Source organism: Gastrolobium bilobum, unplaced genomic scaffold (assembly GCF_033153095.1).
Source record: "Gastrolobium bilobum isolate Gb01-03AN ecotype WA unplaced genomic scaffold, APGP_CSIRO_Gbil_v1 utg34786, whole genome shotgun sequence".
NCBI classification, from domain to species: domain Eukaryota; kingdom Viridiplantae; phylum Streptophyta; class Magnoliopsida; order Fabales; family Fabaceae; genus Gastrolobium; species Gastrolobium bilobum.
In genome coordinates, this window is record NW_026897306.1 from 1 (window position 1) to 53579 (window position 53579).

General features: G+C 35.1%; 7 protein-coding genes across 9 annotated transcripts; 6 read left to right on the forward strand and 1 right to left on the reverse strand.

Annotated features, from left to right (window-relative positions):
• Positions 1-11074: 11074 nt before the first annotated feature.
• LOC133305815 (THO complex subunit 7A-like) lies at positions 11075-14507 on the forward strand. Its single transcript, XM_061506057.1, has 3 exons — positions 11075-11224; positions 11654-12263; positions 14045-14507. The coding sequence occupies exons 2-3, from the start codon at positions 11670-11672 to the stop codon at positions 14177-14179; spliced, it is 729 nt and encodes a 242-aa protein (XP_061362041.1). The 5' UTR covers positions 11075-11224; positions 11654-11669; the 3' UTR covers positions 14180-14507.
• Positions 14508-16867: 2360 nt separating this feature from the next.
• On the forward strand, positions 16868-19321 carry LOC133305819 (pentatricopeptide repeat-containing protein At1g28690, mitochondrial). The gene has a single exon (XM_061506063.1). The coding sequence runs from the start codon at positions 16934-16936 to the stop codon at positions 18509-18511; it is 1578 nt and encodes a 525-aa protein (XP_061362047.1). The 5' UTR covers positions 16868-16933; the 3' UTR covers positions 18512-19321.
• Positions 19322-19864: 543 nt separating this feature from the next.
• LOC133305796 (signaling peptide TAXIMIN 1-like) lies at positions 19865-20235 on the forward strand. Its single transcript, XM_061506033.1, has 2 exons — positions 19865-19980; positions 20112-20235. The coding sequence occupies exons 1-2, from the start codon at positions 19865-19867 to the stop codon at positions 20233-20235; spliced, it is 240 nt and encodes a 79-aa protein (XP_061362017.1).
• A 3020-nt stretch (positions 20236-23255) lies between these two features.
• LOC133305813 (pyruvate decarboxylase 1) lies at positions 23256-28326 on the forward strand. Its single transcript, XM_061506055.1, has 7 exons — positions 23256-23878; positions 23976-24139; positions 24422-24983; positions 25527-25615; positions 25711-25828; positions 26997-27185; positions 27875-28326. The coding sequence occupies exons 1-7, from the start codon at positions 23402-23404 to the stop codon at positions 28043-28045; spliced, it is 1770 nt and encodes a 589-aa protein (XP_061362039.1). The 5' UTR covers positions 23256-23401; the 3' UTR covers positions 28046-28326.
• Positions 28327-28343: 17 nt separating this feature from the next.
• LOC133305816 (GDSL esterase/lipase At1g28610-like) lies at positions 28344-32023 on the forward strand. The gene is made up of 6 exons (XM_061506058.1): positions 28344-28355; positions 29305-29584; positions 29753-29983; positions 31061-31209; positions 31353-31626; positions 31769-32023. Exons 1-6 carry the CDS (start codon positions 28344-28346, stop codon positions 32014-32016), a joined length of 1194 nt encoding a protein of 397 aa, XP_061362042.1. The 3' UTR covers positions 32017-32023.
• Positions 32024-36730: 4707 nt separating this feature from the next.
• Positions 36731-39488, forward strand: LOC133305811 (GDSL esterase/lipase At1g28600-like). 3 transcript variants are annotated; one of them, XM_061506048.1, is made up of 5 exons: positions 36731-37042; positions 37180-37417; positions 37892-38042; positions 38613-38886; positions 39144-39488. In XM_061506048.1, the coding sequence occupies exons 1-5, from the start codon at positions 36802-36804 to the stop codon at positions 39407-39409; spliced, it is 1170 nt and encodes a 389-aa protein (XP_061362032.1). In that variant the 5' UTR covers positions 36731-36801; the 3' UTR covers positions 39410-39488. The 3 variants fall into 3 exon arrangements, with proteins under 3 accessions (XP_061362032.1, XP_061362033.1, XP_061362034.1); XM_061506049.1 differs by having other exon boundaries at positions 37180-37413; positions 37894-38042; XM_061506050.1 differs by lacking the exon at positions 37892-38042 and having other exon boundaries at positions 37180-37418.
• A 10112-nt stretch (positions 39489-49600) lies between these two features.
• On the reverse strand, positions 49601-51220 carry LOC133305800 (adenylate-forming reductase 03009-like). Its single transcript, XM_061506036.1, is given in 4 exon segments — positions 49601-49809; positions 49869-49923; positions 49925-50375; positions 50460-51220. Coding segments are annotated over 4 exon segments (1476 nt in total).
• Positions 51221-53579: the final 2359 nt, after the last annotated feature.

Here is a 53579-nt window from a genome sequence, read left to right on the forward strand (position 1 = left end):
GCCTCCACGCGCCTCCACAAGATTCTGAGAGTGGCCGCCACTCTCCGGCAAAGAATGGGAGAGCCAGAGAGCGTCCGGCCACCTTTTTGGTGGTTCTGGCGGCGGTGCACTCGTCTCTACGTGGCGGTCCTTCCCCTGGAGTTTCAGCCTGATTTGACTTCGGGTGACGGCGCGGCAGACCTGACGGTTAGGGTTCCTCTTTCGCGTCCTAGGGTTTCTCGCCAAAGGATTGGGTCTTTGGGATTTTGGGCCCATGAAACCCTAAAGGGGCTTGAGACAGATACTATGGGCTAGGCGAAAGTTGAATTCCAAAGTTGTATTATTTAATTTTATTTTATTTTATTTTCTTTAAAATAGGAAGGCCATGGATTAAAGTAATTATGATTTATTATTTAATGCTTTTATTGATTGGTATAAATTATATGATAGATAACATGCTTTATTGCGATAACATGCCATATAGAATAGGTGGTGCCATATTGTTGCATAACTTGTATGATTGCATGAGCATAATAGCTATTATGTCTTCAGCGACTAGTATGATAGTTATTATAGGATTATTTTGATTTTAAATCATCCTAAGAAATTAATTAATAATTATTATGATTTTTATTAAAAATCTAGATTAATAATTGAATTAATTAATTTTGGATTATTAACATCAAGACAAATAATCGTTATGGAAATTATTTTGATTTCAAATTATCCTCATAAATGATAATTATTATGATTGTTGCAATCTAGATTAATAATTAAGTCAGCTATTTGGATGATTTAAATCTAGAAAAATAATTAGAGAAAATTTCTTGAGAGAATTCTTTTATTTTGCGAGTAATTTGTGGGTTTTTCTGAAATGGTCATGGAATAACACACGCTGCATACAACATTCATGTATCATGATTGTTTGGAGCACACGCTGACGTAAAGTGACCGGATTTCAGGACCTTAATACTTTCAAAATTATGTTAAGCTTAGTGCACGTTTATCGGCGCTCTTACTTATATAGTTTTTGAAATCAAACAAAGGATACTCTCAATTAAATAATTCTTGGAAATTAGAAAATGTTGCTTATGTTGAATGGAAGGAGATTTAAATTAAGAGATTAATTTAACCTTCAAGCGCATTATAGGACCATTAATAAAATAATCATGTGAAGTCCCATCGAATAAGCATGATTGGATTTTATTAGATTGGACTTAAATATCTATGGGAGGAGATTTAAATTAAGAAATTAATTTAACCTCCAGGCGCATTGTGGGCCTATCAATAAAATAATCATGTGAGGCCCCAACGGATAAGCATGATTGGATTTTATTGGGCCTTAATAATTTCAAAATTTTAAAGTATTGTACGTCCCATCGTCGATAATACTAAGTTATTAAAGATAATTTTGAAATTAAACAATGAATTCGACTGGGCTTATGAAAATTCTCAAACAAAAATGTTGAATGGGTGAAGGTTTTAAAAATTAATTAATTTTAAAACCTGCGGGCTCATTTGTGGGTTTATTAGTGAAATGGTTATCGCTGAAGCCCCATCGGATAAGGATAATCAGATTTCACTAGATTAAATCTTAATAATTTCAAAATTTTAGTAAAGTATTGTACGGCCCATCGTCGGCAATGCTTAGACACTAAGGATAATTTTGAAATTAAACAATGGTTAATTACATTCAACTTTGGTAAAATTGTTAACCCTCCCATCGAGGCTCTGGCAATGGCACTGAAGGCCCAAATAACAATTTTGGTTTTTACAAGTGACTTGCCCATCGTAAGCCTTGTAAAGATAAACTGAAGGATTGTTAACAATAAACAAGAGTAGTTATGAGAATCTACTTGCATTTCGTTTGTTTATTGCATTCGTCTGTAATTGTGTGCTTTATATGTTTTTCAGAAATATCTTAGAAATGATTTTGAGTCGAAAACCTTTAGATGGTACCAACTATGAATAAGTGAAAAGCAAATCTTTGATATTGTTCTAAAACATGGAAGCTAAAATTTGTCCTGACAATGTGAGGGCCATAGCAACCTGCAGAGAAAGCGTTTAAGGAAACTAAGATGCATTTCTCAGATTGAGAAAGGGCAGATATGGTAGTTCGTTGCTACATGATTAAGAGTGGAGTAAAAATGCTTCAGACTCTTAATGACATGTTTGCTGCGTCTAGCAGCTCTGCTAGACAGAATGCAGTCGGTGCAGGTTTTGCTAAGAGTCTTGTTAAATCCAAAGGGAAACCCAAGGGTGGTAACAAGAACAAAATGACTTGGTTATCAGTTGTCAAACCAGTTGCTATGAAGAAGCCGCAAGGCAAGTTCTTCAAGTACAGACTAAAGGGACACTGAAAGAAAAATTGCCCAGAGGTGATGAAAAGAACCAGACATGGGCATATCAAGGCCTGATCAGTGAATGAATTATTGATTCAGGAATCACTGATTATGTTTGTTACTCTTTGTAGTAGTTCAAACATGGCATACCTGTCAGCAATGGACATAGATATTTTAAGCTTGAAAATGGGAACTTGTGTCTGCATTTGCAGTAAGACAAGTTATTTATAAGACTATGGTTTTGGGTGACTGTTTATTTGTTCTAGATTTCAAGAGGAATTCAATTTTTGTTAGTTGTTTTGGTTAAAACATGATTTGACAATGCAATTGATTCCTCAGTTACATTTCGAAGTTCATCTTCGTCTTGTTTTGTTCCAGTACATTGTTTAAATAGTCTTTATTACCTATGTCCTATACCTTTTTTTTTAAAATTTGTTATGTTGAATGAAAGGGATGATGAACAAGAACTTTCACCAAAGAAATAAAAGTTTCAAATGAAACATAACTTTGGCCTTTGTGATTGAGTCACATTATCTCAAGTAGAAAATATGTTTTAGTTAAAAGAGGGACTGAAAGTTCAATAATCTTTTAACTAACAGCTACATGTTAGTCCTATTTGGAAGGTAAAGTGGCCAAGCAATCCTACAAGGGCCAAGAAGGTTTGCGCAACTATTCAACTGGAACTGGTACATACTAAAGTATGTGGACCACTTAGCGTTCAGACCAGAAGAGGTGATGAGTACTTTATTATATGAATGTTTACTCTAGATTTGGACAGATGAACCAAGTGCGCCATAAGTCTAAAGCTTTTGGAAATTTCCAAGAGGTTTAGTCTGAGGCAGAAAAGCATGTAGGTGTTCAAATCAAAAACACTTTGGTCTGACTAAAGTGTTGGCTACCTGTCTGGTAAGTTCAGGTCTTACCTGATTTAAGAGGGGATAGTTTTCGTAACTGTCAATTCTAAGAACGCGTTAGTTGAATGAAGTTGCAGTATGCGAAAATCAAACATTTCCAGACTTGGTGAAGATCATGTTCAGTTATTTATCTTTGTCAATGTTGTTCAAGGGAGATGCCTAAGAGAAGGAAATGTACCTTCTTAACTTGATTCCGTCAAAGTTTGTTGTAAAGACACCTAAAGAATTATGGAAAGGGTGCAAGCCCAGATCAAACCATATTCGGATTTAGGGTGCTACGGCACACGTCCTACAACAGCAGTCAAATGAGATGGAATCTTGTATGGAAGAGTGCATATCTTTTGGCTACCCTAAGAGAACTAGGGATGATTTCTTATTTAGTCTTAAGGACAAGATAATCTAAGTGAGCACTCACATGATTTTCTTAAAGGAGGACTAGATAAGAAATTATAAGCTCTTAAGTTAGGTTATTCTTGATGAGATTTATCTCAGATCAATAATTTCCAGAATCTCTAGAAGCGTCATCCACTGTTCCCTTGATTGTTCAAGAGGGGATAGATATATCTCTAAGTGAACAAACAAGAGAACCATGATTGGAAATTCAACATGATAATATATAAGTGAAACTAGTAGAAATATTAGTATCACATGTAAAGGAACAATATCAAGGATAAGCGGATCCTCAAGAAATTGAAGATCCATCATTTGACCCACTCTTTGTTTTACCTATAAATACACAAGGTCTAGTGCAGTACATTCGTAGTGGGAGAGAGCCTTGTTAACTCTCAAGTTGTTTCTTGTTGAGTGACATTGATCCTACTAGTTACGATAATGCACTAGAAGATGTTGTTGATCAAGTGTTGCTCAGGCTATGAACAATGAGATGAAATACTTGTATTTCAAGTCCGTTCGGTCCTAGTAAAGACACCAAGAGGGGTAAAACCCACAAGGTGCATGTGGACATAAAAGGCAAAGAGAGGATGGACAGAAAGGTGAAAACCTTCAAAGCTAGCTTGGAGACATTTTTTGCCAGACGCCATGCTTGAGTCCTTCCAGATTCTCTTAGTTGCTATAAGTCTCAATTATGAGATTTCATTTTGGGAGTTGGATGTCAGGATATCTACATACAACAACCAAAAGGGTTTATAGCAAATGAGTAGGAACACACAGTATGCAAGTTGTGAAAGTCTATTTCATAGACTTAAGCAAGCATCCAGGTCTTGAAACATCAGTTTTGATCAGGTTATCAAAATTTTGATTTTGAGAGAACCTTGATGAATGATGTGTATTTGTATGTAAAGGATACAACAGAAGACAGTAGCTTTTCTGGTACTTTATGTAGATGATATGCTCCTTATTAGAAACAATGTGGAGGTAATATCAAGCATAAAGAGTTGGCTAAGTTAGTGTTTTGGTATGGAAGTACTGGGGAAGCCAATTATATTCTTGGTATAAAACTCTTATGAGACCGGAAGAATAAGTTGTTGGCATCACCTCAGGCTACTTACATTGACAAAACCCAAAATTCAACATGAGAATTCTAAGAGAAGAATTATAATTCTCAGATGTGGAATTCATCTTCCTAAGGAGTGACCAAAGACTTCTAAGAAGGAAGAATGCATGAGCAAGATATCTTATGCTTTGGCAAAGGTAGACTCACGCATATCATGTTGGGCGTTAAACCAGACATCTGTCACGCAGTGGGAGTAGTGAGATAGTACCATTTTGAACCTAGAGGAATACTAGATTATTGTTAAGCATGTACTCAAGTATCTTTGGAGAACGAGAGATTATATGCTGGTTGGGAGTCTTGAAAAGCTGAGTTTTCAAAAATTCAGTTATTTCAAGTGGATATTGACTCAAGAAAATCAACCTCGAGCTATGAGTTTTTCACTAAACTCAGATAGCATTAGAGGTGGATCTTGCAGACCCAGTTACTAAGAGTTTGCCTGAACTTGTGTTCGAGAGGCATGTTACTTCTTTGGGTCTTAGGAGGATCCCAGACTTGCATTAAGCAAGTGGGAGTTATTGGTTTCATTGTGCTCTTGGAGTAAGACGATGAAACAATAAAATAATTTTCTGAATTTCATAAATAAGGTTTTATTTATTTATTTTGCGCACTATTTACAAACATAAAGGTCCGGATCAAATTGTGGAGTATATGATCATATGGATACGTTCATGGAGGACATGATCACAGGTTCTCACAATTGATGAATGGAGTCACAGCCGTTAAATAAAGTTGGGCACTTTATTCAGGCTGCAATATTTTATGAAATGATTTTGTCCGAATCATTGTAAAATATTGGTGTGAATTAACATTCACATTGAAAGGATCAAGGAGAGATTTGATTAAGGTTGTTTTTCTGTCATAAGGTATCAAATCTCCAGTTAACTATAGTTATGTGATTGCTCTTAATCCTGAGTTTATTATAAATAGGTAATCAAATAGTTTTCATTCTTTGATTTACCAACGGGTGAGGTTCGATCTATTGACGACCAATAACTCGGTATTTTGGGAGTGAGATTATTTGATTATTGGTATTTATGAGATAAACAATATGGAATTTGTAGGATATGTCCCCTTGATATGTTTCGGTATTTGGATATTAAAGACACTGGCCAGTGCATGTAATCCATCAGAGAAACTATCATAGTCAAGGGAACAAATAATTGATTGAGTTACAGAAAACTTGTCAATCAATTATAGACATTCTACAAAGGGGCGATGCATATTCATGTTATAAGTGTTGTTAATCTTGGAGTTCAAGTTCGGGCTTTTAGTGGAGTAGCACCGAATTAGATAATCATTCGTTGATTATCAGGAGCCTTGATTAATAACAGATGGTAGATCCCCAAGCTAGCTTGAGACAAGGGATGGGGTATTTTTCGGATAGATGATGACTTATGGGTTACATGATCTTGGGTTTTACGACTCAAGTTTGTATCCAAAAGAGCAAGTGGGAGATTGTTGGGTTTGCTCTTTTACTAAAGCCCAAATGGGTTATTAGTATGAGAAGAGCCCAAGGAACCTAGAGCCCAATGAGCTAGGGTTTCTTGGAACCCATATAAATAGTACCTCTTAAGTCATCAGCCTCCGAGGTCCTTTTCGGTGAGAAAGAGGCAAGCTCATAATCTAATCAGTGCCCACACACTTCCCCTTCCTCCTCGAGAGATAGTTTGGAAGATCTGCCACAGTCCAGCTTCAAGGAGGTTGTTCGTGCTGCGGCGCTGAGGTGAGCTGTTCGTGAAGAGGAATCCTACAAGGGAAGATTCTACACGAGACCTGCGCACCGAGAGGTAATTGTGAAACAAGGATGATTCGGTAAGCATACCAATGTACTAGGTCCTAAACCGCTTCCGCATAAATCTAAGATTTCCTTCACCACCATCATCGCCGCCGTCATCACCACCACCACCCCGATACCACTGCCACCATCACCACGACCTCCACCCATCGCCACCGTCACTATCACCGCTGCCACCAACCACCACCACCATCATCACAGCCATTGTTGTCACCACCACCATTATGCCACCATCGTCGTCGTCGCCGCCACCACACCACCACTAGCGCCACCACTACCACCATCGCCACCATCACCAACCACCACTACCATCACCGCGACACTGTCATCGCCGCCACCATCACTGCATCATATGCAAAGGAAAGCGATGATCCGAAATTTTTTTATGCTTAATAGAATTTATTTTTTATTATATTATTTGTTTTGTTATCAAACACAATTCTCATTTTCGGAATAAAAATAGAACATGTTATCAAACACATTTTTTTTCCAGAAACTATTCCAAGGCACAGAAATAGAAAAGAATTATTTCTTTTCAAAAACAATGCCAAGGAACCGAATAGTTGTCATGCATACCTTACATATATAATCGCAATTACAAAAAACTAGCATGATTACAAAAGTATAATAGTTGACTTAATTAAAAAAATCATTTGGAGTGATTATAATTAAATTAATTAATTTGCGCTCGTGACATATTAATATTATATGGTGGTCAAAGGTTGAACCACTATGTAATGGTTGGGTTTTGGATAAATAGAATCATGATTTTTTTTGTTAAAAGAAAGTTTAGAAAAGAAAAGGTTGTTCTATTTTAACAAAAATAATCTTTTGTACTCTAAGTGGACAATGTAACTTTGTATGTTTTGAATTAAATTTAAAATATGTAATAAAGTTAAATCGAATTTCAATTAATAAGTCAAGAGGTTTTTCGGAAGTTGTTTGAATTTACCAATTAAGTATTATGAAAATGTCAAACAAACACAATGCTGAAAGAAAAAATAAAAAGAGAAAGAAAGATAAAGATCAATTTCGTTGATACATTGCACGCGTTGCCGGCCAGCCGTCGAGTGCACTTGCATTTGTCTCTTTCTTGATACGTAGAAATCCGATAACTCTATGATACACTTACCATTAGTATCATAGGCACCAAGAAATCACATTTGCAATTCGAATGAATTGCAATAGCGTCCAGTCAAACTTTTCCAAACGACAAAACGTTTTGTCCAAGAAGACAAAAGTTAAGCTTCTTTGTAATCTTAGATCGTAGTGATGGATGATGATGATCCGTGCAAACCAAATTAAAAAAAAAAAATGGATGCATGAGCATGATTTGTCGTATAATAACCAAAGTGCCTTTGCCTTTATGCTTATTTGCTTTAGCTTAAGACAATGTCATGAACTTATTACGTGCTAGCTCCCAAGTACAGTCCACACGACCAGCATGTAAAGAAACAATGGATGACTAGATAGGTCAGATAGAATGCAAAGACGTACGTTTTATAATTTCAATTTCATATGTCATGAACCAACTTTAAAAAAAAAAACCCGCAATAGTTCTTTTATTTTTTTCCTGGGATCGAAGCAAATCCCCTATACTTTTACTATTTTATATGGTGTATTTGTTACCTTTTTTTTTTTTTAAAGAAATTATATATCTAATATGATTACATGATTTTAATACAAATTTGACAATTAAAAATTAAATAATAATGTGCGTGTATATATATACACACATTTTTGCACCTCTTTTTTTTTTTTATCTTTGACCTTAAGTAGTTGAAATTTTATATTTTGTGTCGTTTCTAAGATTTATGTTTCTGCTATCCCTTTATGTTTCTACTTAGAAATTCGATTTTGACAACATTGAGTGTATCTATATACAAAGTCACTTTTATAGCTCAGTAGAAGTGATCTGAGTGTTAAATAACTTATTTTCTTATTGTAAATTAAGAATCATTTGAATCCAAAATATTAATGTATTGGTGAAGGCCTTTTAATAGTTTATATTATATTCTTTGACAACATGTAAAGAACTATTTCAACCTAAAACTTTAGGCTTGTTTGGGAGTTCGGAGGAAAAATGAAAGAATGGGATCCAAGAGAGAGGGAGGAAAAGGAAAGGAAGAGAAATGAAGGGTATTCTCTTTCCTTATTTGGGAGTTAAAAATATGGTAAGGGAGAAAAATGGAGGATTAATTGGATATTTTTACAATTTTATCCTTTTTTAAAAAACTAATATAATTATTATATTTTACAAATTAAATTTAAAATTTCTAACAAAATTATTTATGTACTTTTCAGTTTTCACACTACAAAAAAAGATTATATTTTTGACAAAATTTCTACGTTGCAAACTTGCAAACGACAAAATTTCGGTCGAAAAAGTATTTTACAATCGGAATACTTTTCATTTACATCATAATGGGGCTAACTCTCCCAAAGAAATTTTTTGCATTCACAAGGACTTGAAACCAAGACCTTACTTAAGCGGAATCAAACATATACCATTTGAACCAACCAACTTTAATTTTATAATATATATTAAATCATGTACTACGTATGTTAGGTCAGAACTAACATGAAATAATGAAGCGTCTAAACTAGGGGTAGCAAAACAGGTCAACCCAACCCAACCCACCGTCAACCTGCCAAAAGTGGGTTGGCCCGCCCTGCCCTGCCTCTTGAATGTGGATTTCCAACCCTCCCCATTTTTATGGTGGGTTGGCCCGCCTAAAAAATAAAAAATAAAAAATAATAAAAAATATTTTATTAATATTATAATATTACTTATTTTCATATTACATTTCCCTTAGTTTTTTTTCCAATCTTAAGCCTAAATGTATTCTAATATTTAGTCATACATTCTTCACAAACTTATTTTTATCTCCATATATAGATTACCTTTATCATAAATAAAATTTTTCTTCTTTATTTACTCGAGAGAGTACTAAGATAACAAAAAATTGAATATCACAAAAGCTTAAAGACAAATAAAATACTACCTAAAAGTAAAAAAAAAATTGACCCGGCACGTCAACCCGCCTCGACCCACCGCCAACCCGTTTTGTCCCACAACCCAACGGGGCAGGTTGAGGTGGGCTGTATCTGTAACCCAACCCGCCCCGTTTTGGTGGGTTGGCGAGTTGAGCCATCAGGTTCAACCTATATTGCCACCTCTAGTCTAAACCAATATTTTAAAATTCGGACCGGTCATCGACTCGGTCGAGGTACTAGGTTACTGGGTCAGTGGTTCAATTGGGTTCAACTAGATTTCAAAATAATATATAATAAATATTAAATTATGAATATTGTGTCCAACAAATAAAAGTAGTCTAATGATAAGTCTTCCAATCCTCAAATAAGGGGACTCAAATTCAAATTCAAATTCAAATTCTATTGCTTACAAAATGTATATATTTCACACAATTTAACAAAAAATCAATTAAACACTCATTGAACTTGGTTGTGGTCCAGTTCAAATCGGGTCAACCGGTTCGAGTGCATAACCGATCTGATGCCCAACTCAACCAATGAGGGTACTGGATTATCGAAACTCGAGTCGACTTGGCCAGTTCGAGCCGGGTTTTAAAACACTGGTCTAAACTTTTGATAGGCAACATAGGTTATTGGCACCAAGGAAGCACCGACAAGCAAATTTTTTGAAAAATGAGTGTTGGACATCGACACGTTCCGTCACGTGGTCAACATTTTTTGACACGCAGTTAATGTTCCGACACGTTACGATACGTGACCATTGTTTTCTAACACGTTTTTTTTAGATCAAAATTTCATTTTATTTTTGTTATAAAAAAAAAATAAATTCATTTTATTTTATCTTTTTAATTAAACATGAAAAATTATTTTATAAATCAAATATTTTTTGTTATGAAATTTGATATGAAAAAATTATTTTTGCTTTATATTTATGTTATGAAATTTGAATATTTGATTAATTATATAACTCATTATGAACTGTTATATATATTAAATGTAAACTATACTATATATTAAAAATATTATTTAATATCAAAATATATTCTAATATATTGTGTTTCGTGTACAAGCAACATAGATTAGCACTCTAAATTACACGTAGCATAGAAAAGTAGGGTGAGAATGGTCTAAGAACTCCTTATTGGGCATGATCTTTACATGGACACTACTGGATCAGAGAACTCCTATACAGTACAGCCTCCATAAATGGTTGGCCTGTGTCCGGTTCCATGTTATTGAGCGTAGCAAACCCTTACACAGTACAAAAGATTTAAAATTTCTTAATTTTTTTTTATATAAATTATGTTTAACCTCTATTTTTTGTTTAAATAAACTTTGAAATATTAACTTTAAGATAGTACAAATGTACCTATCAAATTTCAAATTGCATGCAATATTGAATTTAAATGTTTTAAAATTCTTTAAGCAATAATTTTTCACCCAGATTTTATGAAATTTATACATTATGATTTGTGATTTGCCATTTCACATATTTATCAACCCGAAAATTAAAAAAAGATAAAATTAAACCTGTTCGGCCCGTTCCTACTCCGAACTGGTCCAATAGTGAGCCTGCTAACTTTTGCATTTGAAACAGAACCACAACCGGACAGAACCGCTCTCACCGTTCGGCATCTCCGTCTCTTTGCGGAGGCGCAACACCGTGAACGCTGCCGCCAAAAAGGTTCATTCTAGCAACCTTAATCTTCTTTCAGTTTTTAGCACACAACTAAAAAGGCTACCACCAAAACATCTGGTTTTCTAGTTCTGTAATCCAATATTTTCATTTCATATAGCTATGCTCTTTTATTCATCCGCCAGGGTGCTGGATCTAGCATGGAATTCCAATACCCTAATTCTGTAAATTACCATCACTGCTCACTTGTTACACAATTATTTAATTTAATTTAATTCAAATGTATCCCTAAATTTTGCTCACGTCCGCGTTTAATGGGAATAACAGCGACCCTAAGTAATTTGGGATAAATTTGATGCTGATGCTGATGTTGAATGGGAATAACCATTAAATATTTTTCTTGAGAAATGCTTGCCAAAAGAATCTATTTTTCTGTTGATACAAACTGAGCCTGAGCTTTGATATTGTCCTTGTCAGTGCTCAAGAATTTCAGATGCTGGGAAAAGGAAGGAAGGTTTCGGGGCGGGGCGAAGCAGTGGCAGCCAACTATGCCTTTGGTCCTGCTGAAGATGATATAATTATCAAACACAGGCTTCTCACCCGTACAACAACCACAAGGGGTGAGCCTCCGTTGAAGAAGCTTCAGAAGAAGTTCACCTCTTTCGTCTCCGAGGTTGACAAGGAGGAAGATAACTACAATGACTGTGAAAAGCTTGCCAGAGCTTTTCTGCAGGAATTGACCACTTTTGAGATTCCACTTCTAAAGAGCAAAGCAATTGTTGAGGCCAATATTAGAGAGAAGGAAAATTTCAATGAGTTGAAAGATGAAATGAATCGGCAGATCTTGCAGGCACAGGCCGACATTGAAGATCTTAAGAAGCAACTTGAAGAGAGTAAGGTTGAGAGGCGGCATAAGGAGGAGTGCGAGGCTATCAGGAAATTGATTGCTATGCAGCCACCAAGATCAGAGACACAGAAGCTTATAACAGAGTTAGAGAAAGAAATAGCAGCATTAGATGCAGATAACACTGCTGGTTCGAGATTGTTGGAGCTTCGGAAGAAGCAGTTTGCTCTTTTGTTGCATGTGGTACGTGGTAGTCTCCTTATGCTATGTCTTGTGTGATTGTTGTGTTCTTTTGCTTATGTGAAATATGCAATGTGGGAATTTAATCAGCTGTTTGCCACTGCTTTACTGTTAGCTTTGGTCCTATCTGTTATGCCTCATTGTTCAACTTCTTTCTCTTGTGAAACATTGTGCTAATATAGATACTTGATCCTGTTAAATTAGGTCTCCATAATTATAAGTAACATATTTATAAAAGAGGGGATCTTAGTGCAATAGCAAAAAAATAGCACATAGTGTATCATACTCTTTTGAAAATAGAGCACATTATATTAAATATATTTGTAATTTTTTTATTAATGATTCAAATGTCAACAGTTTGCAGATGAAACCACTAATGTATATGAAAAACTAAACTCACACTGTAAACATAACTCATAGTCTTATCGGATTCAATAGTCATCCAATGTTCGACTGAATTAACCACAAAACACAACATCAAATACTTAAAATTTACAAATGGTTTGTAAAATATTACATATTTTTTAGGTGGTCCGGGGACACACGGAGCTGCAGCACTTCTAGTTTGGCTCTGAATTTTTTTAGAAGTAGAACTCATTTTGCATGTGAGTAGCCTGAGTCAGAGTAGAGAGGATGAAGAAACAGAAAACTGAAAAGAAAAAATGAAGCAACAGAAAATGCAAAATCAGAGGAAAAAAAGCATGTGGGCTGAGAAGTAGAAGTTGTGGCACACTGATATGAAGACTAGAAAATGGAACTCATGTGTGTCTTAGAACTTAGAAGAGAAAAGGAAAGGGTAAGCAGAAACATAAGATCTGAAACACATTTGGATGTGGTAATTGAAATTTATAAAATAGTATTTCAGGGTTCTTTGATTGTGGTCTACAACATTTATCACTTAAAATAGTTGTGCAACTTATGTGGTTGTTCTCAAATAATATCATATGCTGATAATGAAATATCATCATTCTGCAGTATTTTCTCTTTGGCATATTTTACCCAGGACATTAGTGTGAGTGATGCCTTTTACTTCCATACTTTCCCGTGGTAAGAATTGTGACGCTTATAGAGTTGGCTTAGCATTGTGCGTGTGTTCTCGGCTTTTTGCGTTTTGAAGGGTTTTAGACATTTTTTTATTCAAGTGTTATTTTCATAATTTGTGTTTTTGTTTTAATTGATTTTTTAGTGTTAATTAACAGTAACACCATATAAAATGGCGTTTAAGACTCCTATTGAGAGGTTGCACGTTGTTTTTATCTTGGTAATTATAATTCAAAACATGTAGTTTCTCTTTTCAATTCCAATTTCCTGTCTAGCCCAATTTTTATGCGTTTGACATGAAATTTGTGACCATGCATTTTATCCAAAGATAATGACCCATAAGTGACATTTTGAAAAAAGTTCCAATCTCTGATTCTCAACCTTGATACAATTCTACCTTTTCTTATTAACTTGTGGAATGAAGATTTGTATCTCTGTTATGCTTACCTTTGTTGGCTGTGCAAACTGAAACTGTTGAATTTAATTTGTGTCGGCAGTGATTCAGTGAGGCACTTTAGTTCAAGGATTTCACAATAATTTGTTGTATATTTTCTATTTATCTATTCTTTCTGGTGTCACGTGAACTTCTTCTTCTAGTGTTTTTTGTGTTCCACTGGCTATCTTATGAACTGTAAACATCATGATTCCAAATTCTGGATAGGTGACGTGCCTTGTTTTAATATTTTTGTCTGTGTAAAAACTGTTGATGTTAATATTTGTTCTGCTTCTTGATCTTCCTACAGGTGGATGAGTTGCAGAACACAATAGAGGAAGAGCAAAAGAGTCTAGTTGAGGAGATGAGAATAGCAACTGAGGAGCTTAAGAATGGGATGGAGGACGCAAACGGGGGGCCGGAAGCAATGGCAATTGACCAGTAACTGGATTGAATATCAGTCTTGCTGTTGTAACGTCTCTTACATTTCAATCATGGTTTATTTTTCTAAAGGGATTTAGGAAAATATTCAAATGAATTATCACTAGTATTGTGCTAGGGCTCAGTGATACTTGTGCATTTTGATGTAATTTTCTGTGATATTTCATCTGACAATACGTTCTGTATTGTTGGAGTTTTCTTCATTACGGGTTTTTTTTTTTTTTTTTGGCAAAAGAAAAGAATCCATGGTACGCTATTTGTATGGGTGTATTACAAATGAAACAATTCGGGACTGGGATATGATAATTTTTTAAAAACTAGAATATAAATATAGTATAGTAGGTATCACTAATGAAATATTAAAGAATTGTATTTGTGTGTTTATTTATGTGTATAATGTTATTTTATTGCTAAAAATTATGACAATATAGACTCTTAATGCAATTCAATAATCATTACTAATAATGAAGAGATTTTTATAGAATTTCCTTTGGGTGCAGTTTCATTTGCTACTAGATGCAATTACCACGTTACTTGTTGATTGGTTTTGCCAAATATGGATCCCGTATTGAAAATCTTAGCCAGAGGTAACGTGTTGACAATTATAAAGAGTGGATATTACCATTTTTATTTTGTATATTGTCACTTCTTTTGATTTTTTTTTTTTAATTTTAATTTTCTTACAATGACACCCAAAGGACAATTCCATCAAGCCACCAGGTTAGAAGTTACACATAATCAAACTTGTGTTCTAATTTCAAATAATTACAAAGTCTATAAAAAGACCAAATTTAATGGAGTCTATGAACTGTGAAATGACTAACCTAAAATCTCACCATTAGAGCAAGAATAGTTAGTGGTGGCAATTTTTAACACCAAACTAACACATGGTGTTGGATATTTGTGTGTTGACAATTATTCTATTGTCATCAAGTATACTCTTTCTGAGTTTTTTTTTTTCTTTTAATTCTTTCACCCATTTCTTTACTTTTTTTGTTTGTTGAAATTTTTTACTAACTTCTGTTTTCCTTCGACAATATCTCAAAAAAAATTTATAATATCTCCCATTATATTATTTTTATGCACACGTTTATACTTGCTATTCTTTTATTATATTAATTAATTATATTAGTCGAAAAGTGGAAATCTTGAGCTTTTCAATCATGAATGCTTTCTCTAGATTCAAAAATTCCTTGCTTGAAGAACCTGCTTTGGTGAATACTAAGCTTGACTTGTCTCCTATTAACTTGCGCTGGCCGTCTGGCCACTCAAGTTTTCACAAACAACTGGATATAAGAATAAAAAATATTGATCGCACCAGGTGAGGCAAGCGATAATTATTCAACGAAAGAGTCATATTTACAAATTAAATTATTTATAAATTATTATAATTAAATCTTAATCGTTGGTTTCTGTTAATCTAACGGTTATAATTTATTGAGAATTAATAATTAATTAATAAATGTAATTTAATAAATTATAGACGAAAATTAACAATTAAGATTTGAGTGTAAGAGTTTGTAAATAATTTAATTTGTAAATATAACTCTTCCCTTAATAGATATTAATGTTTTTTTTATATGAGAGGAGTTATATGTACAACTTTTTTTTTTTAATAGAAGTGAGAATTGAACGCATAACCTACCCAAACTCCTACCAAACCTAGTGACTTATTTACAACCTCCTTTTGCTTACAATCAAATCTTAATCATTGATTTCTGACAATCTGACGGTTATAATTTATTGAGAATTAATAATTAATTAATAAAGATAACTCAATAAATTATAACCGTTAGATTTACGAAAATCAACTGTTAAAATTTGCTTGCAGAGGTTATAAGCGAAAAATGTTGTAAATATAACCTCCACCTTTTCATGTTGTAGGAGATAATTTATCTCTTACACACATAAAAATGTGTGAATCTGTCTGGGTCCATGTGAGAAAAAAAAAAGAAAAAAAATTCGAGTCCCAAAAACTTTTATGTGTGTATGAGATAAAATTATATATTTAATCTCATAAATATATTATACTTTAGGGATATGTTATTTTACTTGATTTTTTTATGCCTACGTTCTTTATTATTTTCCAACATCGTTATATCAATATCTCAATTAAGCTTCATCATTTTACCGTTAAATCATTATTTCAACTAACTTTTATTATTAAAAATAATAAAAATTAGTTGAGATACTAATATATTAATGTTGGAGACTGATAGATAAGATAAATATATATATAAAAAAAAATAGATAGAATAACTTATTTTTATATGTATAAGAGCCCGTTTGTTTCGCCTTCTAGAAAAAGTAGCTTATATCTTTTCTTTATTTTAAAAGTTTTTTTTACAAAAATTAAAGCTATTTATATTTTTATAAAAATATTTAGTTTTTGAAAAAAATATTTGATTTTTGACTTCTGATTTTTTTTAAAAGTTAAAATTTTTAGCTTCTAAAAAGAATCTAAACAAATTTAAAATGAGAAGTATATTTTATTTTTTTTATGAAAAAAGTAACTTTTGAAAGAAAAAAAAGCTTATCGAAACGAAACCTAACTCCCTCGTATTGTTGGACAGGGCATGGATTTCATGTAGATACAATATCATATGGGATCCACTGCTTTGATAAAAAAAGGAAAAAAGCCCAACACGTGTTTTTTACACGGTTTTTGTTTTCGTGCAACATAACAGTTGAACTCACTCTTTCCCGTACGCTGGGACTTTGGTTTGCTTAACTTGTATCCTGCAATGTTAATGAGAAGATGAACAATGGAATATTCAGACCTTTCTTCTCGTCACGTGGCTTCCATAGTTCCCTGATCTCATCCCATCAATCTTTTCCGCAAAACCTTGATTTTGTTCTTCACTCTACCTCATTATCCGATGCTCTGCAACATCACATCAACTCCGAGAATCCTTCCCGCGGCCAAAACATCCATTCCCACATTCTGAAAACTGGGTTTGTTCCAAACACCAATATTTCCATCAAACTACTTATATTGTACCTGAAATGTAATTGTTTAAGATATGCACGCCAGGTGTTCGATGATTTGCGGGACAGAACTTTATCTGCTTATAATTATATGATTGGTGGCTATCTGAAACAAGGGCGAGTTGAAGAGTCACTTGATTTGGTGCATAGGCTCTTAGTGTCTGGGGAAAAGCTTGATGGGTTTACTTTTTCAATGATTTTAAAGGCGTCTACTTCCAGGGGTAATGTTGCGCTGCTTGGTGATCTAGGAAGAATGGTACATACCCAGATACTCAAATCTGATGTTGAGAAAGATGACGTTCTTTGCACGGCACTGATTGACTCTTATGTTAAGAACGGGAGGGTTGCTTACGCGAGGACTGTGTTTGATGTGATGTCAGAGAAGAATGTGATATGTTCTACATCCCTCATCTCTGGTTACATGAATCAAGGCTCTTTCAAAGATGCTGGATGTATATTTCAGAAAACATTGGACAAGGATGTAGTGGTATTTAATGCGATGATTGAAGGCTACAGCAAAACATCTGAATATGCCATGAGATCTCTTGAAGTTTACATTGACATGCAAAGGTTGAACTTTAGGCCAAATATTTCTACATTTGCTAGCGTAATTGGTGCTTGTTCCATGCTTGCAGTATTCGAAATTGGGCAACAAGTACAAAGCCAGCTTATGAAGACTCCCTTTTTTGCAGACTTAAAATTAGGAAGTGCCCTTCTAGACATGTATTCCAAATGTGGAAGAGTTATAGATGCTCGAAGGGTTTTTGACCACATGCTTGAGAAGAATGTTTTTTCATGGACATCTATGATTGATGGATATGGGAAGAATGGGTTTCCTGATGAAGCACTTGAGCTATTTCGAAAGATGCAGATAGAATATTGCGTAGTACCCAATTTGGTGACTTTCCTTAGTGCTCTCTCAGCTTGTTCACATGCTGGACTTGTGGATGAGGGTTGGGAGATCTTTCAGAGCATGGAGAAAGAATACTTGCTAAGGCCAGGGATGGAGCATTATGCTTGCATGGTTGATCTGTTAGGACGAGCAGGGAGGCTGAGTCAGGCTTGGGAATTTGTCACTAGAATGCCCGAGAGACCCAATTCTGATGTGTGGGCTGCTTTACTTAGTTCGTGCAGACTCCATGGTAATATAGAGATGGCAAAATTAGCTGCAAATGAGCTCTTTAAGCTGAATGCTGATGGACGACCAGGGGCATATGTTGCACTATCTAACACTTTGGCAGCTGCTGGGAAATGGGATAGTGTAAGTGAGCTTAGAGAAATAATGAAGGAGAGAGGAATATCCAAAGACACTGCCTGCAGTTGGGTTGGAGCTGATGGTGTTTATTAGCTCTTATAATGGGTGTAAAGATGCAAAACGGCATTTTTTAGTTAAATGAGATGATCCCTGTTGATTGCTTTCGTACAATCATGTCTTGTTGCAAACTATATATAGAAATATGAAACAATATGTTCCATGACGTGAAGAGGCAATTGTGGTGCTAGGAGGAAATTGCAGAAAGTATGTTCAAGGAGTTTAATCCCCAATTGACCTGAAAAAGACAAAACAAAAAACAAACAAATAAAAATGAAGCTGCTGACTATTTTGAACATGGTTGAAGTCAAGTCCTGCTGCTTAGAAGAGATACGTGGTTTTGCTGTAGGTACTCATTGATTCTCATCTGAAACTGAATGATTAGAATGTGGGGATACTAAAAAGTTCAGACTAGTTCATCATATTCTATGGCAGACAGGTGCGAAGAGGTTGTCTTCTGTCTTGAGCAGAGGCACGTGCCTAAAAGGAAAAATTGAAAGCAAAAAGCCAAATGTTGTGCAATAGCCTATAGCTAGAGGGATACACACACTGATTGAAGAGATTTCTTTCAGTATAATATGATTTGAAAAATCTTGGTGTCACGGATGAATTATTCACTCAGCATTCTTGAGAACATTAGCATGTTCTTTTCTTTTCTTTTCTTTTTTCGTTTTTCTTATACCCTATTGTGGAAGCTAATTCTCTATCTTGATCCAGCAATAATGACACATAATAGGAACAAGAAATGTAATTGAAAATTTCTTGAAACCTGTTTTTGTGTGTGTGTGTGTGTAAAGCGAAGTATTATTAAATAAATGATATTTTATTGTATTTACAACAAGTAAAATTAACTTGTAAAATATTGAATTCTTATTTACAATTTATGTGTTTATGCTAACATTATATTAATTTTTTAACGTATACTTTAACTTTATTATGACTTATAACGTAAGTCAGAACAATTAACAAAGGATACATCCCATTCAATGACTCAATCTTAGCATGAGCAACTCAAACATGGCTTCACATAATTGGATTTGCTATTGCAACGTCTAATTAACTTCCCAAAAGAAATATATAAAAAATAAAAACTTGATCCACATCAAGAAAGTGGCGTGTGGAGAGGGAAAATTTCATTAATCGTGCAGGAGGAGGACATCAACGTGGGGTTCAGATATTGGTTTTCTTCGAATAGGTAATCAATCAACCGGCAACTAAATACGTGTTCCTTCAGTTCTTATTTTATTTCATTTTCTTCTTCTTCTGAACTCATTTTATATTACTATTTAATGTGCTCTTCGTCAATCCTGCAGTTTATTTTGTATTTGGCTTCTCACAAGTCTAAAACTTTAAGAAGGAAGTAGCAGAAAACTAACAAGCCATTAAGCCATGTGTTGCTGCTCTGAAGACTGTAAATGCAGGCCTCTTGGGTTTTTGTTAGGCCTCCCTTTTGCCTTCTTGTCTCTCCTAATCTCCCTTGTAGGTGTGGTTATTTGGATCGTTGGGTAAGTCCTTCTCTCCTTCTCTTCTTTTTCTCTGCTTCTTAGTACAAGTGTTTGAAGTTTGAACTACCTTGTTTTGATTCTTTGGTTCAAAAAATTGAGCACAAGTTATGTGTATGATGTGATGATGGCAGGTTGCTTTTGACATGCATATGCCCATGTTGCCTTTGCGTGACCATCATAGTTGAGTTTGCTCTGGCTCTGATCAAGGCTCCAATTGTGGTTATGGAGTGGTTCATCTCCAAGATTCCATGTTAAAGTTATTATATTTGTAATTTTTGAAGTCTTCAAAGTGATGGTACTAGTTTTATTAATATTCTTTGGTTGATTACCTTCTCTGTTCCTTCTTACATTTGTTTAATTATGTCCAAACGAATATATATATATATAGCAGGCATGGATTCCTATGCTGAATTCTAAGGTTTCTTTTTGTTTCCCTTTCAACTCTTTCATGGGTTTAGTTTTAATCTGAATTCTAAAAGGAAACATAGAAAAAATAACTCAAAATAAATGCCTTTTTTCACTGTTTCCATGTCCTATGCAATGTAGCTGCATCTAGTCTTCCAATTAATTAGTTTTGATGGCGTCAAAGTTTAGGAGGCTATTGTAAAAGATGAATAGCTTATTTCTGCCAAATGTAACAATGAGATGGAAGCTCTACCAGTTGGAAACTAAAACGATTGGAATTCACTAGCCATAATTAAGTGTCCTTACCTATACTTAATGTAATTTTTTCTTACTATTATTCAATAATGTATTATTACATTGTTAAAATTTTAATCCTTCAAGTAGTTATTTTCATAATTAAATTATTTTAATGTGTAAATTATGTGATAGGTTTAAGCTACACAACTTATAATATAGATCAAGCTAATAAGATAATTATCATTGTTGACTTGCTTTTTGCTCAATTGGTATTAATCCACGTTTCTAAGATTTAAGTGTGACAAACTGACAATAACGTAAAATATCGATCTTCCATCAAGTTATCTTTTTTATTTTTTTGACATTGTAGTGTTATATATATTTACTGGAGCTTTATAATTTATTTTACTGATCGATCCAATCAAAGAGAAGCTATTCACACCAAAAATAGAAAAAACAGAAAGATATTTTTGTAGTAATTTCAAATAATTAGCTTAGATAATATTCAAGTGTGTGATTTGTCTTTAGTCACAAACCAATTCTTGAATTTATATGAATTAGTTTATGGTCATGGACTCATGGAGAGAAAAGAAAAGAAAAATATAGAAAAAAAAAATAAAAGGAGTGATTTTTTTGTATGATATGAAAAAGATAAAAAAATAAAGATAAATAAACTTTAAATTACTTTATTACTTTTTATTTAATAAAACTATTTTATTTAGGTAATGAATAAAGTGAAAAAAAAACCATAAGAATCATTTTCTTTTTCTTCCCATTTTTTCCATGATGAAGGAATTGTAAATAGCGCAATTTTTAGCGAGCTCACACACATACAAAAAAAATAAAAATAAAAATCAACATCATAACACTAATGTATTTGCAGATTAATTTTTTTAATATTCAATCAAACTTTTAATCAATTTTTTAAAAAACATTTAAAGTTCTAAAAATAATAATTTCCAAATAATAATATTCAATCAAACCCTTGATCTCCTTTTTGGATAGATATTAGTTTCGAAAATAGTTTTCAATTCCATTAATTTCGTATTTTTTTTATTTAAATTATAAATATTTTAATTTTTTACCGTAGATTATTACACCTTTCAAAATTGTCCGTCTGTGTCAAACTGAAAACATAAAGCATGTTTCTCCGTCAAAATTGACTCTCAGCTTTGAAACTTTCGAGGAAAGATCTATCGAGAGAGGATTTGTTTTCCTTAAATTCCTTGTCTTGACTTTTACCCAATAATATGTTGCAATATTCGTTTAATCATCTGCACCCGATGATTTTTAAGTCTACCTGTGTCTTTTTGTACAAGTATCCTTACTTTATTAAAGAGTTATTATGCAGGAAATAAAAAATATTCACTTTTTCTCGCATTTATTTCTTAAAATTTAACATTTATAGTATTTTTGATTTAACTTGTTTGTTGTGTAAATTTAAGTACCTTAATAATTAATTTGGCTATCGTGGATATTGCAGATTTGTTAGGTCATTCATTATCTTCACACACACCTTTCTTTCTTTCTTTTTTCTTTTTTGTAGATAAGTGTTTTGCATCTTTATAGGCTATACGCTTTGCTTTTTGGCATTGTCGAAGATTAGGTGGCATTTGGACACCTACAGGGATATTTGACAAAGGGATTTTTTTAGATACCTAGAAAAATAAGAGTGAGTTTTCAAGAAGACAATATTTGATATCATATTCCAAAAAAATTACCTGAAAAAGTGATTTACCATCCATTGGATTATTGGGAAAATAGAAAAAGTAAATGAAAAAATTGACAAGAATAAAGAAACTTATCCAATATTTCTGCTATTATCTTTTACCTATCAAATAATTTTTTGATATCATTTCTCAAAAAACTCATTTTTCCATCATATTTCTATGAATCATGATTTTCAGATAAATAAAAATTTCTCTTCTACTAAACATCCCTTTAAATAAATCAACAAATAATATAGAGTAAAGTACTTTTGGGTCTGGAACAAAAATCACATGATCTATTTTAATCCTTTAAAAAAAAATTAATTTGTAATTTATCTGAAATTCAAAATAAATTCAGTTAATCAAAATCATAATTTCTTTAAAATTCAAAGAAGACATGTTAATTTCTCAAAAGATTAACATGAATTTATTTTGAATTTTAGAATGATTAAGAATCGACTTTTTATTTTTTTCCTAAAAATTAAAATGAGTTTCGTGATGATATTTGTCAAGGAACCAAAACTCAATAATATATTAAAAAGGGACAAACCAAGGAGCTGGCTACTAGTCACTAGTACTAGGAATGGCTGGATTCAGAAACCTCCAGAAACCGGATTCCACCTTTGTTCTCTCAAACAGACCCAAACCGGGACCTAGCAAAAGCAAAACCACGACTATGCTAAAAAGCCAATACGCGAAATGGAGTAATGTGTTCTGTGTGCAGAACCTTCTCAATTGGGATTTGGGAGTGCCACAATGAGCAACCAAATACAGGTGACATGAATATTAAAATTCATACTAGTATATTAATATTAATAAAATCTCAAACAAGAGGGAAAAAAACAAATAAAATAAAAACCAAAGGACTTTTCAAATGAGTAGTTACACACAGTTGTTAACCCCTCATCCAAGGTTTGGCACATAGTTTCCAAAAGACCAAAACCAGCCAACCTGGGCATAAATCCCCTTCATAAACCCCACTCCACAGTCACATTCACATTCACATTCACAAACACCAATCCTTAAACTGTAACCATAACCATAACCATCACATTCTCAGTTCTCACAACATGGAAACTGCTGCTCAAGTTGGCTCAACGGCTCAGCCCAGCTCGGCTCTCACGCCGGTTCATCCCTCCGCCTCCGCCGGCACTATGGGAAGCCACCTGGCTCGGCGGCTCGTCGAGATCGGCGTCAGGGATGTCTTCTCCGTTCCCGGCGACTTCAATTTGACCCTCCTTGACCACCTCATCGCCGAGCCGCAGCTCAACCTCATCGGCTGCTGCAACGAGCTTAACGCCGGTTACGCTGCCGACGGCTACGCACGTGCCAAAGGCGTTGGTGCGTGTGTGGTCACCTTCACCGTCGGTGGGCTCAGCGCCCTCAACGCCATCGCCGGAGCTTACAGCGAGAACCTGCCGGTGATTTGCATAGTTGGGGGACCCAATTCCAACGACTACGGCACCAACCGGGTCCTCCACCACACCATCGGGTTACCCGATTTCTCCCAAGAGCTACGTTGCTTTCAGGCCATCACTTGTTTTCAGGTGAGTGGTGATTGTTGAAGTGAACAGTGACTGGTATTTCTAGATTTTTTATTGATTTTGATTTTGATGTTGATGCTGATGTGTCATGATTCCTCAGGCAGTGGTGAATAACTTGGATGATGCTCACGAACTTATTGATACTGCAATTTCTACTGCTTTGAAGGAAAGCAAACCTGTTTATATCAGCATAAGTTGTAATCTTCCTGGAATTCCTCATCCAACTTTTTCTAGAGACCCAGTTCCATTTTTTCTTGCACCAAAGTATGTATATGTTAATTAAATCACCCCCTTTTTTTTTATTAAAAGTTTTGCTATATCTCATAGTGTTTTACGTATGATCCTAGTAAAAGTAAGTATCACTAATGGCAGGGATAGACAGACTAATGAAGGTTTTCAGTCATGCTTGGTTATGACTACTGAGTTCATTTTGTATTTGTATGGTGAAGTGAGTTACTGACAATCATATTCATGGATCATATTGGTTTTTGCATCCACATTTGGCATCAGTTTTATGGTAAAAATAAAATCTTTTATTTTACGCAGGGTGAGCAATCAAGAAGGATTAGAAGCAGCAGTGGAAGCAACGGCTGCTTTTCTGAATAAAGCTGTGAAGCCAGTCATTGTGGGTGGGCCAAAATTGAGGGTCGCGAAGGCACAAAAGGCCTTTGTTGAGTTTGCAGAAGCTAGTGGATATCCAGTAGCTGTTATGCCCTCAGGGAAGGGACTTGTACCAGAGCATCATCCACACTTCATTGGGACTTACTGGGGTGCTGTCAGTACTGGCTACTGTGGTGAGATAGTGGAGTCAGCTGATGCTTATGTTTTTGTTGGTCCCATCTTTAATGACTATAGCTCCGTTGGATACTCATTATTGATAAAGAAGGAAAAAGCCATAATAGTGCAGCCTAATCGGGTGACCATTGGCAATGGTCCTTCCTTGGGCTGGGTTTTCATGGCTGATTTCCTAACTGCATTGTCTAGGAAGGTGAAGAGAAACACCACAGCTGTGGAAAATTACCGACGTATCTATGTTCCCCCAGGCATTCCTCTGAAGCGAGGGGATGATGAACCTCTCCGAGTTAATGTTCTATTTAAGCACATTCAGGTTAGCTCCTTTAAATTTTTAGGTCGAGTAGTTCTTTGGCATGGGATTGGAATTGGAATACTACCTGTTACCTTGTTCTATAATTAAGATCTCATTCTGAAGAAGTGTTTCGTATTTATTTTTAAGAACAAGATAGTTGCGAGCATTTACTCTATCTAGGCTTCAACATTATGAGCTCCATATATGGGGTTATATTTATTTAATTGAAAATCATTATCAGGTCCTTGCTTACCAACAGTTTTTAGGTCCAGTAATTTTCTTCATACATCATAGTAGTAAGTAGTAACTGCATGGTTCCTTCTTCGGATTCATCCTGTTAGACCATGTAACAGTGTGTCTTCATTAGTAGCTTCATGGTATGTATCTATCTGTTAATTGTGAGTGGACTGGAAGTGTAAAATACTGCACAAAAATGGGGAACATAGCAATTTCAGATGATTCACTGTACATTGCTAAATATGCAACATTATTTCTGTGGTTTTCGTTAGATTTATATTTTAATAAGTTTTTCCTTTTAGTTCAGTAATTAAATATGTTGAACAGGAACTGCTAAGCAGAGATACTGCTGTAATAGCAGAAACTGGAGACTCATGGTTCAACTGTCAGAAGCTCCGTCTGCCTGAAAATTGCGGGCAAGTCATTTTCAATTTCTGCATCAAGCAATATGCTAATTACAACCTTTATATTGTTGGAATTAACATTGTGTAATATGAATTCCATCTTTCAGTTATGAATTCCAGATGCAGTATGGATCTATTGGTTGGTCAGTAGGTGCTACTCTTGGATATGCACAGGCTGCAACAGATAAGCGTGTAATTGCTTGCATTGGTGATGGCAGTTTTCAGGTTAGTAATATTATACGAATAACAATTATCTATTTATTCAGAATATTAACGATCATATACGACAGTTTTTCTTTCTATAAAGTGTTACCAAGAGTATGAAAGTTTGTACAAAATTGAAGTTATTGCTTTAAACAATAGCCATAGTCATACGTGTTAACAATTTGATTGATGTTACTATATTATAATTTTTGTTTTTTAAAAAATTGGGCTTGGGGAAGGGTGATTAATTAAGAAATAAAGTATCCTTACAGATGTACGATAGTTTTTGCATCAATTCAGTTATTTATATTGGTATGTAACTGGTTGAATAAATTATTAGAATTGAAATTGGAAAGTGAGATGCAAGTTCACCAAGATGCGTGTTAGCACTGGCTCAGAGGTGAAATTTGGATATTATGCTATACGACAAATCACAAAGTTCAGGTATATTAGATCTATCATACCAAGGGATTAGGGGGAGATGTAAATTATAGAGGATTCAAGCTGGGTGGATGAAATGAAGGAATGCTTCAAGTGTTATTTGGGATAAAAAGGTACTCTTAAGCTTAAAGCTAAATTTTACCTCAACCATCAGACCAGAGATGCTTTATGGTACTTTTTGTTGGGGCACAAAGTGCCAACAACATCATAAGTGTTGCAGAGATGAAAATATTTCATTGGATGAGTGGTCATATAAGAAAAGATAAAATCACAAATGAATGTATTAGAGAGAAAGTACAAGTGGCGCCTATTGAGGAAAAGATGGTAGAATTACACTTAAAGATGGTTTGGACATGTGAGAAGGTCTCACTGGAAGCCTCAGTTAGAAGAGTTGATACAATGGAGGTTAGCCCAATAATTAGAGGTAGAGTCCATTAAAAATGCGTTAAATCTAAATGATTTCTATAAAGAATTATTATTTGACAGAACAGTGACTTTATTTGATCCGTGCAGTCAACCTGACTCCATCTAGTAGAAAAATGCTTTTGGTACTGCTGATGTTGAAATTTGAAAGTTACTTACTTTGAACTAAGGTTATAGTTACTTATAGTTCCTGATGAATCTCAACCATTATCACATATCCATGACATTTGAATAATAATAAGCATCAATGACATGTAAATCTGTTCATTAATTTATTTTCGGCTTGATGCTTGAAGTACGGGGACTTATATTTTACATTATTTAGGTGACAGCACAGGATATTTCAACAATGATCTGCTGTGGACAAAGGAGTATCATCTTTCTCATTAATAATGGAGGTTATACAATTGAAGTTGAGATTCATGATGGCCCATACAATGTGATCAAGAATTGGGACTACACTCGCTTTGTGGAAGCCATCCATAATGGACACGGCAAATGCTGGACTGCCAAGGTTAGCATAAATTGAACAAGTTATCTTCTTTACCACGTCAGTTTATTATTTGGTTGGAGGTTATACGTATATAATTTGTGTTGTGTCAAATATTTACATTTGATTCAATCTTTTAAATTTTAATGAAGTAGCGCTAAAGATGATGATGGGGATTGCTTTGTTTCTCCGACCATTACTGTCTGGTGGTGGTCTTATCTGCTACTTCCTTATAGTTTAATCAATGATCTATTTCTATAATCTCCTATGCTAAATATAATTTTTAGTTGGTAGCATTAGATGTCTGGAACATAGTCAGTTGTTAGTGAAGATATCATGCTCTAGACAGATTGAAGGGCACCTTTGTTTTGTACTTTGTAGGCATATAGTCCCTGACTCTGATTGGAAAATTAATGAAAGCAGGAGTCCATTAGAAAATAAATAGTCCAACCTTAAGATATAGTAAAATAATGAAAGCAGGAGTCCATTAGAAAATTAATATTATTTCAGGTCAATGCTGATTTTAAGACTTCATGTGTATATCATAAGAATTTTTTGTCCAAATGAACCAAAATAGCACTAGGAGAAGAAAAAGAATAGTTACTTCGTTAACTGGAATTGGCAATCTTGTCCTGCTCTTTGAATGCCTCAGAATTTCCTTTTGTAAGTTGTTTGCTCATTGTACCAAAGGACTGTTATTGCTGTGAGTATAGGTACGTACAGAGGATGATCTGACAGAAGCAATTGCAACAGCTACTGGACCACAGAAAGATTCACTATGTTTTATAGAAGCTTTTTTACACAAGGATGACACCAGCAAAGAGTTGCTAGAATGGGGATCCCGTGTTGCTGCTGCTAATAGCCGTCCTCCTAATCCTCAATAGGAAATCCTTTCCTAATCATGGCACAATTATAATTTGTCTGTTCAACTGGAGGACATGTACAGAAGAAATATGACAAAAATGGAAAATTGAGTTAGAATAAATGCTGTCCTTTCCAGATTTTCACTTTATCCCATGTATTTTCTTCTGTTGTAAGCTTGAATAATTGTTGCTTTATAATGAGATCCTGTTCGATGGAATTTTCAACCGAATTAATGAACATATAGCCATTGTATGTAAATTTTTGTGCGTTATAAGCCAAGGTTGAATTTGAGCATGACTATGATGCCTATTCCATAAAATGGGGATAGATGTCAGTCCCTTATATGTGTAATGTGCACTTCTGTTTTGTTTTATAGTACTTTGTTTAGAGTTTAGACTAGTTCAAGTAGACTTTTTTAGCCATTTTGTTGAAATTGAATCAATTAGAATAAAAACCAATACTATGTGGTGGATAGAGCATAATCGTTCAGAAAATTATACGGAAAAATTGTTCATACGTTTGAAAATTTTATGTAAGTTAAGTAATTATTCCTAAAACCTCATTTGTGAGTGAACAAGGGTGTGTTGGTATAAATTAAAATATATATATATTTTAACTCAGATCTTCATATCAGCTGTTGATGGACGAAAATAAATGGTTGTCATTTGTAGTGTAATTAATAATTAATTAATTAATATGACTTTCTAAGCTATAACCGTTAGATGAGCGAAAATCAACGGTTGAGATGAGTAGTAAGACTTAAAAATCTTACTACGAGTTAAATGATCTCTCTCCCTATATATATATATATAATTATTTATTGAAAAAAGAATTGTTAAATTTCTTTTTATAGTTTTTACATTTTAAAAAAAATATTATTATAGAATTTTTAAACATACTTTTTAATTAAAAAAAATCTCTTTTATTTTTTCAAAAAAACAAAAAGTACATAGGAACAAGATTGTTCTAAAAAGGTTAATGCGATTTTATTTTGAAGTTGAGATATATAATAAGTATGAATTGAGAATTTAAGATTTTTTCCGTTGACGCAATTTAATTTTACCAGTCAGAAAACTCTATATGGAAAACCATTTCGTAAATTTGATATTTGAAGACAGTAGATGTAAGTATATTCTCTCTCAGTGTCTCCATCCTTGACAATGCGTTGGACTTGGAGTGCCATTTTTTTAATAAAACAGTTCAAAAGCAAAATTTTATTTTGTCTGTTTCTCATTGTCTCTGGTATTTCAAGTGTATGAGAGAGGAATAATAAACAAAGCACGACATCCTCACATTCGACGTCAAATTTGCAATGGCAGGTGGTTCCCGACAGCAATGGATCGCAATGGTAGTTGTTGTTGTGATAATAGGTTCAGCGCCATTATTCTGGGCATGTCCTTACACATCCATCTTCAGCTTCGGTGATTCCCTTGCAGACACTGGTAACTTGTATTTCACCTCTACTCAACACCATTGCTTTCTCCCTCCATACGGTGAAACCTACTTTCACCACCCTTCTGGACGCTGCTCCGATGGACGCCTCATCCTTGATTTCATCGGTACCATGTTATGTTTCTCTCTTTTGATCATTTGATATATACTCTGATTTATCTTATTAACATTATTTACTGCTATTATATGTCTTTGTCTGTCTTTACTGTTTACCTTTGTTGTTGGAGTTGGAGCTGTGTTGGTCATATGTTGTAAATGGGTTTTCGGTTGTGCAGCTGAGTCTCTGGGAGTTCCATTGGTGAAACCCTATGTCGGAATCAAGAATGGTAAATTGAAGGGTTGGAGTGTGGATGAGGGAGCAAATTTTGCTGTTATAGGAGCCACTGCGTTGGATACTAGTTTCTTTGAAGAGAAGGGTATTCATATTATTCCAAGCAATGATTCTTTGACGGTTCAATTGAATTGGTTCAAGGAATTGCTCTCAGCTTTCTGCAATTCTTCAAACAGTAAGTTTTCAATTATTCTCTCTGATCTTTCCAAACTCACAACCACTCTGGTTGCATATTATTATATTGGTCAATCACCGCATTGAAAGCAAGGGCTAATAAAAAAAAATTAAAAGCTTGGGAGCATCCATTATTGAGCATTATTTTGTTGATTTTTTATCAGCTATGAACTAAATGAATGATATTTTATATTATTGTAAAAGTAAATTAATATAAATCTTTCAAAAATTTAAAGTAATGATCTAATTTTTTTTTAAAGAAAGAAAATAGGGTTTTATTCTTTATTTAATTAAGACGATGATGCCAGCAAAACTCTTGTGTCTACCAATTCGAATAACACAATGCAGCCTAAATAGTTTCATCCCAAAATTGACTGAATAGAATGAAATTTTTGTGTAAACTCAAAGAACCCAACCTGCGTACATTGAATCAAACAGAGAAGTGGGTTATTAGGGGATGATTTAGTGGTTATTTATAATTAATTATATATCAATTATTTTATTAGGTCCCATTGACGGGCTTCATGATCTCCTACTAATTAATAGCACCCACTTCTATTTTATAATTGTTCATGTTACTTTTTTTTTTTTTTTGGGTAGATGTTCTGGTTACTTCTGTATTAGAAGCTTCCGGTGTAAGTTGGCCATATAATTGTGCATCAGGAGAATGCAGTAGCCAATTTTATGATGGGACAGTTGGCATGGTGCACTTGTAAATTATGACAATTTTGTTTAATTTTGGATCTAAATATATGACAATTTTGTTTGATTTTGTAATTATAGAATTTATACAAATCCTCAAAAATAACACACGAAATAATTTATGTATAAACAAATTTCTTAAGTCAATATTAAATATCATCTCAAATAATTTATTAAGAGAAAAAAAAACAATAATTTCATACATGTGGGTTCCTTTGTAAATGAGTAGTTTTATTTTTGATATTCTGCACAAACATGAGCATTGATTTATAGAAAGCTGAAGCAAAATTATGGTTCCATGCCCTCAAAATCGGTCACAATCCATTTGATGCAAGTCCAATAATACTGAATTCTGAATTAAGGTTTAATCTTGTAGGCTGCCATGAAGTTCTTGGGAACTCATTGTTTCTTGTGGGAGAGATTGGAGGCAACGATTTCAATTATCCTTTGTTTTTACGAAAGAACATAGCGGAGGTTAAAGCATATGTGCCGTATGTAATCAATGCAATAACTTCAGTTATCAATGTAAGATTTATTGTTTTTATACATTCTATTCTATGAATCTCTGATTGGTCTATTAGATTTTCCGTTTCCAAGCATACCCAAAGCCTTTTTGTATTTTTATTTTTTTTTGTAATGAAGCCTTTTTGTATTTTGTGTCTTCACAGGAATTGATTGACTTGGGGGCTCGCACGCTCATGGTTCCGGGGAATTTACCAGTGGGATGCAATGCAGTCTATTTAACATTATATGAAACCAAAGATAAAAACCAATATGACCCAGCTGGGTGCTTAAAGTGGTTAAACGAGTTCGCTGAATATTACAACCAGAAGCTCCAAAGTGAATTAGATAGGCTTCGAGGACTTCATCCTCATGCTAATATCATCTATGCTGATTATTACAATGCTGCATTGCCATTATATGATTATCCCACGAAATTTGGTAACTCTAACCTCCAAACTCGTATTGTAATTTTGTTATGCTTTCACACTGCAGCTATATACTTGAGCAACTCCCGAAAACATTGCTCCATAACTATCATGGAAAGTATAATATTGTGATTTATGTTTTGATGACAACGCAGGTTTTACAGGTCTCAAAGCCTGTTGTGGAATGGGAGGTCCGTACAATTTCAATGCATCAGCTGAATGTGGCGATCCAGGTGTGATTGCCTGTGATGATCCTTCTCAGCATATTGGGTGGGATGGTGTTCATTTGACCGAGGCCGCACATAGATTGATTGCTGAAGGTTTAATAAATGGACCATATTCTCTTCCTCAATTTAGTACCTTGTGCTTCATGAATGTAAGCTTTGGATATGTCGATGTATAGCTACGACTTTTTTGTTTCTTAGGGTTGAAAGTATAAATATGATATTTTTAGTTGTTTAGTGAGACTATGATATAATATAAACTTATACAATGAAATCTCTTAGGATATGTTTGGTGTAAAGAATAGGATAAGGCTTGTATGATATTGTATAAGATAATGTAATGTATAAAATAAACATTTTCATTTGCGTCTCTTAAATCTTCTTTCCCATTAAGATTCTTCTTTATGATTCTAAGGGGGCGTTTGGTACAGGAGAAATTTTTTTTTATCCTGGAATCATGATTACTGGGAATAAAGTTAGAATATCTGTTTCCCGGTAATGTTATAAAAAAGCTGTTTGGTAGACGAAAATATTACCAGGAATTTTAGTTAATTTTGTTGAGGTGCTGTTTGGTTGATGATAAAATATTGGTGGGAATATGGTACAGTTTTACCAAAATGACCTCACTACTTCGTGTTTTACTAAATGTAATGGATGATATTCATATGCTGCTGTTTTTTGAACAACAATAATGGATGACATTCATATTCTGCTGTTTTTTCTCAACTAAAAAATAAATGTAATTCCATTTCTCTTAACAAATTCTGCTTCTTTAGGGAGATTGTGTGTTCACCACTATAAAAAAGATATTGAAATTTGAACAGCAAATTTCACTGCATGTAAACAGAGCTGGAATGGATATGGATATGGATACCCATTTATTAGAAAAGCAACCTCGTTCTCATCTTCACCATCGGTTTCAACAGCAGGTCCCGAAGAAAGAGACGTACGCCAGTTACGAAGAAGACCAGCTGTAGAAGGGTAGAATTGTCTCAAAATATCAGAAGAGATTTCCTCCAATTGGGTATTTCACAAATACCACCCTTTTGGAGGTAATTTGTGGAGTTAATCTGGACAAAATTTTGTTCATAACAACAATTCCATGGCAAACTGGATACCCGGGCACTATCTATCAAACGTGGCCTTTTACAAAATCTTAATTAACTTTCCTGGTAAAATTACAAACATCCCTCTACCAAAGAGACCCTAAGGGGGCGTTTGGTACAAGAGATATTTTTTTTTACCGGGAAAAAAATATATACGGGAATATGGTGGGTATAAAAATTTACCTGAAATGTTAAATAAAGTGTTTGGTAGACAAAATATTACCAAAAATATTAATTAATTTTATCGAAGATGTGTTTGGTTGATGACAAAATATTGCTGAGAAAAAAGATGGTGTTTACAAAACTACCCTTGTGATTGCACAAGAGTAAAAAAATAAAAAATTATCAGTGCCCAATGAATGTAAAATGGAGGGTAATTTAGACCGAAAATATGTAAAATGGATTCCAACGCCGCAGGGAAAAACAAATACCACATCCAAAAATGGATTCTGAAATCTCGTTCGCTAGTGTTAAATGAATTCCAAGGGAAAAAATATCCCCAGACATTTTTCTTGTTTTCCTTCTACCAAACATGAGAATAAAAACTTCCCATATCCACTTTCCAAGGCATCCTAAATATTACCATATACCAAACAGCCCCTAAGTGAAAAGGGTAAGCCCACGTTGTTCGCTTTCCGTTCAATATTAGTCGGAATAATAATCTCCTCACCGCGGCCGCTCCAAGGTGGCCTCAAACTCCTGGGCAATAAAATTGGCCGCTGAAGAAGAAGAAGAATTGTCATTGCAATTGGAAGAGAAGAACTCTGAATTATTCGAATCCATTGCATTGGAGTCACCGAAAAGATGGAACGTGAAGGCTAAATAGTACCATCAGGATTGCTTTCAATTGACACAAGGGAGGCGAGTAAGTGAAAAAAAGGAGAAGCCGCCTAATTCGATTCTCATAAGTTATATTTGGGAGGAGTTTAAATATCTTTATTCCTTTTTTCGCCCCGCTTCAAATTAGTCTTATAGTTAGCTCAAAGAGACACAGCTTGAGAGATATCAGGGAGATCCAACTCAGTTCAAAAAGAAAATTAAGATTGTGTTAACTAGAAGAAGAAAAAAATGACACAAACACGAGAAAAACTTTCTTTTGGATAATTTAGAATAAGATTTGACTTTGTATGTGTGGGCTACTCACCATATTAAATATTTCCCAACATGAGAGCATATATAGAATTATTTTTTTGCCATTGTATTCTATTAAAAACGGTTAAGAATTTAAGTTACCTTCATGCAATGATTGTTCTCGGTTAATTTAACTTTTATTTAAAAATTGTTTATTAATAATGCTTATTTTAATAACTTTAATATAAGATAAATACAAAATAAATTGAAGAAGAATACTAACTTAATACAAGATAAATACAAAAATTATTTTTTATTAATAATGCTTATTTTAATAACTTTAATATAAGATAAATACAAAAAATAATTTGAAGAAGAATAACTTTAATATAAGATAAATACAAAAATTTCTTTTTATTAATAATGCTTATTTTACCCATATTTGATATGAAATGCAAAAAAGTTTCTGGAAAAATCGGATTCCGAGGATTCCTTTTTATGAAGAAGAATACTAATTTAAAATAGGGTAAACAACTTCTCGGAGAAGTTCTTTTTTGCAGCTGGGGGAATTTTTTGATGGGACTCATTGATTGGTTAGGAAAAAACAAAGAAAATATATCACACATTTCAATGCATTATGATGTGAGTTGCTGTACCAAAAAAACTTCTCTATTAAAAGGAGAGGTTGTTTACCCTTTAAAATATCATAGAATATGTTGTATTTTACGAATCCCATCTAACGGGAATCTATTGCAATTTTTTGGGACAAAATTAACTCTTTTCTTCTTTTCATTCTAGATTTTTCAACAGTTCCTCTATCCTCTCTTCTTTCCAATTCCAACCACCACCATATTGTCTGGATAAAAAAAAGACAAAACCCACTTTAAAGAGACACAGAGAGTGACATTCAATTACAAAGCTCGAAACTTGATCCCACATGAGGAAAAAATCCTCACAAAGAAACAAAACCCCCCTTATAAATTATAATTTAATCGCACTGTAAAATTTTGCTTTGCATGCATTAAGGTTGTGTTTGGTTGGGGAGAAGGAAAAACTTTTCTGGCTAAGTCATGGTGGGAATGTGAGTTATCAATGTTTGGTTGGGGATTTTTGTTAAAGTTTGCCATCAATTCCACTTGCCCTGCAATGCAAGAGGAAGTGTAAAAATCAGATTTTAGCACTGTTGGAGATTACCTTTTAACGGGTGGAATTGTGTGAGGAAATCTGATATCTGAAAAAGTGGATAATGGGGTGACAAATATACCCCTCCTCCATTTTATTGTGGTTCGTATTTTGTAATAAAACAACAAGTTTTTAAATAAGGATAATTTTGTAATTTTAAATAATTTCCCCATCAAAATTTTATCTTCAACCAAACATACACTCAGAAAATTTAACCCAATTTCCCCGGTAAACTTTTGCCGAACCAAACAGATTTTTTTACATTTTCCTACCAAACTCACTTTCCAACCATTTTCCTATCAATTACATTTCTCTAGTATTCAAAAAATTTCTCCCGAACCAAACACTACATAAGAATAAGAAGACAGTTTATAATATATCAAGTATTTATATGCGGTTGAAAAAGATGAAAAGTCTCGGAGTTTGGAATTGTCTCTAGTTTGTAAAATCATTTATATTTCCATTAATATTCTACAATTAATCAAATATAGTATTAATAGAATTACAGAATAATATTTCTGTAATTACTGCGGATAAATTATCTACATTTATTCCCAAAACGACGTCGTTTTGTACTCCGCATCTTCACGGAGAATTCAATTTCACCGGGTCCATGTCGGAGACAGCGGGGCAGTCGTTACACCATTCTGACCCATCATGCAAAAGGTACGCCGTTAGAGTGAGTGCGGCCGGTCTCGTCATTCATGCAATTCCCCCGTCCATCGATCACGCGAGCATCCAGTCAGCTTGAAAAATTAAATAATTATAAAGACTATAATAACCCTAAAATAAAATAAAATTATAAAAACACCATAATTTTCGTCCCAAAACGATGTCGTATTAGGCTTACTGCAGAAAAAAAGAACCCATAAAATTAACTCAATAATTTCAAGAATATTTTGATTTACCAAAAAGTTTTTCGAAGTAGAATATTGTAACAACCAATTAGGATTATTATCAATATTATTATCAATTAATTTCACCGTTAGATCAATTATATTGATCCAACGGTTATATTTATTTTCATATTTTTTTGATTAAGATTTTTTATATTTAACACGAAAGCATTAAATATGAAAAATTATAACCATACAAAGATAGAAATAAATATAAAGTATTAAATATGAAGAATCATAATCATATAAAGATAAAAATAAATATAACTATTAGATCAACATAATTAATGTAACAATAAAATTGATTAGTAGTACTGTTGATAGTAATCCTAATTAATTGTTATAATATTCTTTCCAAAAAAATTTAGTAATATTTTTAGAAAAATTAATTTCCTATCATATTTTCAAAAATTGCAATTACATGTAACTGTAACCAAAAAATTTCTCCACTCTCAAACGGTCACTAAACAAAAAAAATTATATGAGCACGGTAGAAGAATTTGTCCCAAGCAATTGGCGTATGATTAAATCTATTTATGCCTTTGTCATGTATAACACTGTTCATTGCTGCCAGCTTTACATTGGGTCCCATTGATTAAGATTTTTTCTTATTGGTGAACGTGAAACTCTGGACAGAAACATGAGGTTCAAGTGAGGCATCTAGATTGAGTATTGGTCGGTTAGGGATTTTTCTGCTAAAACTTGGTCAATGCAGCGACAATGGTTGTTTGTCGTGCTGCAACTAGTATTTGTTGCTGCTGTTACCAGCGCTATTACAGGTTGCTACACATCAATCATCAGCTTCGGAGATTCCCTCACTGATACCGGTAACTTGAATTTCATTTCCCCACCACAGAGCCCCAATTGCTTGGTCTCTCCCTATGGAGAAACCCATTTTCAACAACCCACTGGAAGATGCTCTGATGGCCGTCTTCCCCTTGATTTCATTGGTATCACACAAATTCAATCGTACCAACTTTCTTTTTCACTACATTTCTGGGATAAAAATTCATTCTTTCTATGCAATTCTCTCTTTCTTCTTGTTTCTAATGTAATGTTACTGTTTTTGGGTGTTGGGTTTGGGAAGCTGAATCTCTGGGGCTTTCATATTTGAAACCGTATCTGGGTTTCAAGAATGGCGCGGTGAAACATGGGAATATTGAGCAGGGGATGAATTTTGCGGTTGCTGGAGCCACGGCGTTGGATCGCAGCTTCTTTGAAGAAAAGGGGTTTACTGTTGAAGTAACTACAAACTACTCTCTTAGGGTTCAATTAGATTGGTTCAAGGAATTGCTGCCTTCTCTCTGCAATTCTTCTTCAAGTGAAGTTACCTTTTCTTCCCTTGCTCAAATTTTGTCCCTTTTACTTGTCTATTACAAATTTGCAATCCTTATATAATGTTTGAGTTTGAGTTTTTTCAGGGAGACGGATACAGAGATAAATTAATATGAAAAAAGTTTGATTTAGTATTTAGTACATCATATATTCATAGTATTTGAATGTGGTTTTTCACATGGTGAAATTTGTCAATAAAATAATACGGATATGATTCACCATATAGGTTTTTATCTGCTTAATTTCTCATAAAACATTTATTAAAAAGCTTTTCCATAATAAATAATTTAAACTACTCCTGTCAAGTGTTGTCATCTATAACTATACAATGATAGGAGGAAGAGGAAGTAGTTATATGATCTTAAAATTTGATAAGCAGGGATTCATTCTCCTTCTTTTTCTTTGACTGTAGTCAGTATGTAGGTAATTCCTATTTTAAGTGGTATATTGAATTTTATTCTTGCAGGCTGCAAAAAAGTTCTTCGTAGCTCCTTATTTATTGTGGGAGAGATTGGAGGCAATGATTATGGTTATCCCTTGTCTGAAACAAGTGCATTTGATGATCTTAGAACTTACATACCCCAAGTAATATCTGTAATTACTTCAGCAGTCAGAGTAAGAAATTAATTCAGTTGTTGAGTAGTGACCGTTCCAATAACATTTCAACTTCAAATCCCATTGGAATTAATGAAGTGGGGTCTTAGAGAGCGAAATAAGCTATACCAAGTAATATAATGCAACTTTCAGGGAACCGAAGGTTTTAAAATGATATTTTGGTATGAATTATTATGTTATTAGTATTTAGGAAAACTTTCATTTCAGCACATGAGCTTTTACTTATTTCTTTGAGAGAGAGGAGTTCTTTATTAAAAAATTTAAAAATAAAAACCTTGAAGTCTAATGCATTCTGAAAATAGCCTCTTGTTCTCTCTCTCTCTCTCTCTCTCTCTCTCTCTCTCTCTCTCAGTAATGACCAATGGCTTACGAATAGGTTACTGCTTCTTGGAGTATTTTTATATTTAAAAAGGCTCTATTTTATCCGAGAAAAAATTCCATTATGTTGCATTTTTCTAATGCTGAGGCTGAGGCTGTTATAAGTTTGAAACACCAAGGACTTGTGATTTATTTTCTGTTTCTAGTTTTAAGTCATCTGCTAATCATTGGTTGGTTTATTAATTTATGCAGGAGTTGATTGATTTAGGGGCTGTAACGCTTATGGTTCCTGGAATTTTACCACTTGGATGCAACCCTGCCTATTTAACAGGGTTTGCAACTATAGATGAGGAGGAGTATGACCAAGTTGGCTGTTTGAAATGGTTAAACATGTTTTTTGAATACCACAATGATCTGCTTCAAACTGAACTAAATCGGCTTCGAGTGCTATATCCTCGTACCAATATCATATACGCAGATTATTTCAATGCTGCATTGCAGTTTTACAAATCTCCGGAACAATTCGGTAGTTCTATCCTCTTAGCTTTATATGTCGTATCAAAGTTTCTGGGTAGAAAGGGAACAAAAAGTTCAGTCATATTCATGTTAGTAGTACTACTAGCAATTAACATGAATAAGTAGATTACAGTGGAATTAATTTCAGGTTGAGTTTACAATTAGGTATCTAGAGAATCTCTATGTCTTGATCTTTCAGTCTGCAGGTAACACATGGTATTTTGTTCTGCATGTGTGATACTGGGATTTGCTTCAATGTTATTACAGGGTTCAGTGGAGATGTTCTCCAAGTTTGTTGTGGAGGTGGAGGTCCATACAATTACAATGACACGGCACTATGTGGCAACTCAGGGGTGATTGCTTGTGATGATCCTTCACAATATGTTAGCTGGGATGCTTATCATCTTACCGAGGCTGCATATAGATGGATTACCAAAGGTTTATTAGATGGACCATACACCATTCCGAAATTTAGTGTCTCGTGTATTACAGGTGAGACCGCCAGAGATTTCAATAACTATGCAATGAAATAAAAATCAATGTATTTCTCTTTTTCAATGTAAAAAAATCCTTTTATATGGTGCGGTTAATGTACAATAATATTACTTCTAATTACTAACAAGTGTGTAAAAAATGTGCACATGATCGACGAGGCTGTGATAACATCAAAAGAGGTGGTGCACCGTCTGCCAAAAAAAGAGGTTGTTCACTGAGAAATGCTTATTCCTCAGTTAACAAGGCCCTACACCCAAATTTGACTTAACCAGGCCTTGTAACGAAGAGGCATGGTTAGGATCGGCATTTCTAATTTGCACCATAAGCATTCCAATTTGTATAACGATGGACACATTTGCACCATTTAATAACCAAAGAATATGTGGCTTCTGAATTCGATGCTAATTACACAATAACTCATATCTTTTCATGGCATAAACTCTGCTTAGAAGCCAAAATAGAACACACACACAAAACAGAGAACCATAAATTTAGCAAAGACAACCTCACTTCCGTAACACAGTTAGACTGTGACATCCGAGAGTTGAATGTTTAAAACGATGGTATTGTTAATACCCAACATGGGTTAACAAATAGAAACGGAACAATTTATAAATATGGGTTTTATAAGAGTTATGTTATAGGAAAAGTAAAGTGGTTATATTAGAGAGATTCGTTTTCTGTATCTTAGGTTTTTTTTTTGTTGCTTCAAAAAATGTGGGACTTACAAAATGTTATGTGTGTAGAAAATTTTCTCTTTTTTCTATTGCACAATGGATGCAAACTCTTATAAATATACACAATGCAAGAGAAACATCTCAAACAAACCTTAGAAGACACCGGCTGGCTGCTCTGTCGTGTGCATCTGCTTGTTAGTTCGTTTGTGTTGTAGCTGTTTGGGAAGGATGGGAGAGAAATCAAATCGGGTTAAAAATCCCTAACACACAATTGTGACCATTTAAATTGTGCAATAATCTCTATTTGATTAACGTCAAGTTTTCCGTTATCCGTCAATAATTCAGTCAAAAAGTCGATAACCAAAATTAGGGTTTGCAAAACGGGCCAACTCAATTCAACCCGACTCAACCCGTATTCAATCTGAAAAAAAGAGCTGGGTTAGGATTGACTCGACAAATAAACGAGCCAGAAAACTCAACCAGACCCGAGCGGGTTAGGGTTGGCTCGAAAAAATAAAAAATAAAAAAAAATTATATTGATACTGTAACTTCTAATTTTTTTTCTTAAATTATTAATTAATTCAATACAAAGACATTATACAGATAAATCATAGAAAATTATTTTTGCATTTGGACTTGGACTTATTGGCAATTGACACCACATTCACACTGTCACAGATACAATAAAAAAGTCCTTAATGCACGGTTTTGGACTTATTGACAGTTGCATGGTATTTTCGTTTGAGTCTTTGGAATTGAGATTTTAGGTTTTGCCTTTTCACTTTACCTTCATTAATATTTATACTTTTATATTAAAAAAAAATATAACCCGCGAGGCAACCCGTTTGACTCGTGAGTTGGCTCGATTTTTTCCGAGCTGAAATGAGTCAGACTGACTCGAGTTAGTAACTCATTTTTCCTAACTCAATTTATCTCATTTTAGCTGGATTACAAGCGAACCCGTCCGTCATGTGGGCTTATTTTTGCCAAGTCTAACCAAAACAATGCGTATAGTTTTTTTGGTATATTTCAACGGAATTGTACATGGAAGATTCGGTCCAAAACTCCGTCAAAGATATGGTTAGGGGTTTAGATATTTGTTAAAATTTTAGACGGACATGCCCGTCGAAAAAGTCCATCGAAAATATATGTTCCATGCTGGCGGTTCCGTTGATAAGCATTAATTGGTTTGATGTTCACAAATGTTATTTATCTTAATTTTATATTTTGTTTTATCCCTCACCTATGAGGTCACCTGGCGTGTGTATGACATTGTTTTTTTTTTTTTTTTCAGTTTATTTCTGATCCGGGGAACATAAATAGTTTAAAATATATTTTGATAAAATCAGTTTATTTTTTCTATTATAAATCAGTTTATTTCTTGACATACTATTTATTAACTGTAGACATGGTAGAATGTGTCATAAACATTAAATACATATGACTTATTTTTTGTTTCTTGATATGAAATGTTTTATACGAAACAGAATCAATCTACTTACACGAAATGAAAACTCATTGAGCGTTCGACTTGATTGGTTTGAAAAGCTCAAATCCTACTTTTGTAAAATCAAGGGTTATATCAAGTAAATCATTTCTCTAACATGTTGGGTATATTTTAACTATAGTGCACTGATACTTTAAAAATTTTAACGTGTCTTGTCCGATACTTCTTGACACTCCAATACGCATTAGAAAGATTTAAAAAAAATTTAAAAGTTACATTGCATTGCGTTTTTAGTTCCAACTATTAGATTCGTTGAATTACGATTACCATTTTATTGAATTTAATATAAATATTTGAATTATCTTATATTTTTTTGCAAAATTGATGGATATTATAAATTTAACTTTGTAATACCCATCAATTTAGTAATATAAGAATCGGCTCGAGGCATGCAAATTAACAAAACTATATACACTGTTACAGACTCCAACGTTACAATGAGAATATGGCTAAGAGATAGGTCAAGGTTATCGCAACCCAAGAGGCTTGCTGACTACATAGTGGGCTAGGAATACCTTAAGCCCATCTAATATTTCACTTTCAGTATTGTTATGAATATATTTCAGTATTGTTAAGGCCCATCTGATGCCACTTGCAATTGTGACAGTTATAGGTCACGAAGAATGAATGAATGAGTATGTTTAAAAGTGAATATTCTCTCTCTTCTTCTCTCTCATCCCTTACCCTCTTCTCCTTGCTCTCCTTCTCAGATCTCAAAGGGGTTACATTGGTGCTTTCATTGAGCATCTTATGGCCGAAAATACACGCCTCCGTGATGTCACACAGCAGGTTCAGGAACTCCAACAATCACGCCTGGCACTTCAGGACCACCTCTCCAACCTGGAACTTGCCTAGGACCGTCGTTTTACTGCTATGGAGTTGTCCCATACACAACGTATGGATACACTACAGACACAGTTGCAGGAGGTTCTCACTGTTCTACATTCCTCACCGTCTTTCACAGATCCAAATGTTGGAGTCTTAGGATCTGGTCCTTCCCGTTCGTCCTCCGGCCACACACCTGAGCCTCACCGTCAACGCCAAATAAAATTGGATTTTCCCAGATTTGCTAGCGGTGAACCCACTGGTTGGTTATTTGCTATAGAACGTTATTTTTCGTTTCTATAATGTTCCTGTCCAGGAACGTCTTCTGCTGATTTCCTTCAACATGGATCCACCCGCTTCATCATGGTTTCAGTCCTTAGATCAGGATGGGTTGCTTCCCGATTGGACCTCATTTGTCACTGCCTTACATAGGCGTTTTGGCCCGACGGAATTTGAAGATCCGGCTATAGCAATCGCTAAACTTCAGCAAACAGGTACAATTACTGAATACTATGCCGCGTTCGAACAGTTGTCCAGAAAAATTCCTGGATTATCGGTCACTGTGAAGAAGGGACTATTCTTAGCTGGGTTAAAATCCATTATCCGCTGTTCAGTTTTGGTCCACCGACCTATTGATGTTCACGATGCCCTGGCTTATGCCAAGGTTTATGAGGAAAAGTTCAGTACTGAAAAACCACTGAAAACATGGGCCCCACGCACCACCTCTTTTACTAATCCACCTTTCCATCCACCTTCCCAACCGACTCAGCCCTCATCCACAATACCACCGATTAAACATCCTTTTCCTACATCTTCCTTACCAATTCGCCACTTGTCCCTAGCTGAACGGCAAGCCCGACGAGAGAAAAACTTGTGTTATAACTGTGACGAAAAATTCACAGCTGGGCATCGCTGCAAAGGGCGGGCCTCCCTTTTATACCTGGATGGTTCCGAGGATGACAAAGGTGCTATCCAGCCAGATGAGGATCCTCCTCCTGAGGAGGAATTAACACCAGAGATAAGTCTAAACGCCTTATTTGGTCATCGAACCTCTAATTCTTTCCGGCTTACAGGCACCATTTCTGGTACAGTTGTCCAAATCTTAATTGACGGAGGTAGCACCCACAATTTCGTTACACCAAGAATGGCTTCTTATCTTAACCTTGTTATGCATGCCATTTCTCCTTTTAATGTGCATGTTGGTAATGGTGATATCCTTACCTGTTCAGCATCTTGTTCGGCTATTACTTTGCATATGCAATCACATTCTTTTATTGTTGACCTGTTTGTTTTAGACCTTAAGGGTGCAGATATTGTTTTGGGTGTGCAATGGCTGGCTATGCTTGGACCCATTATTACTGACTATGCAGCATTGACTATGGCTTTCACTCATTCTGGACATTAGATATTACTACAGGGCAACCACCTAATTGGGCCTACCCCCATTACCTCAGCCCAGTTACACAAACTGATCACCCATGATTCTATTTCTTCTTGCGTAATGTGTCTAACTTCTACACCCTTACCCACAACCCCAACTTCCACCACCACCTTAACCACACCATCCACTCTACTTCATGACTATTCTGATGTTTTTACTGTGCCCACCACTTTGCCACCAAATCGCCAACTTAACCACCACATTTCCCTAGCCCAAGATGCTAAACCTGTCCAGGTCAAACCTTACCGCTACCCACATTACCAAAAAAATGAGATTGAAAAAATGATTTCTGAAATGCTGACATCGGGGTTAGTTCGCCATAGCCAATCTGAATATAGCTCCCCAGTTCTCTTAGTCAAGAAAAAGGACGGTACTTGGCGGTTTTGTGTTGACTACATGGCTTTAAATGCTATTACTATTAAAGACAAGTTTCCTATACCAACCATCGATGAGCTCATTGATGAGCTACATGGAGCCACTATTTTCTCCAGACTTGATCTCAGATCCGACTTCCACCAGATCCGCATGCACTCCCCTGATATACATAAAACAGCCTTTCGCACCCATCATGGTCACTACGAGTTCTTAGTGATGCCCTTTGGCTTGAGCAATGCCCCATCTACCTTCCAAGCTACTATGAATCAAGTTTTTTCTGCCTATTTGCGTAAGTTCGTTGTGGTGTTCTTTGATGACATCCTAGTCTATAGCCCATCAGCTTCTCTCCATTGGGATCATCTCACAACAGTTTTAGCTACTATGAGGGCTCACTCTCTATATGCTAAACTCTCTAAATGCCTGTTCGCTCAGCCTTCTATCAATTTTTTGGGCCACATTATTTCGGGTTCCGGTGTACAACCCGACCCCAGCAAGCTGCAAGCGATTTCCGAATGGCCTACTCCTTCTACAATTACGCAACTCAGGGAATTTTTGGGCTTATCCGGCTATTATAGAAAGTTTATCCGCCACTATGCCTCCATTGCTGCCCCCTTGACTGATTTACTCTCTAAATCCGGTTTTCATTGGAATTTTAAGGCTGATTGTGCTTTTCGTGACCTAAAGTTGCTATTAATTTCTGCCCCCATTTTGGGTCTCCCCAATTTCTCTCAACCCTTTGTGGTGGAAACAGATGCTTCGGGTGTGGGCATTGGAGCTGTTCTACTCCAAAATGATATACCACTGGCGTTTTACAGCCGCAAGTTAGCCCCAATGATGCAGGGTAAGTCAACGTATGCTCGCGAAATGTTTGCAATTACAGCGGCTGTTTCGAAGTGGCGTCAATATTTGTTAGGTTCGCCCTTTGTGATTCGCACAGATCACAAGAGCCTCAACAATTTGATGCAACAGGTTATCCAGACCCCGGAGCAACAACAGTTCCTCTCTAAGATGTTGGGGTACGATTATACTATTGTCTATAAGTCCGGCAAGACTAACATAGTCGCTGACGGATTGTCTAGACAAATGGAGGGCACCTGTGACACCCAGGCCCCTCACTTAGCGGCCATTACTGGCCCAACATTAAACTTCACTACGGTATTACAGTCCGAATTAGTTACAGACCCCTATACTACCAAAATCATACACGAATTACAGCAAGATCCGAGCCTATGGCCGGATTGGGAATACAAAAATCAGTTGCTTTTTCATAGACACCGCATCTATATGCCCTCTTCTTCCACCATTATTCCTCATCTGCTTCACGAAGTCCACGATGCCAAGCAAGGAGGTCACTCAGGGGTTAAGGCAACTGTCCAAACTCTGCACCGCAACTTTACCTGGAAGGGAATGCACAAAACCGTTACAGATTATATCTCCAAATGTGAGATCTGTCAAAAACTCAAACCTTCTGCCCACGCCCCGTTTGGACTCCTCCAACCATTACCCACCCCAGCTTCCCTATGGACAGATATTACTATGGATTTTATAACCCACTTACCCTTGTCATCTGGTTTTCGATCCATATTCGTGGTTGTCGACCGGTTTTCAAAGGCAGCTCATTTCAGTCCCCTTCCAGCTCATTACTCGGCCTCCAAGGTAGCCTCAGTCTTCTGGGACAGTGTTGGAAAACTACATGGCCTTCCCCATTCTATTGTCTCTGACAGGGACCCCGTTTTCCTCAGTGATTTCTGGAAAAACCTCTTTCGGCTGCAAGGAACAACACTAAAATTCAGTTCTTCTTACCATCCACAGACAGATGGGCAAACCGAAAGGGTTAACAGGTGCTTAGAATCTTACATCAGGGCTTTCACATATTCACACCCTCATACATGGTCCAGTTTCCTTAGTTGGGCCGAATACCACTATAACACCAGCTACCACCATTCCACGGGTTTTTCTCCATACGAGGTGATGTACGGCAAGCCCCCACCCGACTTGGTCGCATATTGTCTTGGCTCTTCTCCTAATGAGGCCGTCGATGCTACCCTGACAGCTCGACACACAATATTCCAGACATTAAAAGAAAATCTCAAGAAATCACAGCAAATAATGAAGGCCTAAGCCGACAAGAAACGTAAAGATTGGAGCTTTACCGTAGGAGATCTCGTTTTACTCCGCCTGCAACTGTATCGTCAAGTTTCTGTTCACCGTCGGTCGTCCCAAAGGCTAAGCTTGCGATATTATGGTCCCTTCGAAGTCTTGCAAAGGATAGGTGTTGTTGCCTACCGCCTCACGCTTCCCCCTCTTCACGGATCCATGATGTTTTCCACGTGTCCCTCCTCCGTCCCTTCAAACCAGGTCAGCACTACCAGATCCACCAACTCCCAGACACATCAGCCGCTTCTCCTCTGGCTCTGACGCCGTGCGGAGTGATAGCTACACGCTCCATCTGGCGAAGGGGTACCTTAATTCCACAGGTCCTTGTGCAGTGGCTTGGACTACCACCAGCGGACTCGACCTGGGAGGACCAGACGACCTTGCTCCAAGGTAACCCGCGTTGGGCACCAGACGTTCACGCACTCGACCATGTCCACCGTGCTTCTGATGGTGAACTAGCACCTCCTGAGGACAACAATGGTAGCAGGACCCCCATAACTACAAGACTACAAAATGGGACTGAGACTTTTGGGGCTACGGCTACCCAAGAGACTGCTCTTAGTGGGTCTCATCAGCCACCTAACCCATTTATTGCATGCCAGCCTAATTCCACTTCCCCATTTCATCCAACGGTTGATCTCACTCCGATCTTCCCAATACTTGCTCCATCATTGGATTCCACCGTCCATCCTTTATTGCGCCCACCATCCTCCCCAGCTGCTGTTCCGCGATTGGTCCACGTTGTCCCCAATAACACCAGCCTCGAGGACGAGTCTGCTCTTGCAGATGTGGGGCTTGTTACAGACTCCAACGTTACAATGGGAATAGGGCTAAGAGATAGGTCAAGGTTATCGCAACCCAAGAGGCTTGCTGACTACATAGTGGGCTAGGAATACCTTAAGCCCATCTAATATTTCACTTTCAGTATTGTTATGAATATATTTCAGTATTGTTAAGGCCCATCTGATGCCACTTGCAATTGTGACAGTTATAGGTCACGAAGAATGAATGAATGAGTGTGTTTAAAAGTGAATATTCTCTCTCTTCTTCTCTCTCATCCCTTACCCTCTTCTCCTTGCTCTCCTTCTCAGATCTCAAAGGGGTTACATACACCTATCGCTGTACTTCCATATATATATATATATATATATATATATATATATATATATATAATTCTTTTATAGTTGTGATTAGTTGATTATATTTTTTTTAATTTTTTTTTGTTAAATGCACCACTCGTGGATTAAGATTATTATTACATCAAATTACTCTCAAAATCATAATTATGCAGTATTTTTTTATGTTCAATATGCATTTTGACACTAGCCCTGTATATTGAAACTATCATTAATAATGTGATGAGGTTATTATCTACATGCTTTCTATGATCATGTCATCTATTTTCTTTACCTTATGTTGTGAATGCATAGGCGTTGTTTGAATGAAAACAAAAAAATGTTGAACTATTATTTTATTTTTCTATGCTCCACCTTGCATCGCATGTAGTGTGGGTTGTGTAAGGTGGAGAATTTCTTGCATTGGCAATACTTACATATAGTACATTGTCTTCAAGTGGCAGCTAGCCCATTCATTTCCTAGTTAGCATGAGAGACACTTCTCTATATTCATGACACATTGCACTCTCTATTCATGACACCTTCCACTCTCCTCCCATCACCTACCATGGCCTACCATTAACACATCCAAATAATCTTTTCTTTCATACCTTTCACCATCAGCCCACAGATTTTAAGTAAAAAAATCAGACTATATTAGGGAAAATCAGACTTCATTTAATGAAATAAAATACTCTTCATTTTAAGTAAAAAAACTCAGATTAATTGTGCAGTCCCTAGTGGTGGGGTTCATGTTCATTTTACCTTTCCACTGTAATATTCACCATTAACAAAAGAAATATTTTCCTTGCTAATATGTAGTGACGAAATTTGTGACACTAATAAGTTTTTTTCTTGTAGTATAATATAACTGAATTTCTTTTATTGGTATTTGATTATGTTCTCGGTGATATATTGTAGCCAATTCCAGACTATAATTGGGATATATCCTTGAATCCTTGATTGCTTAAGTGTATAATTAAGCGATGATTGCTTCTTAATTTGATTAGGTGAACTTATAGCTTAAGAGATAAGATGAATCATTGTTTTTTATTCCACCACACTACCTAATCTTCTTTTGTGCCTTTATGATAGAGTTGACTAATATTCCAATGATTTTTGCAACTTAACTTCTCACATTATTACGGAGTACTCGACATTGAAAGTCTTCTCACATTATTAAGGTGTACTTGACATTGAAGGTCTTCTCATAATCAAGTGACGTAGATGTCTTTTTTTTTTTTCTCCTTCAATTTCATTTGAAATGATGTTATATATGAGAAGCATGTATATGTGATTATGCATCACTTGCTGGGTAGTTAAGTCTTTATTTATGCATATGTTGCTCGGTGCTTAATTTTTTGTTCCCTTATTCAAATTTTGGTTCATTACAAATTTGAATAATCATTTCCATACTTTCAGCCAGCAGTAGTATTATCGGTGACTGAAAAGATGAGAGAATATAGATTGAGATAGTTTGGTTATGTAATGAGGAGGTCCTTGAATGCTCCCGTAAGATCAAAAGTTTATTACCAAGAACTCAACACAAAGAAAGGTAGAGGTAGACTGAAACTTACTTGGAAAAGGTAGTAAAACAAGACTTAATGGAAGGGATATAGATTGGCGGACAGTGTGCTTTAGAACGGAATGGAGAAAAGCTATAAACATGATGGAGAATTAGATCTGTTGTTATTCCTATATTCCACATAGTCTCTTTTTAGTCTTTTTCCTCTTTCTCTCCCCCTCTTCTTCTTTTTCCCTTCTTTTATTACTTTTATATATATATATATATATATATATATATATATATATATATATATATATATATATTATTTTCTTTTATTTATTTATTTTTATCTTTTTTAACTCTTTCGTATCTTTTATTTGGGTTCATCTACCACCGACCCCAATTAGTTTGTGATAAAAGTGTAGTTGATGTTGATGTTGATACAATATCAAATATTGTATAGTATTAAAATTTAATTAGACTTTATACAATCAAACTTTATACTAATAGATGTTATCCTATCATATACACCAAAGATGCCCTTACAGATATTTCTTTACATAATATGTAAATTGAGAAGCTGAGAAGAAAAGAAACCGTAAACATTGTAAGAGAGGGAAAAGAACTATGAATCCCAAATGGGACCAAAGGCTGCAATTCCAGCGGCTTTGCATGCATTGACAACATCTCTGCTTCCTTCCGGATTGCTTGTGACAATGACCACTTCAGCATCCCAATTCTTTGCAGCGTTGACGCTCAATTCAGACACGTTTGGCCTACCCAACACAGCAGTATCATGGATTATCACCTTGTCTTTTGAGAACCCACTTACAGCTTCGTTAATTTCCTTACCAAAGTTTTGCTCAATCCCCTTGGCCACCCAAAGTAAGCACACATCAGCTTTACATGGCTGCAAAAGAAATGAAAGAAACACGCATATTCCCGAACCAGTCGCCACTAACAAGACCCTTTCATACATGTTTACCAAATAAGGGAGACCCGCGAAGTGCACTTGGCGAACCCACAAATGAGTTGGAGGGTTCGAGACCAAAGATTTTGTGAAATCACCAACTGCACCTGCAAGCATCATATGTTCTTTCTTCCCATCTGAGATTATACCAAAGGCATGCCATTCAGAGAGTGGAGAGGGGCTAATCCTTCCAAGTATGCCAGCCTTTATTCCTCCCTCAAATTTGATGATTGAAGCATGCCCAGAAGCAGATGATGCTTTCACAGGAACACGTCTCACTGTTAACCATGGGGTGATTATAAGGACTGTGATGGCCACAGTGAACCAAAATTCTTGGCTTTGGATCAACCTGGATCCAAGTTCGTTTGAGTAAGATTTGGTTTTTGGGTCATAAGAGATTGTAAGCATGATGAACGCCCAAAGGAGACACAGAGCCATCCATCCAGCAAAACGGTGGGTTCTCTCAAAGACGTTGTGATGGATATGACGAACAAGTGGGAATGCAGCCAAAGAAGAGAGACAGAGAAGTCCAAGAATTGCGGAAGAGACCCCAATAATCTCTGGTGAAGTGTTCTCTCTTTGTTTAAGAGTGAGGACCAACGCATACACAAGCCATGCAATTGAAGACACGCCACAACCACTGTGTACACCTCCTACACTTTGAAGAAGAGAAGTGGTAGCTGTTTTGAGTAAGAGAGGCACCCATGACCTACCAAGGATCTTCACTGCAAGCCAAAACACAAGACGCAAGAAGGCCTCACTTCGACACAGAGTCAAAGCAAGTATGTTCCCAATGGAGAACAGAGTAGCTCTGTTCCTTGCATATGGAAAGTTCCCCGTAGCTGCAAGAACCAAACCAGTAACGTTAAGGGTCAAGCAAACCATGAAGAGTCGCTTGTACAGAGTGAACAATCCTTGGTCTAGCAGTATAACTGAGAGTCTTGATTCATTATTCTTTCGTGCAGGGTTGGTTGGTCGCTGATCAGGGAGTACTGGTGTAAGTGGCTTCTGTTTCTCCACATCGTAGATTTCTTTAGGGACGATTTCAAGAGCATCATCTTCTTCTTCTTCTTCGTCAAGATCAAGGTCACAAAAATGGCTACTAGCCTTGCTGGAGGATCTTTGTAGCGAAGAAGGGAACACTCTGGAAGTTCGAAAAGACCGTGAGGGTTCTTGTGGTGTAGGTCTAGTTAACATTATGGCGAAGGGATCTGCTTGAGGTTTGACCTCAAAGGCCACGCCTCTGCAGCTTGAGAATCTTACTGGGCTTTGCATGCCTAGCTTGGTTGCCTCTCAGAATAATCACCAAAAAAAAAAACAAAGAATGGAGAAAAGGTTGATCCAAATACAAACAAATTGGAACTTGGAACTTGGAACTTGGAAGCAAAGGTTACTTATTTTCAGATTTGTGTCATGCAATGCAAAGGAAGTTTGTATATATAGGCCCTTAGTCTACATTTTTTGACGATGAAGTTTGAATATGACAATTAGATGAATAAAAATAAATCATTAAATGTTCAGAGCTGAATCCGATATTATAGGAGGAAAAAGAAAAAGGAATGATATAAATATATCAATTATTTTTGCAGGAGAATATTAAACGTGATAATTAAATTATACTCTTTTATAAAATTGTCAGAGGCACACAACACGTTAATTCAATTAAGATTTATGAATAGTTATTTTATTCATTATTCAATTTAAAGAAAAGCCTTGTAAGTTGATGGCACATAAAGTAGTTTGACGTGAGTTTATTTTTCCGTTTTATTTGGGGAGAATTTTCTATTTAATTTGTTTCATAATAAGTTTTTGAAAAATTATCATTTTTCCACATCATAATATTAAAATATTCTATATATATATATATATATATATATATTCTATAGAATATTTTATAATAAATTATTCTTTTACAGTGTAGTATTTGAATTTTATTATTTTATTATTTTATTATTAATTATATTTTATTTACCTATAATGTGAATTTTATTATCTAAATTGCAACTCAAGACCCCCTTAAATATACATTTCAATGACATTGAACTCATATTTTTTAAATTCATCTATTTTGAAATCACTTATGTCACATTCTTTTAATTTATTATTCCTTAAATAGTAGAAGAGTTTTAAAATGAGTTCATTGTAGATGAGTATACAAGCAAATAAAATTACAAAAAAAATTTAAAATGAGTTCTACATTTTTTCTGACAAGATGAAATAATTTTGGTTTTTTGATTTTTTTTTTTTAAAACATGATCTGACCAGGTCAACGGATAACAGGGTTTGGCAAATTTTGTCCTAATTTGATCGTGTTTTGACCGGGTCGGATATATGACCGGTCCAATACTTGATTCGAACCGGTCCAACAATCAGTTTGCCGAATTTTGGAACGACCGGACAAGACCGGATTTAACAGTGCATAAAGTTGTTTTAAAGTGAGTTTATTCGGTAAAAAACTAATTGTGTCTGTATTTGTAGTTTATTTAATTTAAAGTATATTATATATTCTTATCCACTAAAATTTAAGAATATATATATAAACAGAAAAGATCATGTAAAGGTTTGACCAAAATCCAAATTATCAATAACTGTTGTCGTTGCGTGAAGAAAAGGCTAAAATTGTAATAAGAAGTTAAGAACACCCATCAGCAGTCAACTAAAGAGAAAATAGTTCTTTCTGGTGAAAAAGGTCAGCACATCTTTAAGTAACCACTCAACATAAAAAAGGAATACCAATCAGTTAAAAAAAGAAGAAAAGAAAAGGAAAGCATGATATTGATAGTCATAGTATATATTTTTTAACACATAGCGAGTCCCATTTCGAGCCTTCATTTATTTCTTATTTTTTGGCAAAGTGATCAATTTGATTCTAGTTATCAGTTTAAAATTCAGTAAAGTTTAGCAACAGCTAATAAGTGAAAAATGCTAATCGATGATGACCATTTTCTCTTTATCTCATAAAAATGTCATCACATGTCATGGATGCATATTGTTTTCGGCTGCCATAACAAAGTCAGAGCAACCTTTTGCAGCCATAACAAAGTAAGACTTTTCGGCTTTCATGGCTTTTCAAGGCCGTGCTGATCTCATTATTCTTATAGAATATTACTACGTACAGCGAAGAATGGCTTGGCTTCTATTATTGTCACCATTGTTCAAATTTAGGATATTGATTTCAAAGGTGGCTGAATAATTGAAATAGTCAAGCCTCAATTTTAAAGAGATTCTTCATAAAGATGTTAGGGTGTTATATATTTTAAGAGTAAACTATCTTTTGGGTACAATGGAGCCCATTTTAATTCCTTAAAAAAATCGACTTGTAATTTTTATGAAATTTAAAATAGATCCAGTTAGTTGAAATCGTGATCACTCTGAAATTCAAAGAAGACTCATATTATTCCCTCAAAAAGATTAATATGGGTTTATTTTGAATTTGAGATGAATCACGAATAGACTTTTTTTCTTAGGGATTGAATTAGACCACATGATATTTGTTGAGGACTCAAAATATACTTTGCACATATTTTAATTTAAATCGCCCTTTGACTTTGTTCCTTTGAGAACTTACACATATAATTCTTGCCAGCAGTATCAATCAGTCGTTATTTCGTGAATGGTGGAGGATAGATTTACT

What these genes read in the sequence shown, in the direction of transcription:
- LOC133305811 (XM_061506048.1), top strand. Translation starts at nt 36,802, where the DNA reads ATGCAGCGACAATGGTTGTTTGTCGTGCTGCAACTAGTATTTGTTGCT. An exon ending in TCTTCCCCTTGATTTCATTG is followed by an intron (nt 37,043 to 37,179) that starts GTATCACACAAA and finishes GGGTTTGGGAAG; the next exon opens with CTGAATCTCTGGGGCTTTCA. An exon ending in CAAATCTCCGGAACAATTCG is followed by an intron (nt 38,887 to 39,143) that starts GTAGTTCTATCC and finishes ATGTTATTACAG; the next exon opens with GGTTCAGTGGAGATGTTCTC.
- LOC133305819 (XM_061506063.1), top strand. Translation starts at nt 16,934, where the DNA reads ATGAACAATGGAATATTCAGACCTTTCTTCTCGTCACGTGGCTTCCAT.
- LOC133305816 (XM_061506058.1), top strand. An exon ending in CCTCATCCTTGATTTCATCG is followed by an intron (nt 29,585 to 29,752) that starts GTACCATGTTAT and finishes TCGGTTGTGCAG; the next exon opens with CTGAGTCTCTGGGAGTTCCA. An exon ending in TGATTATCCCACGAAATTTG is followed by an intron (nt 31,627 to 31,768) that starts GTAACTCTAACC and finishes ATGACAACGCAG; the next exon opens with GTTTTACAGGTCTCAAAGCC.
- LOC133305813 (XM_061506055.1), top strand. Translation starts at nt 23,402, where the DNA reads ATGGAAACTGCTGCTCAAGTTGGCTCAACGGCTCAGCCCAGCTCGGCT. An exon ending in AGGCCATCACTTGTTTTCAG is followed by an intron (nt 23,879 to 23,975) that starts GTGAGTGGTGAT and finishes ATGATTCCTCAG; the next exon opens with GCAGTGGTGAATAACTTGGA. An exon ending in GCAAATGCTGGACTGCCAAG is followed by an intron (nt 27,186 to 27,874) that starts GTTAGCATAAAT and finishes CTGTGAGTATAG; the next exon opens with GTACGTACAGAGGATGATCT.
- LOC133305815 (XM_061506057.1), top strand. Translation starts at nt 11,670, where the DNA reads ATGCTGGGAAAAGGAAGGAAGGTTTCGGGGCGGGGCGAAGCAGTGGCA. An exon ending in TTGCTCTTTTGTTGCATGTG is followed by an intron (nt 12,264 to 14,044) that starts GTACGTGGTAGT and finishes ATCTTCCTACAG; the next exon opens with GTGGATGAGTTGCAGAACAC.
- LOC133305796 (XM_061506033.1), top strand. Translation starts at nt 19,865, where the DNA reads ATGTGTTGCTGCTCTGAAGACTGTAAATGCAGGCCTCTTGGGTTTTTG. An exon ending in GTGGTTATTTGGATCGTTGG is followed by an intron (nt 19,981 to 20,111) that starts GTAAGTCCTTCT and finishes TGATGATGGCAG; the next exon opens with GTTGCTTTTGACATGCATAT.